This window comes from Papio anubis, chromosome 2 (assembly GCF_008728515.1).
Source record: "Papio anubis isolate 15944 chromosome 2, Panubis1.0, whole genome shotgun sequence".
NCBI classification, from domain to species: Eukaryota; Metazoa; Chordata; class Mammalia; order Primates; family Cercopithecidae; genus Papio; species Papio anubis.
The window spans coordinates 46,721,515-46,793,603 of NC_044977.1; the positions used below are offsets into that span (position 1 = coordinate 46,721,515).

Below are 72,089 nucleotides of genomic sequence, written 5' to 3' on the forward strand. Positions count from 1 at the left end.
CCCAAAGGATTATAAATTATGCTGCTCTAAAGACACATGCACACGTATGTTTATTGCAGCACTATTCACAATAGCAAAGACTTGGAATCAACCCAAATGTCCATCAGTGACAGATTGGATTAAGAAAATGTGGCACATATACACCATGGAATACTATGCAGCCATAAAAAAGGATGAGTTTGTGTCCTTTGTAGGGACATGGATGCAGCTGGAATCCATCATTCTTAGCAAACTATCACAAGAACAGAAAACCAAACACCGCATGTTCTCACTCATAGGTGGGAACTGAACAATGAGATCACTTGGACTCGGGAAGGGGAACATCACACACCGGGGCCTATCATGGGGAGGGGGGAGGGGGGAGGGATTGCATTGGGAGTTATACCTGATGTAAATGACGAGTTGATGGGTGCAGCACACCAACAAGGCACAAGTATACATATGTAACAAACCTGCACGTTATGCACATGTACCCTACAACTTACAGTATAATAATAATAAATAAATTAAAAAACAAAAAAAAAAACAAAAAAAAAAAATAAGAGTAATCATTAAAAGAATAGAGGCATTGGATTGAACCTTATGAAATTGCTGATATCTGACCAATTTTGACCAACATAATGGCAATTTCATATGGTTCAACCTAATACACTGGAGAACTCTGAAACCAGAAAAGGTGAAATAGAGAAAGAAAAAAAAATCAATCACACCCATGGAAGGTAAGAAAGGTAATGGGAGAGGCACAAAGGAAAACTGTGGTAAATGCCCCAAAAGGAGATGACAGAAGTAAATGTGAGTACTAAACCCTCAAATTAAAGACAAACTCTCAGGTGAGACAAAGCTAAGTTTTTTAATGTGCTAATTATAGGAAACACACTCACAACAAATTGGTCCAAACTTCAGTAATAAAAGGATGAAAAAAATAAATTAATTGTTAATAAATTTTGAACATAGCTATAGCTATGTTAATATAAATCAATTATAAATTTTAAAAAGTATTTAAGCATATAAGTTTGAAAAAAGTATTGTTGGGAAAAAAGATAGTGAGTATATAAAGATAACAGGAAAACTTCACTAGGAATTTACCAGAAAGATATAAAAACTGAACTTGTGTGCCTCAACAATTAGCCTTTAAATTACTAAAAAGCAAAAATTGGAACAAAAAAATAAGGAAAAATGAACAAATTCTTACTCATAGTGGGAGATTATAGTATTTGCCTCTCAGAAATTGATAGATAAGAAAAATAACAAGAAGTTAACTAAAGATATAGGACACATAAACACTGCAAGTAAAACCTTGATATAATGTATGCATATGTGCGTCACAGTACAAACATATAGAGTACTTAGCACCCACAGCAAGGGGGCACAGATTCATTCCAAACACTTCACTTCATGGCCTCATTTAATTAATAGCACCTGCTAGGGAAGTGATGTTATTATTGCCATTTTAAAGTTAGTGACGTGGTGGGCTAAGCATGAGACGGGAATTCCAGAAAGAATGAGAATGGATGAGGATCGTTAGACGAGTTGCTCAATATCACTGCTCATCAGGGAAATGCAAAATCATGTATAAAGTTAGAAGCATAGCTGTACCAAGCATTGACAAAGGACAGGTGATGGATGTGTAAACTGTTGCTGGCTGGGGGCCAGTGGGCATGGCCCGCCTGGAAGAGCAGTTGGGAGATACTTAGAAAAGTTGAAGATGCACTTGTGTTACTATCCAGAAACTCAATGTTTAGGTACCCACTCTAGAGAGATTCCCATTCACGTGCACCTAGAAGATATGTGGGAGGGTATTTGTTGCCACATTGTTTGGGACTACAATTTAAAAAAGGAAAAATAATGTTGTTGGTAAGGCTGTGATACTTACACTTTCTTCAATTCATAAAATGGAATTTTTCAGCATGAATTAATACCAAAGATACAATGTTGACCAAAATAAAGCAAGGTACCAAAGTGATGGCAGCAACTGCTCCAGACAGCCTGCCACTGCCATCATGCCAACTGCAGCACTGAGGCATGGCAGGGGATGCATGCTCCATGGAGCCAGCAGGAGCCAGGGACAAGCGGGAGCTTCACCCCTTCTGAGTTGGGGCAGGAGCTCCCTGGGTGCTGCTGCAGCCGCCCAACCTGTGGCTGCAGACCCAGGCCTTCCACTCCATGGAACAGGCAGGAGCCCCACCCTCCCAGGAAGGGCTGCACAGAACTTGGGTGGCTGCAGATTTGAGCCTCCCTGTGCTCTTGGGGGTGGGGATAAGGCAGAAGCCTTGCCCTCCTGGGTGCAGCTGCAGCCACCCAAACTGTGGCTGTAGATCTGGGCTTCCCACTCCACAGAGCAGGCAGAAGCCTTGTGCCCCACCTCCCCACAACCCACCTCCCTATGCGAAACTGCACCTGCCCTAACCGCAGCTGCTGACTCAGGCATGCCTGAACTCTTGGAAGGCCCCCCTTCCCTGGCAGGCTCAGAAATGCCTGCTCCTGCTGTCTTCCCTCTGCTGTCAGTGCCCACTCCAATCTAAGAACAAAGTAAGGGCCAAGCATGGGTGCCATGAAGGGCAGCAGTAGGCAGGCAGACTCCTGAGTGGAAGGGGGCACTCCCTGGTGAGGCCTGACCAGAGTGGGAAATCGTGGTGCCTTTTCCAGGCAGCCCATAGCTGCCCATGGACCAATCCACATGCGTTTCCTCCCCTCTGAAGCCCATAAAAGCCCTTGGTTCAGCCAGAGCTGAGCAGACAACTGGACAACCAGCTGCAGAGAGGAGCTACCCTCTCTCCTTAGAGCTTCAGAGACCTGCACAGATGTCGGGACTACCAGCTGCAGAGAGAAGCTACCCTCTCAGGGCCTCTTCTCTGCTGGGAGCAGCAGAAGTCTGGACGACCTGCTGCAGAGAAGAGCCACCCTCTCCAAGGCTTCCTTTCTGATGAGAGCAGCAGAGATGGGGACAACCAGTTGCGAAGAGGAGCCGCCCTCTCTTGCGTCTCCTCTCTGCTGAGAGCTGAACACTCATTGAATTGACCTGCCAGCAGAGAGGAGCCACCCACTCCAGGCCTCCTCTCTGCTGAGAGCTGAATACTGGATGGGACAACCTGCCTACAGAGAGGAGCTACTCACTGTGGGTCTCCTCTGAGCTGTTCTAATACTCAGTAAGCCTCCTTTTCATCTTGCTCACCCTTCACTTGTCTGCATACCTCATTCTTCCTGGATGCAGGCCAAGAACTCAGGCAAAGGTGCCACCAGCCACAGACGCTTCCAGCCAGAAAAGTGACACACGAAAGATCCCATAACATTTTGGGGGCTCATCTGGGATCTGTGGAAAGGTGAGTAAAAGTGGATCTGCCTTTTGGCCACATTTAACAATAGTTAAACATTTAACAATAGTTAAAATGAAAGAAAAATACTGAGCATCTGTCAGCCAGTTAAAAGTGACTAGTGTGGCTGGCAAACTTATGACACAGAGAGAAGGCTTACTGGAAAGGACACCATCAATCCCCCATCACCCTCAGGTGTTGGGAATGTTGGCTTTGTTCAAAACCAGTTTCCCTTCACGGAGGCCTAGCTGTCCCGTGGGACCAGAAGGAGGTCCTAGGGCAATTGAAGGTATCTGGCTGAGGCTACACCTTGGTGTTATCCAAAGGCCCCTGAACTAACTCCAGTCCCCAACCACCTGTTAGGGTGTCAGCAAAAGGACCTCTCCCTCCCTCCCTTCCTTCCTTCCTTCCTTCCTTCCTTCCTTCCTTCCTCTCTCTCTCTTTTTCTCTTTCTTTCTTTCTTTCTCTTTCTTTCTTTCTTTCTTTCTTTCTTTCTTTCTTTCTTTCTTTCTTTCCTTCTTTCTTTCTTTCCAGCTGTCATGGTTCCTGTCTCTTCTTTATATACAATGTTAAATGTTAAGAATGTTGTTGTAAACCACAGAAATATTGCTGGGTAGAATGAGCATTTGGCTTAGTCATCAGGAGTGTAAATGAGAACAATGTGGTGTCTGTCTGTTCTTAGAAGCAAGAAGAATATAATGATTGAGAGTTTTCTTTCCCCTGATGAAGGAACCCATATGCATAGGACAAGAGGCTTTTTCCCCAGGCACCTTCCCCTCCCCTACACTTAAGCTGTAATTTTGGGAAGAATCTCATGAGGCCAGGTTCCCAATTTCCAGGACTTCCTTTCTCTCCCTTGTTTGAAGAGGACCTGGTCCCGCAGCTTCAACTGTTTATGATAGGGAAGCAATGGAGGGGTTGCCTTGCTGGTTGCTGGCTTCAATTTGGTGAGGGCCAACTGAGACTAATTTAATGGATCCATACACCCTCCTGAGGTATCTTTTCCCCAAGTTTTGGTTTGAGGCCCTAGAAAGGAAAACTAGATCTGAGAGATTCAAAGGTATAAGACAGCAGAAGTCTAGGGCACAGCACAGGTGAGCATGACTAATTCATGCTGATTAGGGCCCTTCTGCTTCATGGATAGAGGTCATGCTCACATCTATGGCACAGATGAGGTCTAGGGAACTCAAAGGTTACTGAGAGCAGGAGGCTTAGGCACCACACAGGTGAGTGCAAATATTCCTGCTGGCTATGCCTCCTCTGTCTTCATGGGTGAAGGTTGCACCTGCACCCACAGTCAGCACCTGCACAGGTCACTGGAACTCAGGGATATAAGGTCAGAAGAAAGAAATGGTATACTTTCTTTGTCTCCCTCACATACCCTGGGTATTCACTGGAAAGAGAAAGGAACAAAGGAATGCCTTTTTCCCTCTTTTCAGATGGGTAACCAACCATCTTCAGCCTGCACTCCCCTTGAGTGTATTCTGAATCAATGGGACCCCTCTGACCCTCAGACTGTAGAGAGAGAGAGGAAAAAACCTTTTTCCTCCTCTGTCCTCTCTTCCAGATGGGTTACCAACCATCTTCAGCCTGCATTCCTCTAGAATGTATCCTGAATCATTGGGACTACTTAGACCCTCAGACTCTGAAGAAAAAGCACCACCCCCATACTCCTTTTGCACATATTCCTGATTTCATCAGCTTTGGGTGTGGCCAAATTTTGTTCCGCAGGGAGGAGAAGCGTGAGCTCAGGATGGAAGCATTAATTTCAGTACCATTCTGCAGCTGGACTTTTTCTGTAAAAGTGAAGGCAAATGGTCTAGAATTTCATGTATGCATGCTTTCTTTGCCTTGCAAGGTAGTCCGGACCTTTGCCAACATTGTAGGATTGATTCAGCCCTCCTAGTGGCCATCTCAGGAGAGACTTCAGGCACAATCCCAGGGAACTAGGGAATAGCAAAAGTTGCCCACCCATACAAGTCACCTAGAGAGGTTTTGAATACCCTGTTGCCTATGCCAGACCCTAAGCTGGTGAAATCCACCCCTCTGAGGTGTTTTGAAATGGATTGGCCATTATCCACCTCTCAACTCCCCAGCTGATTCCCATGGATATGCAGAATTGAAAGCCTTTCAACAAGATGGTGGAGGGGTAGCAGCCTGGCAACTGTGTTGGGGACAGACTTGACTCAGGAATAAACAGAAAGCCAAACAGACTCATAGCAATGTGCCCAATTCCAATAAAACTGAGAAGATTGTCGAGGAGCTAACCCTCTCCCCAAAATGGGTCAGCCCCTCCTTTCTCCACAAGTGAGTAAATGGAGACATGTATTTTGGATACCTTAGTTTTGGATAAAAACACTCAACATTGTAAAAATATTTTTTTACTTAAATTAAATGTTCAACAAACCCACTTGTATTCAAAATATTACTAACAGTTTTGGATGCCTGACAAAAATGGTTTGTGGTGGAATATTTTTAAAGCATTGACAGATGTTTATTTTCTTTGCAATTTATTTTACTCTGTTATGTTAGGGACTGCTATTTGCTACATTGTATCCATTCTCCACTTCTTCCTTAAGAGAGACCCTGATATTACTTGGAACAGCAATGAGTTCGAAAATTTTGTTTCCCTTCCTCCCTTGCAGCCAGGCATGACCATGTAACAGTTTGGGCTGCTGAGCCAGAAGAGAAAGAGTACTAGAGCTAGACTTCCAGGAAGGCTGCTCTAAGAAAGATGACTCAGAGGTTGCTTTTTTTAGTTTTGAGGTTTTTTTCCCCCTCTACTTCCTGCTTCTTGGAACTAAGATATGATGTCTGGAACTCCAGCAGCCATTTTGGATCATGAGGTGACTGTGAGACTGGAAGTCACATCCTAGAATGGAGCACCAAGACCAAAGCCCCTAAAGCTGCCATATAAGACCTGGACTTCAAACCAGCAAGCTTCTTCCATTTGTGAGAGAAATAAGCTTAGGTTTTGTTTCAGCCAATGTTATCTTTGTTTTCTGTTATGAGCCACTAAATGTGATCCCACTTGTTATCCCAGTCATTCTCCCAACATCCTAGACCCATTAATAGCATTCTGCACTCACAGTCCATCAGTGGTGCAAGATTATTACACAATTTTAAATTCAAAAGTGATTTAAATGATTTTGCAATTCTGTGCTGCTGAGATATGTGCTTTTTTTAACTTGCAAAATATACTATTGAAATCTATAGTTAAAAAAAATGAGTCTCGAAATCCTAGTTTTTGCTTACCAAAATCCAAAGCCTCAAAGCACATTCTGGGGAGAAGGTTTTGCTACAGAGAAGTGACATTAAAGGATCTTTGACTATCTGGGCCGCACTGTACCCACTCTGCAGGACAACATGAGCTCCTGTGAGCTGGAGGGAGGAAGACAGTTGGGGAGAAAATGGGAGTGTTCGGTGCAGAAGGGGGGCCTGGGACTTGCCCTTCTGGCCAGAAGTTAATAGAAGTGGGAGGGAAATGACAGAGCAGAGAAAAGCAGGACAATGGGTCATGAGCTAGAATCCTGCCATCTTTGAGTAAAGAGTGGAGGTACATAGGTTTTGGGGGGCATCTTGGCAAAGGCCTCTGAGGCAGGCCGTGGGGTCTCTACCCACCTGAGGCCAGGGGGTCATCCAAGTTCTCCTTGGCAGACCTGAGTCATCTGGAAGATCAGAGGACCCGGAGTGCCATGAATAGAAGCAGAAAGACCTCTCAGCAGTGGATCTAGAATGCTGATGTCTCCCTAGGACTGGAAGAGCCTCCTGATGCTTGCATCTTGGCAAGTCCCTTCAAGAAAGAGAAGTGGGGGAGCACTGAGCTAGCAGTGAACCCGTTAATTGGCCAAGTTTTTCATGAGCTATGATCAAATCTTGAAACAACTGAGAGTGATCTTGAAATGATTAGAAAATCATTTTCCACACTGCTGTCACTGCAAGGTGTTCACCTGTGTGGCAGATGTGGCTCTCTGGCCCTCAGGTGGCAGGAGCAGAGCCCAAGCCAGGAGACAGAAAACCAACCTAGGGGACGGGGCCAAAGGAAGAGGTCTACTACGAGCTGAGGATGGGCACACAGGCAGGCCAAAGACGGCCCAAGCCATGCCTAAAGAGGAAGGTTGGAATGGGAAAATCACCTGTAGCGCTTATGCATTTCTAACACGAGTTCCTACTAATTGATACACAAAAGATATAAAATCCAACAAAAAATTGTGTAAAAAAAGATATATTAGCAACTAACGGAGAAAGATACAAAAGTGGCCAATAAATGCATACAAAGATACTAAACCTTATTAGTAGCCAAGAAAATTCAAATTAGAATTATAACAAGATAACATACCTTTATCCAAGAGATTGGCAAAAATTATAGAGTCCCAACATTCATTGCTGGGGAGATAGTGGGGGGAAGAGGTACCCTTATCACTGCAGGTTGGAATTGGCATTGATGCCACCTAATTTGAATACAATTTCTTAGTATTTATTAAAATAAAACATGGCTCAACCCAGCAATCCCATTACTGGCATATACCCAAAGGGATATAAATCACTCTATTATAAAGACGCATGTATACATATGTTCATTGCAGCACTATTCATAATAGCAAAGACATGGAATCAACTTAAGTCCCCATAAATGATAGACTAGATGAAGGAAATGTGGTAGACACCATGGAATACTATGAAGCCATGACAAAAAAAGAATGAGATCATGTCCTCTGGAGGGACACAGATAAAGCTGGAGGCCATTATCCTTGGCAAACTAACACAGGAACAGAAAACCAAATACCATATGTTCTCACTTATCAGTGGGAGCTAAATGATGAGAACACATGGACACATAGAGGGGAACAACATACACTGGGGTCTAATTTAACTTAAACGTTAAATTTAAAAATAAATAAATAAAATAAAATATGGCCGTACTGGTTGGCATAGGAATCTCACTTAGAGAATTTATTTTACGAAGTTAAAAAGAAAAAGACCAAGTGCAGTGGCTCACACCTGTAATCCCAGCATTTCGGGAGGCCAAAGGGGGTGGATTGCTTGAGCTCAAGAGTTCAAGACAAGCCTGCACAACATGACAAAACCCTGTCTCTACAAAAAAATGCAGAAATTACCCAGGCATAGTGGTGCACGCCTGTGGTCCCAGCTACTGAGGAAGCTGAAGTGGAAGGATCACCTGAGCTCGAGAGGTGGAGGCTGTGGTGAGCCTTGATTGCAACACATTTCAGCCTGGGCAACAGAATGAGACCCAGTCTTATACCATGTACAAATATTTAGTGAAGCATTTTGGTAGTAGAAACGCCCTGGAAGCAATCTATTCGCAGACCGTTGCCTGCACAACGTAAAGCCTGTTCATCTTGCAGACAGATATCCAGCAAGGAGATAGTGGCACATGAGCATAGGATGTCTGAGAGGGTTCTTGTAGGCTTATGCATGACAGACCCCAGTGGCAACCTAAGAAGCAGCTCCCACTGCAGTGTGCTCATTGGGGTTCATGCTGTGCTTCAATACTAAGTTGCCTCTGCCCACTTTGGAGGGGGCATGGGCTCAAGAGAGGCGCTGGTCCCCACCACATCTGCCACACCCGGGTTGCCTGCCTGGACCCTGTAGTCACTTCAGCATGACCCCTGGTGGATGGCATGCCAGGTGTTTGTAAAATCAAACCACAAACGATACTTTTAATGTACACATTTGCTTGTATAGACTCATGTGATTATGGGGAAAGATACAATAGGAATGAAGAATAGAGGCAGCAGACATTGTTTTTCTACCTTTTGTCTCTTTTTTCTGGTTTTGGTAAAGACCTTCTATATTCATAATTTATGAAATTTTAGTAAAAGGGCTATAGTAAAAAAAAGTCAAAGAGAAGGGTTTATTTAAGAGGATTGAATACACAAGACAAAAATTTTTGATGGGAAAAATTCTCTTCATGTCACTTGGACATTTTCTCTTACAAGTGACTCAAAATCAGCTAATAAAAGCCTACTTAATAAAATACAAAATCCAATTCATAATACACCTTTTATCAAATTCTAAAAAAATTAGAACTACCTCAATTTGATCAAACATCTGTGAGAAACCTACAGCAAATATGTTGCTTAATGGTGAAACATTTAAAATATTTCCGTTAAAGCCAGGAGGAAGCTAAGGATGAAGCCATCAAATTACTGATTCCTTATTTAGCACCGTAAGTATGTCACACTCTCTCCTTGTTTCTATTAACCTCCCATGCCTCTTGTTTGAATTATCAAATTTTCTTTGATCCCCCTTTTCCTTAATCTGTTTGAAATTTTACATTCTATTCTAATTCATGTTGTGGTTCCCAATGGAAACATACACTTCGACTTATAAATGTGTCAGAGTCTAGAATTTCATTGTTCTCTTATATTCAGCCTCTAGGTCATCTCCAGGAGCTAGACAAGAACTTTAATAACGTCTAGCTCCTTCTGAAGTGCCCCATGCCCCAAATGTCTATGTCAAAGTCTTCTGGAATTTTAATTCTAGATCGCCCTTCCAGATCTTTCTTCCAGAATCATACTTATCTAGACTTAATAATATAGCTAACGAATTTCCTTGCTTTCTGATTCTTCTTGCATCCCACTTTTTCTAGGATTTTTTGCTTCTTTTCCCCTGGCTGAAAAACATTATTCATACTTTTGCCATACATAACAGCTGAATTCAAACCTCCCTGAACAGAAAAGCGGTTTAGTAGCTTGCACATTATAAGTTGTGTATTCTAAGTTCAGGGGGAAGCTCAGGCTTCAGGTCCAGTCTGAGTAGGAGTCTGGCTTTTTGTCCCTTTTCTGTAGGCTCTTTCTTCATGTGGCCTTGCCCTTGAGCTGACACTTCTTGCCTCCTTCACTCTTCCTCCAAAACATTTGATTGATCATAGAATTCTAGATTTGGAGTTACTCCCCTCTCGAAGCTCTAAGGATGTTGCACCGCTGCTTTCCACAGTCATTGATGCTGTCACGCAAAGTCTACTGTGAGCCTAATTCTGCTTTCCATGCAGGTCTCAGCTTTCAGGCAGCTTTTGGAATGTTCTCTCTACCATACTTCATACTCCCAAAGGGTGTTATCCTTGTAGCCTGCTAAGGATTCACATCTTTCTTTCATTGGGAGAATTCATATAGCCATAATTTCCTCGTATTTTGCTGTCATCCAAATGTTCAGGCTCTCCATGTTAGACGACTTCTGGATCCTGTGGACGATGGATCCTGTGGATCCCCAGGATGATGGATCCTGGGAGAGTTCCATGTTAGATGACTTCTGGATCCTCAGGACGACGGATCACGGAAGAGCTCCAAGTTAGATGACCTCTGATCCTCAGGACAATGGATCATGAGGGAGCTCCACGTCGCATGCCATGTGGATCCTCAGGATAACGAATCCCAGCAGAGTTCCACATTAGATGACCTGTGGATACTCAGGACGATGGATCCCGAGGGAGATCCATGTTAGATGACCTCTGATCCTCAGGACAGATTGTGAGGGAACGCCACATCCCATGATGTGTGGATCCGCAGGATGACAGATCTCAGGGGAGTTCCATGATAGATGACTTCTGGATACCTAGGATGACAGTTCCCAGGGGAACTCCATATTTGATGACCTCTCATCTTCAGGATGATGGATCCTGGGGGAGCTCCATGTTAGGTGACCTGTGGATCCTCAGGACAATGGATCCCAGGGGAGCTCCATGCTAAATGACCTGAGTATCCTCTGGACGATGGATCCCAGGGGAGCTTCACATTAGATGACCTGTGGATCCTCAGGACAATGGATTGCAGGAGAGCTCCATTTTTGATGACCTGTGGATCCTCAGGATGATGGATCCTGGGAGAGCTCTATGTTAGATGGCCTGCAAATCCTCAGGATGATGGATCCTGGGAGAGCTCCATGTTAGATGACCTGTGGTCCTCAGGACAATGGATCCCGTAAGAGATTCACATTACATGACCTGTGGATCCTCAGGGCAATGGATCCCAGGAGGACTCCATGTTACATGACCTCTGATCCCCAGGATGATGGATCCCTGGGGAGCTCCACGTTAGATGACCTGTGGATCCACAGGAGAGCTCCCTGGGTGACTGCTCTGTCACATTCTCCATCTCTCTCTTGCCCAAATATCTAGTTTTTTATTCCTCAGTCCTATCTATTCTGTGATTCAAATCATCAACATAACTTTGGATTCCAACAACCTTGTTTTTCATCCCAAGTATCTTTAATTGGCTTTTAATATAAGCACACTAAAAGGACTTAGGGAGCTGCTGGTTTATTTGAATAAGCATTGAGGAATTCCATGCATCTGTATCTTTGACAGAATATACAAAGCAGAGGCAAGAGGGACATTGGAAGCAGATGGACTACTGTCAGGATCCTGGGAGGAGGACTTGGAGGCGCATGACAACACAAAGTAAGGGCCCTGGCTGGGATGGGCAGGGATGAGTGGAGCAGAAATGGGGCTAGAGTTTGGGGATGGGGGAAAGTCCAGGTGGAAGAAAGGGAGGCTGGCAGCAATATGGGTGACAGAGGTTAGTGTGCAATGTGGGCAAGGAACACTGGGACCCCGTGCACGTAGGTGCCACTGGAGGTCTGCATGATGCGCAAAAAAGCTGAGCCACCCAGAGGCCTGAACCCGATATAGGGATAGAGGGCCAACATGGGCTGCCTGGCCACAGCCACAGGCCCAGGAGCAGGAGGTGGCTCCTGAAACCCCACCTCAGGCTGGGCTGCATGGGGACCGGGGCCTTCCTGCACAATTCCGGGCATAGGAGCTGCTTCAGTAAAAGAGAAGGCTAGGTTCTGCCCGGCTTCTGGTTCCCCCTGGTGGCCTGGCTCTCCATGGTAGTTCAGATGGATGTACATGTCTGGCCCCTCTCTCTGGCCGGGGACCCTGTGGAGCACGGCCCCACTGCCACGGGCTCGACCTGCCCGCCAGCTTCCTCCCCTGCGCCGGCCTCTTCCTGCAGGACGAGCCAGCTCTGTGCGAGCTGGGGGCTCCCATCTCAAGGGTTTCACGTAAGCAGTGGGTTTTGCGGGTTGGACTGGCTCTACAGGGTCTTCATGGTCCACACTAGAGCAGCCTGGCTCTGTAGGAGGCCCACCTGAAGCTAAAAGAGAAGCAGAGTGTGAGGAGATGGAGTAGGGGCCACCCAGGAAGCCTTCAGGAAGGGAGACAAAGAGAGGGGTTCAGGGAGGGCCCAGGGGAACCCAGGCAAACAGAGTGAAGGTCAGGAGATGCCTGCAGGGTGAGCCCTCAGGAGCACTGTCTGTCCAAGGGCCTAGCCTGGGCTCAGCACTTTCCATGAGCCTCTCAAGTCCTTGCAATGATCTTGTCAGTCAGATATTATGATCGCCATTTTACTAATAAGTAAATGAGTCTACAGTTCCCTGCAGAGGCTGAGTTTGAATAAAAATGACACATTGCCTGCCCTTGCTGTGCTTAAACCTCAGTAGGAGAGACAAACAGAACACCTAAAAATGAATGATGCTAATGAGCGACCAGTTAGGAGGTGAAGGGTGTCACAAGGGAGGTGGGTCTGGATCCAGAATGCCTGGGCTGTATTCCCAGGCAGCTTCACTTATCTGGGCATCAGTGCCCCTTTTCATAAATTGGTATAATAACATGCCAACCCCTGGGTCCTTAAAAGAACTGAGTTACTAGAAGAGAAATGGTTAGATTAGTGTCTGGTTCAAGTAAGCTTCTTAACATGTATTGGGAAGGAGATGATCAGAAAGTCTTATTGGAGAAGTTAACATAAGCTGGGGATATCAAGGATGATGGGTGGGATTTAGAAAGGCAGAGGTGAGAGAGGATTAGTGGGGATAGCAGAGAGGGATAGGATTCCAGGTGACAGGGGGGCCGGGGGTAGTTGTATGGCTTCCAGGAGGAAAGAAGCCTAGGGTAGCTATAAGCTAGCTTGGTAGGGAGGGGAGGTGTTCACACAGATACATGATTGAGCAATGGAACAGAACAGGAAGTTCAAAACTAGACAAATGTCTATAGAAATTTTATCAATGACAGAGCAGGCTTTGAAGATCATCTGAATATTCCTCCTAGGGAAACCTGTGTAGCCTAAGAAAAAGTCCCAAGAAACTGGCATCTAGGGTTGCCCAGTTACATAGCCCAACCATATATATTCTGTGGAATGCAATCAACAAGCCCCATCCACAGGCTTGGGGCTCCCAACAGCTTCTTCTGGGTCCCATTTTTAAACCATAAGCAGCAATCAGAGATCGCCAAACATCAGAGGAAAGGCTCTAACACAAGAGATAGAACAATAACACAAAAAAAGCCAACTTGGAGGAAACAGTTTATGCCACAGATGAGACTTTCCAAAAACATCTATAATTAATATCCCCAGAGAGATAGAAGGAATTTTGCCCATGAATCAATTATAGGGTACTTTTGAAAAGGAATATTCAGAAAAACTACAGCTTTTTGAAATTAAAATTGTGAGAGCAGAAATAAAAATCTCCATGGAAATTCTGGAGGATAGTGTTGAGAAGATCTCCCAGAAAAGAGAGCTTAAATCCAAAATGATGGAAAGGAAGGAAGATAAAATAAAAGAAAATTAGAAGTGTATTGTTACTGAGACACATTCCCATAAAATTCCAGAGTAGTGGTGACAACGAAAGATTCTAAAATCTTCCAGAGAGGGAGAAAGAGAAAGGGAGGAAAGGCAATATGGAAAGGGTCAAGATTCAACATGTCTCAAAAATCAGACAGCTCAAAAGCAGCAATTAAATCTAGAAGATAATAGAAAATGTCTTCAAAATTTTTGAATGAAATGGATTTCCCACCCAAAATTTGATATCCAACCAAAGTATCCCTTAGGAATTAGAACGAAGATGTTTGCAGACAAGCAAGATCTTAAATAATTTCCCTTCAAGGCATGCTTTACTGTAATGTGTCTATCAAACTAGACAAGATTAAAAGATTTAGGACAGTGTATGAAGGGAAATGTTTTCAAGAGTAATTTGGCAATAGCCATCAAATTCCAATACCTCCAGAAAAGAACAAGGTGAGAGTACTGGTTTATCATACACAGATCGAGATATAGTGTGAGAATTCACTCTTCCAAAGAGAAAAAGTAAAATAAGAAAGAAAAAGACACCAGACATAGGAAATTGGATAAAATTCAAAAGAGGAAAAGGAATTTCCCAGATGATACGGAAGGGAGATCCTGGAGTGGCAGCTGGGAGCTGACTGGGAGCAACCAGTCCCCGTTGGAGCAGGCTATGAGAAAGTGAAACTGAGAGAATGCTTGATTGGGTTTGAATTTAAGCAACTGGGGAAGAATTGGGGAATGGACTCGTGATAAGTGAACACATAATAACCGAGGAGAAGTATTAAGTCCTGGAAAACTCAAGTTATGCAAGAGGTGCAAAGTAATCCTAGTGTCCTCCTGGCTCCTGGGCAGTGGGGGAGGAGCACAGGGTGTGTGCCCTGGGATGGGTGTGGCTGGGTGAGTGGTGGTGGTGGTGGGAATGTGTGAACTACAGCTAAATACTCCACTAGTCTAGCGGGAAGACCATAAATAAAGTCTAAACGGAAAAAGAAATAGCAGTAGGCTACGCATGTTATTTAAAGAATGAGAGGAAATGCTAGAAGTAATGGCTACCCAGATGGAGGTGGTGGTCCCAAAGGTGCGGGAGACTGAGAAGGAGCAGGGGCTGCTGCATTTCATAACATGTCACATTTGCATATCTAAGTTCTATAAGTCGATACCAAAAGTAAAGTAAAAATCTGGAAAAAATTAAAGAGAATGGTGGATGTTTGACGGTACCTTGATTAGGGGCCATGGAGCGAGGTCGTTTCGAACGCCTTGGTTCCTCCATGAGGAATCTGCGGGAGGGAGTGGGGAGGAAAATGGGTCAGTCAGGGTGTTAAACCACAGCCTAATTTCTCAAGCGTCACGCAGCGATGTGGACCCTACCTCACCCCCTCCTCCAGGGCCACCGCCGCTCGCGTACTTCAGAGCATTTGCACAGAGCCGGCGGGGCGCAGTCAAGGGGATCCTGTGAAGAAGGTGGGAGTTGGGGTGGGGGGAGACTTCCACACTGTAAGGGATTTCCAAGGGGGAGCCAGTAGCAAGCAGGGACTGGCCTAGAGGCGGCTTGATTAACTTATCCCAGTTTCTTCAGGCAAAGCTTGTACTGGGGAGACTTAGGCCTCCTGGAGGAATGATCCCTCCTTAGCGGAAGAGAGAAAGAAGATGGAGGATGGGGAACAGAGTTGTGAAGAAGGTAGTGGTGACAAGGGATGTGGCCTCGGCCTTCTAGAGCACTGAGGATTCTGTTCCCACCTGTACCCACGCAAACTCTACCCACCCCTCAGGGACACCCAGACACACACCTGATCTCCGTGCAGCTGGCTCTCTTCTATGAGGAGAGGCCCGAGGAGCTGGAGGTGTCCACAGGATCACGGCTGTGGCTCCAATGTCGCCCTCAAATGCGCCCCCTACCAGGCAGGCAGGAGGGAGCACCCAGCAGTCATAGCTCAGAGCCCGGCAGAAAGCTGACTGACTGCTCGCAGCCTCGCGCGCTCCCTCTTAAAAGGCGGTGAGGCCATCACGTGATGGGAGAGGTCAGGGGCGGGGCCAGCTGGGGCGGGCCTGACTGGGCTTGGAAGGTCATTGGGCCAGTCCTTTGCCTGTCAAATGGGGCCCACCCTGAAGCCCCTGTTCATACATATCAGTGGTTGGTTGATCAATCTAATCGTTGAGAAAAAAAAATTCATAATTACAAGTAAGTGCCAGCAAAAGGGAGGTGTGGTGCCGCGAGAGTAGCAAATAGGAAGATTTGATTTGATTAGATCTGAGCGTGGGGAAGGAAAGCATTGGTAGGGGGAAAGTTTGGAATTTGAAATTTGAAATTAGTCGACGTGAACCGGGCTGGGAAGGGCAGGGAGGGAGGCAGGGGAGTGAAGAACGGGCACTGAGGCCCAGACTGGAAGGGAGGCCAGCCCATTCCGCGAATGGAGGGGGAGACCAGGCCCAGGTCCCGGGTGTGCGAGGTGGGGGCGGGGACCGCAGGAGCTGGTCTTGTTCCGGGAAACCACGGAATGGTGTCCTGAGTGGGTGAACATTTGAAAAACGGTCAGACTAGCTGTGAAGGAGAGAACTCAGGGTGCCCAGGTTAACTCCTAGAGGCAAGGAGGCTACACAGCACTAGGGGCTGGGCGCAGGATTGTGTTAGGCTAAGACTGTGGGCATCAGAGGCAAAGAACGTTCCCCGGGAGGGAGATAAATCTGCAAGGGAAAGTGAGCCGTGTAGACAGCCCTTGGAGGGAAGGAGCCTGCAGCCTTGGCCTCCCGTTCCTTCAGACAGAGGTGGACCAGGAACCTGAGCTGAGTGGAAGATGGAGAGGTTGGCTTCTGCAAGTTGGGTTGAAGAAGCTTTTGAGGCACCACGTGAGGATGTCAAGTGGCCTTTTGTAAAAAGGGTCTGGAACTCAGAGAGATGGCGATGGGGCTGGAGGTACGTGTTAAGACACACCTCGTGCGTTTACCACTGTGGGTACACACACGGACACACGGGAGGAGGAAGAGAGCAGGAAACACCAGCACAGAGGGAGGCGCCTGCAGTGGTTTGGTTGGTTGGTTGGTTTGCTTGTTGGTTTCTTAAAGATCCGGAGTCTCCCTCTGTCTCCCAGGCTGAAGTGCAGTGGTGAGATCTCAGTTCACTGCAACCTCCACCTCCCGGGTTGAACCGATTCTCCTGTCTCAGCCTCCCGAGTAGCTGGGACCATGGGTTCACACCACCACACCCGCCTAATTTTTGTTCTTTTTGTAGAGATGGGGTTCGACATGTGCCCAGGCTGGTCTTGAACTCCTAAGCTCAAGCGATATTTCCACCTCAGCCTCCCCAGTAGCTGGGACCACAGGCTAACGCCACCAGTCCTGCTAATTGGGTGTTGTTGTTGTCGAGACAAAGTTTCGCTGTGTTGCCTGGGCTAATCTCAAACTCCTGGCCTAAAGCAATCCTCCCGCCTAGTCCTCCTAAGTGACTGGGATTACGGGCATAAGCTGCCACACCCTGCTCCGATAATGTTGTTTTAAAAATTCTGGCCAAGCACGGTGTCTCATGCCTGTAATCCCAGAACTTTGGGAGATGGAGGTGAGAGAATTACTTGAGTTCAGGAGTTTCAGACCAGCCTGGGCAACATAGCAAGGCCCCATCTCTACCAAAGCAAACAGAAAACCTAAAAAAAAATTACCTGTGTGTGGTGGCACCCACCTGTGGTCCATCCACTGTGTAAGCTGAGGTGGGAGGATTACTTGAACCAGGGAGGTCAAGGCTGCAGTGAGCCAAGATGGCCCAACTACATTCTAGCCTGGGACACAGAGTCAGACCCTGTCTCAAAAAAAAAAAAAAAATATATATATATATACACACACACACATATATATATATATATATAGTGTATAAGCAATGCCTTTCCAGTTAGGCTCTCCATTTTTTTGTTGTTGTTGCTTTTGTTTTTTAAAAAAATCAACTTCATTGAGGTACAATTTACACACAGTAAAATGCATCCATTTGAAGTACCCAATTTGATGATTTTGATAAACTTGTAGACTTGGGTAACCACCTCCACAACTAAGATAGAGAATAATTTCATCACTGGGCCAGCTCCTTTGTGTCCCTTTGCAGTCAGGCCACTTTCCCCATCCTTGCCCCAGCAACCACTGATCTGCTTTTTATCTCTACAGATTATTTTTGGGTGTTCTAGGATTTCACATAAGTGGAAGCATACAGTACACCCCCTTTTCTGCCGGGTTTCTCTTGCTTGACATAATGTTGTTGAGGTCCATCTGTGTTGTAGAATGCATAAGTCATTCATTCCTTTTCATCGCTGGGTGGTCTCTCATTGCATGAATAGACCACAGTTTGTTTATCCAGTCACTACTACCTGATGGACGTTGATTGAGTTGTTTCCAGTTTGGGACTATAATGAATAAAACTGCTAAGAACACTCATGTACAAGACTTTGGATAGACATATGCTTTGATTTTACTTGGGTAAATATCTACAAGTGAGATTTCTGGGTCAAATAATCAAGTGGGGTTTTTTTAGATTTATAAAAAATTATCAGATTGTTTCCCTATTGGTTGTGGGATTTTACATTCCTTCCCAAAGTGTGTGAGGTTTTAGGCACTCCCACATACCTGTCAACACTTGATGTTACTGATCCTTTTCCTTTAAGCCACTCTAGTGTCTGTGGAGTGGTGTCTCATAGTGGTTTCAACTTGCATTCCCTTGATGACTAATGATATGCTTAATGGATTCTTAAAACTAAGTGTTTTTATTTTAGAATAGTTTTAGACTCACAGAAAAGTTGGAAAAAACACAGAGAGTTCTCATACAACCCACACAAAATTTACCATTCCTAGCATCTCACATTAGCATGGTATATTTGTCATAATTAATTAGTATGGAAATAACAATTATTGATACATTAACCAATACTGATACATCATTATTAACTAAAGTCTATGCTTGATCTATTCTCAGTTTTGACCTAACATACCTTTTCTGTCTCAGAACCCCATCCAGGGTACCACATTATAATTAGTCATATCTCCTCTTGGGTGCGAGGGTTTCTCAGGCTTGCCTTGTTTTTGATGACCTTGACACTTTGATTACTGGTCAGATATACTGTAAGATGTCCTCTCCTGAAATTCATCTGATGTGTTCCTCATGATCCTACTGGAATGGTGTGTTTTTGTAAGGAAGATTGCCGACGGAAAGAGCTATTCCCATCCCATCCTATCTAGGGTGCACACTATCAACATGGCTTATCACAGATGGTATTCGTCCTGGTCACCTGGCTGGGGCAGTGTTGGTAGGTTTCTCCACCATAAAGTAATTTTCCCCTCTCTTTCTCTGCTGCATTTTTTGGAAGTCACTATCTGTAGCCCACACTTTAAAAAAGGGAAAATATGCTTATCTCATTCCAGGAGAATGGCTGTCTAAATTATTTGGAGTTCTCCTGTGTGGGGGATTTGTCTACTTTTCCCCGTGTATTTATTTATCTAATCATTTATTTACATCAGTATGGACTCATGGATATCTGTTGTATACTTTGGATTATAATCCAATTCTTCATGGGATTAATTATTTAACAATTTAGCTAATTATTTTGTTAAATATTTTCATTACATGTTTAATTATTAATTATTTAGTTAATTATTTTGTCACTCAAAGTTTCCAGCCTTGGCCATTGGGAGCTCCTTCAGTTGGTTGCTGGGTCCTTTTGTCACACCCTGATATGGTTTGGCTATGTTCCCACTTAAATCTCATCTTGAATTATAGCTCCCATAATTCCCATGTGTTGTGTGAGGGACCTGGTGGGAGATAATTGAATCATGGGGGCTGTTTCTCCCATATTGTTCTCATGGTAGTGAATAAATCTCATGAGATCTGATGATTTTATAAGGGGTTTCCCCTTTCCCTTGGTTTTCATTCTCTCTTGTCTGCCTCCATATAAGATGTGCCTTTTGCCTTCTGCCATGATTGTGAGGCCTCCCCAGCCACATGGAACTGAGAGTCCATTAAACCTCTTTTTCTTTATAAATTATTCAGTCTCAGGTATGTCTTTATCAACGGTGTGAGAACTCACTAATACATGCCCCATCACTGTGGCTTTTGGTTTGATTTGGAGCCCCTCCTTGCTCCCTGGCACCACAGGATGTTCTGTGCTCATTTGCATATTCTTATCCTTATTGGGCTTTCATATTCTCACTGACCACAGCCATAGATACTTTTGTGAAGTTTCTGTTCAAAACTTTTACCCTTTTTATTGAGTTGACTTTCTATTCTTGAGTAGTAAGAGTTCTTTGTGTGTTATGGATACAGGTCTTTGATGAATATATGTATTGAGTGTGAATGTATTCTCCCATTCTGTGGCTTGCCTTTTCATTTTCTTAACAGTGTCCTTGAAAGAACAGATTTTAATTTTAATGAGGGCCAGTGTCTCAAGTTGGGATTCCCAGGAAGCCAAATCTGAGATGGAAATTAGAGTGCAGAAGGTGTATGAGGTGTGCCTTTTAGGGATGTTGGAGGGAAAGAGGCAGGACCACTCAGCCTCAATACTGTGCTTCAGTAGACCCTCTGGGATATTCTGGTGGTAAGGTGACCTTCTAAAGCTGTTCTGAGTTGGGGCAATAGGTCCAGGCCTTGATGTCCCCATTGAATGTCGCCGGATGCAAGCTGCCTGGAGGATGAGTGTACCCATGGGTAAGGGTCAGGGGAGTTCCTTCAGCCAAGGCAGTCCCTTAGGGTCCATCTGCAAGGGCTGAGGGCTGTCTGCTGGTGGCAATTCTCACAGCTGAGGTCACAAATACTTAATTTCTGAAGAAGGGTCTAGTGACAAATCACAGTGCCCATTGCAAAAAATGCATCAATGTTTTATTGTACAATTCATGATTTTTGTGTCCCATCTAAAGAATCTTTGCCTACTGCAAAGTCATATAGAGTTTTCCTATATTTTCTTCTAGAAGTTTTATAGTTTTAGCTTTCACCTTTAGGTTAACAACCATTTTTGTTAATTTTTGTGTAGAGTGTGAAGTAAGGGTTGAGATTTATATTTTTAATTATGGGCATCCAGTTTGTTCCAACACCATTTGTTAAAATCAATGCTGTTTTTTTTTTTCTTTCTTGGAATTGGATGAAATGTTTTAAATTTTATATGGAGAATTAAACGTCAGAGGAAAAAAGCTGTAAAAAGGAACAATAGTAAGTTGAGCCTTTCCCAGCTATCAAAATAGTATGGTATTGGCAAAGGAACAGGTGAGTTAGTTGATGAGAATAGGTCAGAATCATATAACAGCTAATAATAATAGCTAACATCTATTGGACACTACCATGTGCCAGGCATTGTTCCCAGTCCTTTTTACATATTTATGCATTCAATCCTCCCAACAACTTTAGTGTGTAGGTAATACTGTTATTCTCATTTACAAAGGAAGCAACGGGGGCACTGGGTGATTGAGTGGCTTATCCACGGTCACCCAGCTACTGTGGGGCAGAACCAGGATTTTAACCTGACTCTTATTCAAGAGTTCCAAGTCTTAACCTATGTGTTATATTGCTGCTGTCCACAAGGGAAGTCAGTATCAGACCAAGACTATATTCTGATTCAGTGATAAAACATGTATACTAGTTTCCTATTGCTGCTGTAACAAATTGCTACCAACTTAGTGACTTAACACAAATTTATTATTTTACAGCACTGGAGGTCAGAAGTCCAAAATATGTCTTACAAAGCTAAAATCAAGGTATCAGTGAGGCTGAGTTTCCTCTGGAGGATCCGGGGGAGAATCTGTTTTCTTGCCTTTTCCAGCTACTAGAAGCTGCCTTCATTCATCGGCTCACAGCCCCTCCCTCCTTCTTTGAAGGCCCCAATGTAACAAAAATACCCTTGAGGTCCTCAGTGCTGAACAAGTGGGAGATAAGGAGGATGGAAATGAAGAGGCATTGGGGGTAAGTGTGTTTCACGGATTGCAATAAAATTGTTTTCTCCTCCTGTTTTTGAAAAATAATTTCTTAAAAAATTTTTTCTTCTATTAATTTTTGTGAACCATTTCAAGAAAATCTGCCTATTATGAAAGATTCAAACATTTCTACAGAAAAGTAGACAGGAGAGTGTGATACCTCCCTCATGTACCCATCACTCAGCCTCAACAGGTACCAAAACTTGGCCCATCTTACTTCATCTATGCTCTACCCCCTCTCTCAACTTTGGATTATTTTGAAGCAAATCCCAGGCACAATGCCACTGAGACCATAAATATTTCAGTACATATTTAAAGGGTAAGGACTCTCCTTAAAAATCATAATCACGATAAGAATGTTTAAGTAAAATAAAAGAAATGAAGAGGATCCCATTAAGAGAACAGGATTGAATATATGAGGTTGAGAAAGATGAAATGATTAGGTTCTGAGAAGAGAAGGCACAGATAATGAGAGAAACAGGGTTGGAAGGATTGGTTTTAGACAAAAGGAGGGGACACTATGGTGACAGTGAGGAAGGAAAAGGTGTATGTAGTGTGTGTGTGTATGTTGTGCCTCTATGACAGAATATCTGAGACTGAGCAATGTGTAAAGAGCAGAAATTTATTTCTTACAAAGTAGCAGGAAAAAGCTGGGTAACTGGCACTTGCTGTCACAACAAAACCCTTCTCCTCCCATCCCAGTTGCTTTCCTCAGTGCAAGCTTACTTCTTCCTCATGTAAGGTTGATGTGGGTTTGGCAGCCTCTGCCACCTGGAACACGAAATTTCACTCTCACTCCCGTTTCATTGGCCAGCTCCAGGCACCTGGCCTCAACCTAAGTTCAGGTGAGGGTGGGAATGTGGAGGAGCACCTGGACACTGGGTGTGGGTCAACTTTCTATCCTACAGGAGGTTTGTACTGGAAGACTGTTCTGGAACATTTAGTCACTTTAATAAAACACCAAAAAAGGAATTTTTAAAAAAAGCAAATGTATGATAACCATTTAGGGAGGTACCATGGAGTAGGCATTAACTCTGCAGACTCAAAGTGGCTATACCCAGGCTGCAAATCCCGTGTCCCACTCACAGTACATGACCTTGGGCAAGTCACCTAACAGCTCCAAGCCTTCATTCCTCCACCTGCAGAGTGGAGACTCATAATGACTCAGAGATTTATCTGAAGATAATTTGAAATAATAGGTGAAATAATGAAACAATGATGGATAATATTGTTTATAGGAAAACAATACATTTTAATTATTATTTTTATAAACATATTCAAGCGATATTATCTATCTGAGAAATCCAAGAATAAGATAATTAAGAAAAGTCTTGATTACAAATTTAAATGGAAAAAGCTAAGTTATTTCCTATATACAATCAAAAACCAATGGCATGGTAGAACACAGACTACAAACATACACACATACATAGAAATGCTGGAAAATGTATAAATATAGAATTGACCTTGAAAGACAAAAATAACTGATATAATGGTGACGTTATAAACATTGGCTCATAATGGAGACTTGCCCTTGTACCCCCACATTTGAGAGCCAGAAGTGAGACTTCAGTTACAAACTGGGACCCTGGAAAAACTGCCCATTGGTGAAAAAGGGAACTAAAATGAATCTTCCAGCAGCCCAGAGAAGCAACAAAGAGGCTGAGGTCTACTGAAGCTCTGGGTAAAAGAATCCTAGGTTCCTAAGCAGGGTGTGGAATCCCAATTTATACTAACCATATGTTGCCAAAATCTCAAAGACAAGATATCAATTTTTTAAAATCTTATCCAGCATCTGTTAAATTTATGAGGATAAGTAGCTAAGGAAAACAAAAATTTTCTCTCTAGCAATACTTCCACAACACAGAACACGAGAATTCCCAAAGGAAAAAGTCTTCAGTAAAGATGAGCTCATAAGTAAAAACTACAAATCCTGAACCCAGCATTGCTTTATCTATACCCTACCCACTCCCTCAACACCCGATCCTTTTGAAGCAAACCTTAGGCACCATGCCATTTCAATAATAAATATTTCAATACACATCTCCAGAAGATAAGGACTCCCATATGAATGATAACTAAGTGAGTCTCTGAGTGGAAGAGTCAGCTAAAAAAAGGAAGAGAATGATTAGCATATCAAGAAATTTAAATAACAAGTATAAAGCCAATATGCTTAAAATTATTAACAAGATAAAATAAGGAATAAAATGCATAAGCATGAACAGGAAAATATGAAAACAAATAAAACATGTAGATTTTGAAATGAAGCAAATACAAATACAACTTCTTGAAGTAAGTATAAATATCAAAATTTAAATTTTAAGTGGCCTAGCACTTTGGAAGGCTGAGGTGGGAGAATCATTTGAGTCCAGGAGTTTGAGACCAGCTTGGGAAACATAGTGAGATCCCATCTCTATTTCAAAAATTTTTTTTAAATAAAAAAACTTAGTTGGACATGGTGACATGTGCCTGTAGTCTCAGCAACATGGGAGGCTTGAGCCCAGGAGTTTGAGGCTGCAGTGAGCTATGCTTGTACCATTGCACTCCAGCCTGAGCAACAGAAAAAGACCCTACCTTAAAAATATTTAAATTAAATTAAATTAATATTGCATAGCTTAAAGGTAAAGAATTCAAATATAGTGCAAATGAATAGACAAAGAGGTGGAATATATGAAAGACAGGTTAGGAGACAAACATGTGGGAGGTTCTAAAGGCATCCAACATACATTTAAGAGGAGGGAGAAGAGACACATCCACAGAGGGCATAGCTGAACAAGCTTTGGAGTCGAGCTAAGACTTGAATGCTAAGATGAAAGAATAAAAAAACTGCAAGCAGGCTAAGAATAAATAACTTGACACCCAAACATTATATGAGTGCCACTGCCAAAAACAAAAGGCAAAGAGAGAAAGCATAAAAGCAACCGGACAAAAAAGAAACATTATATAAAACACCTAACAGCCTGGCAGAGCCCTCTCGCTGGCAGCCCTGGAGGAAAGAAGGCAGTGGAACAATGCCTTCAGAGTGGGAGAGCCCATCAAGGCAGAATTCCATACCCAGCCAAACCGTCAGTACAGTAGATTAAAAAAAAATAGATTTTCTAAAACGTGTGCAGAAAATGTATAGCTCCATCCAGACTCCTGCTAAACGAACTTCTAAAGGAAGCTGTTGTGTAGGGAAAAGAAAGAGTACCAAAGAAAGGCATGAGATACAAAAAGCAATGGTGAATAAACAACAGATAAACATATGCAACATTCCAAAAGAGCCTTCAGGACAAAAATAAATAAATAGTGACTATTGGAAGGGAAGCTCAAAAATCAGATGGAATGAAACCAAAGAACACAGTGGTGTGAGAGGTATAGGGGAGAGGAACTGCCACACTCAAAGGCCAAGGCTCTTCAACCTTGCTGCACATTAGAATCACTAGAGCAGCATTAGAAATCCCAGTGCCCGGGCTGTATTCCATACCAATTAAATAGGAACCTCTGGGAGTGGGAGCCAGGAAGCAGGATCCTCTCAGGCAATACAATGTGTAGCCGGGTTTAAAAACCAGTTGTCTAGGTTGGCAGTGGCTTTCAACCTTGACTGTCCTTGAAGTCACCTGAAGAGTTTTAAAAACAAGGACACCTGGGTCCCACTCCCAGAGATTCTGATGAAGTGCGGTCATGGAAAAAAAACTCACAAGGAAAACACCAGCTCCACTTCCAAACACCAACTCCACTTCCTTTTGTATATTTCTTCATAAAAATAATGAATCACAGGCCATTCGGTACACAGGAACTACAGTTTGCGTTATTCTTGAGTCATTCAGATTTCAATCCTTCGCTCCCACAGCCCATGGTGCAGAAGCACTCAAGTTGTTGCCATGACCCTGGGTTCTGTTTAATGGTACAGGCCTCATGTGAGGTCTGCCACCCACCAAGAAAATGATAAGGACTTGGAGAAAACAAGAAGAGCAGCTTTCAACCACTAGATGTGACAAACACAATAATTACATGTTTTCCCTTAAAATAAAAAATAAAAAAAAACTTTAATATATTTTCAATATACAATGTGAAAAGTACTTAAATACTTTTCTCCTGAATCTTTTTCCCTGTAAAACTGGCATGTGGCACACTGTCTTCTGTCTCTTGGTAAGATGTCAAATTAGCACAGGGTCACTGCTTCCAAAGATAGCCTCAGAGGTACACCAATGCCAGAGGGAGGTGGATGGATTTGTCAAACCAACACTAAAAGCAGTGAGACCCCCTGGGGCCACTGGCTGTGACTGGTGCTTGGAGAACTGGCAGGGAGATGGAGCACTGGCACTTTTGAGTAGAAGAGAGGGCAGGACCCTTTGCACAGGACAGAGGTGGAGGAGGAAGGCCCTTAGCACAAGACAGAGGTGGAGGAGGAGGACTTTGGGGGTAACTCTAGTCTCCCCACATTGTCTCAAGTAAGCCATGGCCTGCTGATCTCCACAGTAAGGCAGAAAGACAGCCATCAGCCAGAGGGGCGAATCTGGGATATACTAGGGACTCATGCAAATCAATGAGCAAAAGTCAGGACATTTATTCTTATTTTTAAGTGGGAGCTAAATAATGTGTACACATGGGCCTAGTGAGTGAAGTAATACACCCTGGAGACTCAGAAAGGTGGGAGGGTGGACTGGGGGTGGGGGTGAGAAACTGTCTAGTGGGTACAATGTCATTGTTCAGGTGATGGCTACACTCAAAGCCCACCTGCACACTATGCAATATATCTATGTAACAAAACTACATCTGTGCCCTCTCAATCTATAAAACATAATAAATAAATAAGATAACATAACAAGATGGTCAAAAAAGGCAGGAAATTCAATAGAACAATGAGCAAAAATATGAATGGACTGTCCGTTGAAGAAGCTGGACTAGAGAAGAAGAGGGAGCAGTGCTCAGCCTTTTCAGTAATTAAACGAAAACACTGCATCCACAGGATACAACATATTCCTGTTCAATGGGCAAAATGAGGAAATTGGGTAATACACATGTTGGGGAGAATGTAGGTCATGGAAGCCCTGTGCACAGCTGGCTGTAATGTGCGCCGTGCATTTATTATGAAGAGCAAGCTGGTAGCACTCAGGAAATTAAGTATGAGTGGCCCTATGACCCAGCACCCACCCTCCTGAGTCAATCCTGGTGAAAGTCACACATACACAAGAAATGAGAACCAGAAAGTTATTTCATCGTAGTATCACATGTGGGACTGGGAAGGGCGAGGCAACTTCTGTTGCTAGAGGAAGGGAGCGATCCACAAGGTGGGCACATTCTATGTGACACCGTGCAGCAGCCCAAAGCCTTACACTAGAGCACATACAGCAACATGGCTTCATCTGAAGATGCGTATTGTTGGGCTAAAAAGGAAAGAAATACATTTAGACCTACTGGATATTACCATTTATCTAAGCTGAAAATATATACATAAAACAATACTACCTATTTTTCAGAAGTACTTGCTTTTCTAAAGACATAAACCAAACACACTGGATTGGCTACTGCTGGGGAGGTAAGATCAGGATGAAGGATAAGGGGGAAACATAAAAGAACCAGAAAGAACTTTGCATGGAGTGAGGATGAGAGCCAGCCATGATCTGAGGAGTGCTACCAACAGCCTTCTGCTCCTCAGACCACATTTTAAAATAAAATGAGATGCTTTTTGAATGACTCTATGCCTGATACATCTGCAAATATGGCAATTCCTTCTTTTTTTGGTCCTTCAGAGCAGCCACCTTTATAGAGGCAAGCTCTCAAGCCTGTTTTGGGGTCAAGCATTCCATTTCCTTGCTCTGTTTTTGCATCAGAACTATATTGTTTTAAGGTTGTCCCTTTATGTGTTTTAAAATCACTTATAGAAATTCACCTCCCAGCTTTGCTAATCCAATATTTACTTAGCTATTCCTCCTCCTTGGGAAATAACCTGCATAATTTTTGTGATCAGTTTTCCACTTTGGAAAAAAAATTACTGGGGATTTTGAATTACATTAAAATTACTTAATTGGCTAAGAAAGAGTTGACATATAATTTTAAGTAAATTTTCAACTTTAGAATAGTTTCATATTTACAGAAAAATTGTAGAGCTCTTACTGATGTTCCCCATACACTTGGTACCCAGTTTCCCATTACTAACGTCTTAAATTAGTTATAATTACCTTGTATTTGTTACAATTAATGAACCAATGTTGATAATTATTATTAACTACAGCCCATACTGCATTCAGATTTTCTTCGGTTTTATGCGATGGCTTTCTTGCTGTCCCAGGATCCTATCGGGGTGCCACGTTACAACTAGTCATCACACCTCCTTCAGCTCCTCATGGCTGTGACAGTTTCTCAGACATTCTTTGCTTGTGATGACCTTGACATTTTTGAGGCATACTGGTCGGATATTTTGCAGGATGTCTTGCCATTGAGATTTGTCTGGTATTTTTCTCATGATTAGATCAAGATGAGGTGTGCTAGGGAGGAAGACCACAGAGGAAAAGTACCCTTCTCATCATGTCTATCAAGGGCACCTGCTCTCAACAGGACTGAAACCACTACTAACCTTGACTATTGTCACCTGGCAGAGGTAGGGTTTGTCAGGTTTCTCCACTGCAGTTAGTCCTTTTTTCCCATTTCCACCATAATCTTTAGAAGGAAGATACTATGTGCAGCCCACACTTAAGGGGTGGGGGCTATGCCCTACATTCCTGAGGGCAGAGCATCTAAATTATTTGGAATTCTTCTCTATAGATTTGTCTTTCCCTTCCCCAACCCTACTAAGTTCTTTATTCAATCACTTGTCTATATCAGTATGGACTTACGGGCATTTATTTTGCAGCTCATTGAGGGGGGGTTATAACTTGATTCTACACTATTTAGTTTGCCATTCAAAGGTTCATTGGGAACTCTTTCAGGTAGTGCCTCTGTCCTTTTAAATACTCCCATCATCATAGGGGTTTTGGTTTTGGATTTGGTATATTTCCTGCCCTGGTCCTAAAACCAGTCATTTTTCCAATGAGCTTTGGTTCCTTTCATTGGAGAGTATTAGAAACCAATACCTGGGCCCCAGCTCTGCTTGTTGCTGCTGGAGTGTCATTGCTTCAAGGTCTGCTCAGCTGACAGAACAAGGAAGTAGGTGTGTATACAAATCACATACATCTATCTATTGACCATCAGCAATGAATTCCCATCCCAGCAATGAATTCCTATCTATTCCCATCAGCAACGAATGAGAGTTCTTTCTGCCTCACTTTTTCACCAGCATTTGGTGTTGTAGTGTTCTGAATTTTGGCCATTCTAATAGGTGTGCAGTGGTATCTCATTGTTTTAATTTTCATTTCCCTGATGGCATATGATGATGAAAATTTTATAAAGATCATCTATCTACATGTGTGAATCTCTCTGTATAACCAATTACATCTATATTAAGCTAAACCTAAGTTCATGCTGATGTCTCCAACTCTAATCCATTGCCACATGGATCATTCTAGCTTCCTCCCTTGCTTAACTGGAACATCCCACCCCAACAGTGAGAAACTTGGCTCCCACCATCCAATCCATTAACTTAGAAGTGTTATACTGAATGCCAATGGGAAACGACTTTATCAACAGTCCTGTGATTTTGTAAAGTTCTTTTTGCCTATAACCAGTTATGGAAATTCACCTCCCAGCTTTGCTTATCCAATATTTACTTAGCTATTCCTCCTCTTTTAAAAATAATCTGTATTATTTTTGTGATTTTTTTGGAAAAAACAATTTTACTGGAGATTTTGAATTACATTAAATCAGTAAATTGTCTAAGAAAGAGTTGATATATATTTTTATTGACATATATTTATTATATTTTCAGTCTCCACTCATTTCTAAAGTTACTTAGGTCAGTGCCATTTTCCTTCATCCCCTTCAGTGAGGTGGTTTCGTACATTTGTAATACAGTTAGATTGTTTTGTCATATCCTGCATCCTACATTGGGATCCTTCCACCTCCTAAATGACTGTTTCTTTAATTTGAATATATTAAGGTTCATTCTTTGTGCTCTGAAGTTCTATGGGCTTTAACTAATGCATAGTGTCGCATTCACCACTACAGTATTATGTAGAATAGTTTCACCACAATAAAAAAATCTGTGCTTCCCCTGCTCAACCAGCCCCCAGCCCCTCATATTTCAATTGTCTCTATAGTTTTTCTTTTTCTAGAATGTCATATAATTGGAATCATGCACTATGTAGCTTTTTCGGACTGACTTATTTCACTTAGCGATGAATATTTATCCATGCTTTTTTGTGACTGGATAGTTTTTTTCTTTTAATTAATAGCTTTTTGTTTGTTTGTTTTAGAGCAGTTTTAGGTTTACAGAAAAACTAAACAAAAAATACAGAGTTTATACCCACCTCCCCAGTTTCCTCTATTGTTAATATCTTGCACTAGTGGGGTACACTTCTTAAAACTGATGAATGAACATACATACTTTATGATGACCTGCACTTTACACTAGGGTTTGCTCTTTGTGGAGTACATTTTGTGGGTTTTCACAAATATATAATGTCATGTATTCACCATTATAGTGTCAGGTAGAGCAGCTCCATCATCCTAAATATTTTCTGTGTTGTATGTATTTATCCTTCTCTTCCCACGAACCCTTGGCAACCACTCATCTGTTTACTGTCCCCATAGTTTTATCTTTCTCCAGAATATCATGTAGTTGGAATCATACAGTTTGTAGCCTTTTCAGACTGAGTTCTTTCACTTAGTAACATGCATTTAAACCCTTAAGACATTTCTCCATGTCTTTTCATGGTGTGATAGCTCATTTACTTTTATTGCTGAATTATATTTCATTGTATAGATGTACCACCATTTAGTTATCCATTCGCCTATTAAAGGATATCTTGGTTGCTTCCAAGATTTGACAGTAAGGCATAAAACTGCTATCAACATTCATGTGCAATTTTTTCTGGGCAAGTTTTCAAATAATTTGGGTAAATACCTAGGAGTGCAAAATTGCCAAATTATACAGTAACACTATGGGTAGCTTTGTCAGAAATGGCCAAAGTATCTTTCAAGGTGGCTGTACCATTTTGCATTCCCATCAGCAATGAATGAGAGTTCTTTCTGCCTCACTTTTTCACCAGCATTTGGTGTTGTAGTGTTCTGAATTTTGGCCATTCTAATAGGTGTGCAGTGGTATCTCATTGTTTTAATTTTCATTTCCCTGATGGCATATGATGATGAAAATTTTATAAATATGCTTAGTTGTCACAACATGTTTTAAAATATATTAAGTATTCTTATCCAGAAATACAGTTCTCCATTGATTTTCTTTTCAGCAAAATATAGTAAATGTATTTATAGCAGTCTTAAAATTTTTTGGTAAATGCTACTTTCAAATATTTAAATATTTTCTGTCCCTATGTAAATGATCTCTTTTTCAATGGTACTGGTTACTTACGTTACAGAAAATTCACTTGAGTAAAATTGTATTTAGACTGAAGCCTCTTAATTAATTCCAGTTATTTTTTCTTTGATACTCTTGGGAAGCATAGATATGTAAACATATTATTTGCAAATAATTATAATTTTGTTTCTTCACTTATAAGAATTATACCTCTTATTTATGGTTCATATGTAATTGAAGTAGCTAGAAACTGCAGGAAAATGTTAAATAAAAATAATAGAAACCAATATCCACATTTTAGTCCTAATTTCTATTAGACTTTGGTGTGATGGCTGCTGATGTGAGATTGAGTTTCAGACTGAATAAAAATCCTTCCAAATACCCAATTTCTTTTAGGGAATTAAATAAATGTGTCAATTAAGCACTGACAATGAAGCTGTAGAAGTTTATCTATACGGAAAAATGATCACAATACATTTTTAGGTTAAATGCAAGATCCTAAACACTACTTATTCCTTCATTGCTTAAGGAGACATCACATGACATCCAGAAGGCTGTGGACCTGCACCCTCCCGGGTACAGTGCACACAGCTGGGCACCACTCCCTCCCCGGCACAGTGCACAGAACTCGGCCCCGCCCTCTCCCGGGTACAGTACACACAGCTCCACCCCGCCCCCTCTCTAGTACAGTATACACAGCTCTGCCCTCTCTCAGGTACAGTGGCACGCAGCTCTGCCCACCCCTTCCAGGGTACAGTACACAAAGCTCTGCCCCGCCCCCTCTCGGGTACAGAACACACAGTTCTGCCCCGCCCCCTCCCAGGTACAGTACACACAGCTTTGCCACGCCCCGTCCTGGATACAGTACATACAGACCTGCCCGCCCCCTTCTGAGTGCAATACACAAAGCTCCGCCCTGCCCCCTCCTGAGTACAGTGCACGCAGTTCTGCCCCGCCCCCTCTTGGGTACAATACACACAGCTCTGCCCGCCCCCTCCCAGGTACAGTGGCATACAACTCCGCCCCCTCCCAGGTACAGTGGCACAGGGCACTGCTCTCCTCCCACCACGGCCTTTCCAGAGGACCCTCAGGTCTCCCTTCCCCAGGCCGTGGCATGGTGCTCGACTCGGGACCAGTGCAAGGCAGAGAGAGGGCACAGTCTGCACTTCCACCCTCCATGCTAGGGATCCTCTAGGATATGAGGAAAAGGGCAAAGCCCTTTCCATTTGCGGATGCTGTGGTTCTAGAGCCACCGCCCAAGGGACACCCACTGCACCATGCCCTGACTTGCCAATGAGCACTCCTCTTTCCCACCTCTGCTCTCCACTCCTGTCCCCTAAGGGAATGTCTACAGTCCCATTGGCAGGCAGGCTTTGGGCTAGGGTCCTTCTGGGATGACTCATGACCAGACCTCTACCCTACTGTCCACTGACATGAAGACATCAAATGTCCTTGCCATGACTGGCGGTACCTGCAGGCAACCTTCCTGCTCCCTGTTCCTGGCTGCCATGGGAAGCACTGCCATCCAGGTTCTTGGGTGAGTCAGGCACCTGTCCTCATGTTCATACACCCCTAAACTCCAAGGGACACAAGTTTCTTCCAAGAACCAGCTGATACTTCCACCCAAGCATAGCACAAGTTTCCACAGCTCCTCCAGCCGTGGACTCCCCTATTGCATGCCAACCTAAATTTTATAGTGACTCTCTTGGGGCACCCTCGTATTTGACCCAGAGAAGGAACACACTCTCCTTGACTATAGGTATTGAAAGGAAAATCAAAGGCAGAGGCCTCTACGTCTAAAAGTTTCCAGCAAATAATCTTTTCTTCTGCTGAGCGGCTCACCTCTTCTCAAAGCTAGAGGCAATGGGTGATGAAGATGGATCCAGTTGGCTATTGTTAAATCCTGCAGGGATGTGTCTAGCACCAGTTTTTCAGAGACACTTCTCTGAGACAACAGAAAGTGCCATTGCTGTCCAGTTATCAAATTTGAAAGACCAGACACAAAAATGTTATCTGTGAGAAGCAGAATACAGGCGACTTTTATTGTATTCTTTTTGTGCGTCTGTTATCTGATGGTGTGCCAAAATTGGGAATGCCTTACCTCTCTGACAGCAAAGTGCTTTGATTCCTTTGCTTCCAACGAAACAGAAACCGCAGGACACCAAGAGGCAGCCACCAGCTAGAGGAGCTCACCCCCCTTTCGGTCCCCTTTAAATTTCCAGGCATGTCACTAAACAAGCTTGGCTCAGAAAGGGGCAGATAGAAAGCAGCCTCCGTCTTTGACACTGCCGCCTTTTCTCCCGGCTGTGTTAAATCTTTCTTCCCCACCTCAGTGAAATCTCAGGCAGGCTTCACAGCATTTCTGATCCCTAACAAAGAAGACAAAGTCTGGTCTGGTCCGATATCAAAACTCCAGACTTTTATCTCATTAAAAACTTTTGCTCCTCTAGGGCTTATCTCAATGAGGCCTTCGGCTGGGAAAGGAAGAGTGGTTACTTTTTCCTCTCCTTGTCCCCCACTCCTCCTCTGCATGGCAGACCCTGTGGCTGCAGAGGTCACCTGGGTCGAGGACCGCATCAGGCAGCCTTCCATCCCTTGGCATTGCCAGAGCTCCCCATGATGAGAGCCCAGATGCTGCCTCCTATGAAGTGAATGTTTGTGTCCCCCCAATCCACATCTTGAAATCTTAGCCCCTAAAAGGATGGTGTTAGGAGTGGGGCTTTTGGGTGTGGCATTAGTGATTGGGTCATGAGGATAGGGGCCCCATGAATGGGATAAGAGTCCTTATGAAAGAGGCCCCAAGAGAGCTCCTGCCTCTCTCTACCGTGTGAGGACAGCGAGAAGGCAGCCGCTTACAGCCTGAAAGGGAGCAGCCCGGAGCCCAGCCCCACGGGTGCCCAACCTCTGGCTCCAGCCTGCAGCCCCGTGAGGAGTAAATGTCTGCTGCCACCAAGCCGCCAACCATGCCTGGGCTTTGTTGCAGCAGCCACAGGTCCCTCTGACACCGACTCTTCCCTTCCATGGGGCTCCCAGCTTCTTGACATTCTCCCTAGCCACCCTGGCAGCTTCCAGGAGAGACTGAGACTGTCTACAGCGTCGCACCCTCTTTCCTCTGTCCCTGGCCCTTCGCCCCATGCTGACTTCCAGGCCACCCTTCTGCAGGTGCCTTTTCTGAGCAGAATCTCATTCGAGGTGGCCCACTCCGGCTTCTCTTTATGGGGCCCTCCTGGGGCCTGCAGGACAGCTGTGGTGGGAGTAAGGTCAGTGCCGAGGAGCCAGCAGCCCAGCAGTTGTCCCCCACACTCCGCCTTCCCAGTCTCTCTTAAAGGTGGCTCAGGGGAGTCAGGTCAGTCACTACATGCTCTGAAGCTCAGGAAGAGGTGCTTGCCAATCTCAGAGTTGTCCTCCTGAGGCCCCTCACCTAGCAAAGCGGAGAAAGTGGCAGGGTGTGCCAGCAGTCCTCCCCTCCAGTCTCCCTTCCACAGTCAGGTCTCAGCCCTCCCTTCTATGGCCTTTGCAAATCCAGCACCATGTTGCATTTCAATGTCCAAGCCAGTAGTTGTGCTTGGCTGTACTTGCAGAGCTTCCCAAACAGTGGCCTGAGTGTATCACCCAGAGAAGCCTAGAGGTAGAACTCCACGTTGGCATGAGGCCATGCCCTGAGGGTCACATTCTGCCTTTCCAAATGTCTGAGCCACTGTTGAGTCCTCAGGATGGTTGCAGAACTCTCGCTTTCCTCTTCGTATTTCAATCAGAAAAACAGGGAAAGGCGAAGAGGGACAGGCTCCTGGAGTCAGCCTTCCTTCCTCTCCCTTATGTTTCGAGGTATCACAGGACCACATGAACTCCAAGGAAGACCAGGGAAGAAAGGAGAATGGTTGTCAGGAAGGGCAGGAGTCTCTACCACAGATAAGCCAGCATCTGGCCCCAGGATGTGGGCATTGACACTGGGGCCTCGGACTTGGGGCCTCCGCCAAACTCCAGATGTCAGCAAAAGTCCCATTTTTCACATGCTCTTTTCATACCATGCCAGATATTTCATGCACTCCCCTCAGACTGCTCTCTGAAAGATGGAATGCTTCAAAGATCTGAGCCCACGCAACTCACTTGGGTGAGTAAGAGACATCAGATATCTGAGGTTCTACGACTGTAGCCAAAACTTCCTAAGCTCCATCAAGGGGCTGAGGGGTGGACATCTTCGGGGAAAGGGGAATGGGGTTGGTGTGTTCTATTAATTTTTATGTCGGTTTTCTCTTGAGGCATAAAATGAGCACCCAAGTTAATGTCTAATCAAAGTATGTTTTTTACCTTAGTTTGGATACCAATAAAAAAAAATTTCCCATAACGTTTATATACATCAAAAGGAAAAGCAAAGAAAATAAGATAAAGATAATTTAGATATAGTACAATTATAAAATGAGGAAATAAACTCTGCAAAAAGGACCTTTCATCTCTGCAGGAAGCCATGAAGATCTTGACTGACCCTGTTAAGAATGTGGCTCTCACCCATTAATTCCACTCACTGCCCACGAGGAGGAAAGTGTCTTGGAATGGAGAAGATTGTCTCCAGGGACTGACTGACTCTTTTTTTTTGAGACGGAGTCTCAAGGCCAGGTCACCCAGGCTGGAGTGCAGTGGCTGGGATCTCGCTCACTGCAAGCCTCCCAGGTTCACGCCTATTCTCCTGCCTCAGCCTCCCAGTAGCTGGGACTACAGGCCACCTCACTGCTGTTTTTGTATTTTTAGTAGAGACGGGGTTTCACCCATGTTAGCTACAGATGGTCTCGACCTCCTGACCTCGTGATCCACCCGGGCCTCTGCCTCCCAAAGTGCTGGGATTACAGGTTGAGCCACCACAGCTCCGGCCCTGACTGATCCTTTTCCTTTTCTTTCTTCCTTCCTTCCTCCCTCCCTCCCTTCCTTCCTTCTTCCTTCCTTCCTTCCTTCCTTCCTTCTTCCTTCCCTCCTCCTTCCCCTCACCCATTTAAAAATCAAGCTTTTGTCAAGCAGTATTCACGCCTGTAATCCTAGCACTTTGAGAGGCCGAGACGGGTGGATCACGAGGTCAGGAGATCGAGAACCATCCTGGCTAAAACGGTGAAACCCCGTCTCTACTAAAAAGAAAATACAAAATCAGCTGGCCAGGGTGGCAGGTGGCGCCTGTAGTCCCAGCTACTGGGCCAGGCAGGAGAATATGTGAAAACCCAGAAGGCGGAGCTTGCAGTGAGCTGAGATCCAGCCGCTGCACTCCAGCCTGGGCGACAGAGCTGGACTCCGTCTCAAAAAAAAAAAAAAAAAAAAAAAAATCAAGCTTTATTTTTATTTCTAGGCACATATCTTTTATATTCCCGAAGTAGAACACTTTTTTATACAAGATAAAGTTATCTCCTTCAGTACAAGGATTCAATAAAGGCTTTATTTTTAAAGGCTTCATGAACTGTAATATCCTTTTTTTGTCATGGTAAAAAACACTTAACATGAGATCTACGCTCTTAAATTTTTAAGTGTACAATACAGTATTGTTAACTATATGTACAGAGTTGTACAACAGAGTTCTGGAACCAGAGACTTTGGCAATAGCTGTTTTTCTCCTTATTTCCTCATAACGATAATGCATTCCTTGTGTATTTACACATTTTTAAAGAAACTGGTTCCTAAGGATTTTATTATTAAATGCCTGCACTCGAGCTGGGATGGAAGCACCTGTCAGTCTCCTCTCCAGGGAAAAATGGGGCCCCAATGAGGAGAAGTAACCAGCCCAGAAAAATATCAATAGGGTATGAACAACAAAAGATAATAAATCCAGACTACACAAGGAAAGAAATAACTCCTGCAGCTATCCTCAGGGAGGAATATCACCAAATCTTTGTATAGCCAGGAATTTACCAATTCCCTCAAAGTGTGAAAAAAAAAAAAATCCTACCCAGCAAAACTCCAGTGCTATCATTAAAGGTCATTTTTGCTTTGCATACCTTTATTATTTCATAGTTCCCGATATATCCCATTTCTACATTTTCTTGAATCAATTTTGATCATTTGTATTTTTAAGATAAAATCTTTCACTTGTTCAAGGTTTCAAAATGACCAGCATAGATCTGAATGCAGCATGCATTTGTAACACACATGTCCTCTATTTGTAGACACAGTACCTTCCTCATTTCAATGTTGTAAAACGTTTTCATCCTATGACTAAATTTACTATACTGCTAACAGGCTGCGGTCAATAAATTAGAGGGCTCCACGTTTATTGTATTGATCACTTGTCTGTAAAGGAATAAAACCAGATTTTTCTCCTACTATATTCTCACTTGACACCCTCAGTATTTCACTTCTGACATCAAACGTGTGGGTTTTTCCCACAGACCAAGCAATCCTCTAGCAGACACCAGCTGGGTGTCTCACAATTTAACTCAATTCCGACACCACCTACCTGGAGATTGTGTCAGATACCACAGTTTGAGGGCTCAGCACCACAAGTCTGCTCCCACTTTAAATGGGAGCCCCAGGTCATTTTTCCTGTGCTTCTGACTGACCTGCTGTGAATCAGGGTTCCCACGACTGCCCTTCTCATGTTTAATAATTTGCCAGGACAAATCAAAGAACTCAAAGAAACATTTTACTTACTATTGCCAATTTATCACAAAAAGAAATAAGTATTTATTACAAAAGGTAAGACAAAAAGAGGATAAAAGCAATGGGATGAAAACAAATACCGTGAAAATACTAACTGAAAGCTGCAGACAAACACAGTCATCACAAAAGATAGAAGTAAATATTTTTCGTGAGAAAGGGGACATTTTTGCACAGTGATAAAAGAGTCAATTCTGCAAGAAGACATGAATAATCCTGAACATACATGCATCTAGCAACAGAATCTTAAAACACATGGAGCAGAAACTGATAGGACTGAAAGAAGAAACAAATAAATTCATTAATACGTCTACAGACTAAATAAGTGGACCTTGGATTTATTCATCAGTTCTAATTTTCTTGTTTTCAAAATTCTGACTGTAATGCTACCATTTCCTTTCTCTTGCTTTCTTTGGCTCTGCTTTTTTGTTGTTGTTGTTGTTGTTGTTTGTTTTTTGTTTTTTTTGTTTTTTAATTGAATTCTTATTTTCAGGTTTTCTTACGTACTACTGAAAGTACTTGGCCAGGCTAGGTGGCTCACGTCGGTAATCCCAGCACTTTGGGAAGCCAAGGTGGGCAGATCATGAGGTCAAGAGATCGAGACCATCCTGGCCAACATGATGAAACCTCGTCTCTACTAAAAATACAAAAATTATCTGGGGGTGGTGGACCGCACCTGTAGTCCCAGCTACTCGGGAGGCTGAGGCAGGAGAATCACTTGAACACAGGAGCCAGAGGTTGCAGTGAGCTGAGATCGTACCACTTCACTGTAGCCTGGTGACAGAGTGAGACTCCATCTCAAAAAAAAAAAAAAAAGTACTTAAGGCTTTGAATAATCCTCTGAATATAGTTTTAAGTGTCCCTGTTTGTTTAAGTCTGTAGTGTTTTCACTATTGTTGCTTTTTAAACAAATTTTAATTGAAGTCTTATTTTTCTTCAGCCAAGACTTTTCTTCCCCCTGAAGACTGCAGGTACTAGTCAAAGGAAAAAAAATTAAGATAATAATAGACATTAAAGAAGTCTGTTAGATCCATGTCCCTGAATGGAAAGCCTAAATAGATATGGTATTTCTTCTTAAATAATTGTGATATCTAATTCAAACTTGGCAGGGTAGTTCTAAAGATTACGTGGAAGAATACACTTTAAAAATGATGAGCATGATCTTACATTACTAGATAATAATATTATTAAAAGGCGTAATACCATGGTGTGATCCTGGCACTAGAACAGCTGAGCAGATAAATGGAAACTGACCTTGTATGTATGACAAACTTATGTGTGATAGAGGTGACACAGAATACAGGAGCAAGGGACATAGGAAGAAAGGCTAAGACATCAGAAGAAAAGGCTGGACTGTGCAATAAATGCTACTGGGATATTGGCTAAATACTCCAAAAAAATACAGATCATCACCTTGCACCAAAGTTAATTACAGATGGATTAAAGATTTCAAAGTAAAAAGTGAACAAATAAAATAAGTGGAAGAAAATAAACATGATAATTTACCTTATGCCAAAATGGAAAAGGACTTCTAAGGTAAATTTTATTGTTTTTATCAAAGTAATACATATTCTATGTAAAAATCATAGCACAGCTATTACTAAAATAAAAATTACCCACAATTCCATAACCCAAAGAGTTCTCTACTAACATTTAATATAAAGCTTTCCAGAGATTACATATGAATATGTATATAATGCTATAATAGACCCTGTCTTAGTCCATTTGCATTGCTATAAAGAAATACCTGAGGCTGGGTAATTTATAAAGAAGGGAGGTTTATTTGGCTTATTTGGCTCATGGTTCTGCAGATTGTATAGGAGGCATGGCTCCAGCACCTGCTCTTGGTGAGGCCTCAGGAAGCCTCCACTCATGGTGGAAGTGGAGGGGAGCTAGCACGTCACATGGTGAGAGCAGAGCAAGAAAGAGAGAGAGGGGAGGGAGGTGCCAGACTCTTTTGAACAATCAGTTCTCATGGAACTCGTACAGCAGGATGAGGGACTCCCCCCATGACCCAAACACCTCCCACCAGGACCTCCTTTGCCTCACTCCATGGCCAGGTGTGGAGTGAGGAAGGCCAGGCCCCAGAGGAACCCTGGACCACTCGTGGCCTTCCAGAGCCCTGGAGGGCAGCAGGCACTAGAGTTTCTCCTACCCAGATTCCCAAACACATCTGGGATTCTATCCATCCCGCCTCAGAGGCCTCTGCCCGGGGGCTTCCCCAACCCCACCCAGCCTGCAACTGCCATGCCAGCCATTGCAGGACAAGGAGAAGTAACTTCATTCTGAGTTTTCTTTCTCCATTCCTTGTTCTTCCGTGCTGGGCAGGCCCCATAACTTCTCTGGTCCAGTAGATGGCAAGGGCAGTGATAGTTATAGTCATCGTGTTGCCAATACAGCATCCCAGGGCCACATTAAATAACCAGCCTGTGTTTCAAATCAGTGATCTGACATCCTCATGCAGGAAGCAATCAGCCAGGATTTAGAGCCATGTCTCCTTCCCCTGCTCTGGGGCCTGCTGCAGACCAGGAAGAACCGCGTGCTCAGCTCCTTCCACTCCTCCATCATGCCAAACTACATTACCCCCACTGGAAAGCAGGGGACAGGAAGAATTTTCCTTGATTGGGACTATGATTGTTCTCTGGTTTCTCGAATGTGCCAGGTGTTTCGAGCTGGTACTTCCTCTTACAGGGCCTTCCAGGGTCTGCTCATCCTAGGGGATGCCTCATATTGACAGCTGCCTTGCTGTGATCACTCCCAATTCCTTCTACAGCCCCAGATCTGTGTGTCCCTTCAAGCCCCGGGCATCCAGGATACTCTCTCAGGCATGTGTCCACCTCCAGTCCAGGGGACACACTCACTCACTCCTTAACCCAGCAATTCTTGGAAGCAGAGTGACTTTCCAAACCAGAGTCCTTTAGTTTAGCCTCTGCAGGTCACTCAGCCAGCCCTTACCCTCTGTACTTTCGTTGTTGTTGTTATTGTTGTTGTTGTTGTTGTTGTTGCTGTTGTTGTTTGAGACAGAGGTTCACTCTGTCACCCAAGCTGGAGCACAGTGGTGCAATCTCAGCTCACTACAACCTCCGCCTCCAGGGTTCAAGTGATTCTTCTGCCTCAGCCTCCCGAGTAGCTGGGACTACAGGTATGTGCCACCAGGCCCTACTAATTATTTTTTGTATTTTTAGTAGAGACAGGGTTTCACCATATTGGCCAGGCTGGTCTTGAACTCCTGACCTCGTGATCTGCCCTCCTTGGACTCCCAAACTGCTGGGATTGCAGGCATGAGCCACAGCGCCCGGCCTGTACTTTTATATGTGATTCAGACAGTGTGCTATGGCATTCCCCAAACCACAAGGGCAGACAGCAAGTTCTCAGCAGATTCTTTGGTACGATGACAAGATCACACCACCACCACACCCCTTGGGCAGGTGGGAATCACAGCAGAGCTCTCTCTAAAGTAATCCCATTCCAGTATTTCTCAAAAGTCAATTATTGGTCCTCTTATACCATCAATACGCATGAGAGGTTAACAGCTGTATAAATGGTTTTTACTACTTTTATTATTTTTCATACAAATTCTTCACACTTTAATGTGCATTTAAGCCACCTGGAGACCTTGCTAAGGTGCAGATTCTGAGGGGGCAGGTCTGAGGTGGGACCGAGATTCCACATTTTAATGGAATGGTATCCATTGATTGGACCACACGTGCACAGCAAAAGGCAAGTAGCATTGGCTGCTGCACACTGGAATTATCTGGAGAGAGATAAAAAGCACTGAAGCCAGGAGCCAGCCATAGAATCTGATGTCCTTCACCTGGAGCAAGGCCTGGTTTCAGGAATTTGGAAAGCTCCCAAGGGATGGTGCCATGCAGCTAGGGAGAAGTACAGACCCAGGCAAGTTCCAGGGACCTGCACTCTGCTGTCTTTGGGCTTCAGGCCCCCACTCCTTTTGACTTGCTGTTGCATGGCTTTATCCTACCCGGACTGGTGGGAAAACTGACTGTGGTTGGTGGTGTTGACTTTGTGTCTTGAGGCTTTTAGGGTTTTGCTTTTGAAAAACAGAAAAGAATGAATCTTAGATGCTAACCTAGGAGAAGAGGAAAAAGGAGAGAAGCAAAAATGATCTAATTTTGAATCTCAAGTGACTGACTTTACCTGGAAATGACTAGATCAAAGTTGCTGCCTTCTGAAGAAAGGATGTGAAGTGGAATTGAGTACAGACTTAGATAAATGCAACATGCTACAAATGTTTGTTATCTGAGGACAAGACTCAAAAATATCACATCTACCAGAATTACATCGCTGCAGTTATATAAGCATGTTGCACCCATAAGATAAAATGCTTTGTAGGCATAAAAAGGTGCTTTCAAAGAATATGTAATGAGATGAGAAAATGTTAAGTAAAAACATATATTAAGAACTTTATATGTAATATAATTTCAAGTTTGTTTATAATGTGTGTATGTTTATGTGTAGAAAGAAAGCTTGAAGGAAATACTCCAAAATACTGACAGCAATGATAAACTTATTAATAATTTAAATTTTGTTCTTTCCATTTTTCTGCATGTTCAGGGATTTTTTGTCTTTTTAAAACAATGAACATATGTTAATGTTGTAATCAGACAATAGTATAAATGAAAAACGAAATAAACCAAAGAGGTGAAGAAAGCACCAAGACTGCTGGGGCTTCCTCTGAAGCTGAAGTCCGAGACTCATGGCGCACAGATGAATTCTCATAAAGAAGGTGAGAAGGATATAATAAAAAAAGAGAGGTGAGAAGGAGAATGAGATGCAGAGGGGGTCAACGAGAAATGACCACCAGGACCATCATATTGGTAGCAACACTTGCCAGGAAAGGCAGCCGTGAGCAGCTTGCTCGACCCCTGCTCAATCTCATGAAGTTGTGCCTGGAGCCATTCCTTCCCTGGAGATAAGGAACTCAGGAAACAACCTGCGCTGAACTCACCACCATGCTTGAGGACACCTTTCTCAGTTGTTTCCTTGTGTGTATTTCTTTGGTCTGTTTCATAGTATCCATCATATGGTACCTGGCCAACCTCACTGCCATATCTGTTGCCAACAAGAAGGAAATAAGGTCCTTTGCCTGCAGCCTGAGAGGGGCATGTGCAGACCACCTCCCTGCATCGGCTTCAGGACAAGACCTACTGGCCATGGGGAACCAACAGTCACTAGTGAAGTTTCTCCATGTAAGTAAAGTATTGTTCCATCCAGTGCCTGTGTGAGTTTTCTTGGCAACCCTTTCTTGGCAACCCTGACACCTGCAAACTGTGCAGTGGGTTGACATCCTGCTACTGGTGGTGGCAGCAGGTGTCACCTGCTTCACAATACTAATGGCTATGTGAGCACTTCCTTGGTGCCAGATGCAGTGCTTGATGTCTATGCATCTCTGTGCCCTGATGAGGCTACACTCTTGTTTATCCTTCCCTATTTCACAGTTGAGAAAATTGAGGCAGTAAACATTGAGTAACCTGGCCGAGGCCACACAGCTCATAGTGCAGTGCTAAGACTCAACCTCAAATTTGTCTAACTTTAGATCCTCAAACTGGAGAATCTCAGTCTTGCTGCCTCTTCCTCCCTTAAGAGCAAGTGGAAGTATCCAGGGTCAATTGAACAAACTCCTCCTTCACATTGTCCAAGTTTTGGCTGAGTTGCACACTGAGCAGCCTCCAGGGCCAGGTGAGGCTGTGTAAGCTTTTGCTTTAATCAACTCCCGATAGATTGTCCTGCTCCTGCTCCTTCAGTGCTGGTGATTTGTCTCTTGAATTTAAATTGTTTGCTCTCCTAGGAAGCCTCATTCATTCATCTCTTTGTTCATCAATTCATCAAACAACAATTAAGTCTTATTTTGTGCTAAGCATTGTGAAAGTTCACAGTCTACATTACTACCCAACTAGTTAACCAGCCAGGAGTGAAAAATGGAACTTGTAGGTCAAATGACAGAGCAGGCACATGTAAAATCTACCCCCAACATGCACCCCAAAAGTGTGGAGGTACCTGCTATGTCTGAAGGCTTTGTGTCCCCCACCGCATAATTCATATGTTGAAACCTAATTTCTAGTGCAGTAGTGTTGAGAGGTGGGGCATCTGGGAGGCAATTAGATCATAAGGGTAGAGCCCTTGTGAATGGGATTAGTGCCTTTATAAAAGAGGCCAGGGAGAACTTGTTTGTTCCTTCTGCCACGTGAAGACACAAAGAAGGCATCATCTATGAGGAATGGGCCCTTACCAGGCACTGAACCTGCTGCTGTGTTGATCTTGGACTTCCCAGACTCCAGCACTGCAAGAAATACATTTCAGTTGTTTGTAAACTACCCAGTCTAAGGTGTTTCATTACAGCACCCCAAATGGACTGAGACAGTATCCAGCTACATACTTAAGTTTTAAGAACTTAGCTGAGCTCTAAAGCAATAAGTGAAATTTCCAGGTGGCAGACACAAACTCAGTACAAGTGAATAAAATTAAAAACACATGACACACAGACCAGGCATAGTGGCTCATGACTGTAATCCCAGAACTTTGGAAGGCCAAGGTCGGGGTATCACTTGAGGTCAGGAGTTCCAGACCAGTCTGGCCAACATGGTGAAACCCAGTCTCTACTAAAAATACAAAACTTAGTGGGGCATGGTGGCAGGTTTGTGCCTGTGATCCCAGCTACTCGGGAGGCTGAGGTACGAGAATTGCTTGAACCCAGGAGGCGTAGGTTGCATTGAGCCAATATCACACCATTACACTCTAGCCTGGGTGACAGAGCAAGACTCTGTCTCAACAACAATGACAACAACACATGATGCACAGGAGCAAGCTCTCCAAGGAAGCAGGGGTTTAGTGTCCCAGCAGAGTCATAGAGAGAGACAGCAGAATGGGGCAGGTTCAGATATGTGATTCCTTGGAGCCTGGAGCCAGATACACCTGACCCTCTGTGAACAAAGATTATGCTTTGGGTTTTAGAGCTGGTATGTTACAGTAATTTTGTTGTGCTTGCAGATACATTTTACATGGAAGTGTGCATCTTACTATATTTCTAATATTAAGGAACTCAACACTTACACAGCTTGGCTTGGGTTAATTATCAAGGTGAATAAGCAGCTTTGCATGAACACTTTCCACTACAAACATCTTAACAAACGTATTTTTTTCTAATAAACATTTTAAATCTTCAATGTTACAAGTCAACACTTTTTGAAACTATTATGACAAAAATTTCAATATAACAGGAAAATGAATCTTCTTAGCAAACAGATGTACACAGAAACTCAACTTTCTGAAGGCAAGTCATAAAATAAGTATAGATTGAACTCAAATTTTATGGTAATTGGTATGCAAATATTCCCCCGTGTTCTCCTAATCCATCTAACAAGATGTAATGGCTAGCTTATTGCTTGTCTTCTCAAAGCATCTGTGTCAACAGACTCCCATTTTTTTTTCAAGGTTCTTCATTAGCTGCTAGGCAAAGCCCATGGCTTCTGCTTCAGTTATATTTCCTAGCCAAGGCTGAATGAAAGAACATGGGCTTGTTTATTTCTGCTTCTACAACTGGAATCTGAATATTTATGCCCACTGCAGGCACCAGAACCTACGGGAGCTCTCCGTGGTGCTGGCCATGATATCCGCTGTGGGCCAAACTGCCCTTCCTCCAGCGTTGATCTCACCTTGGACTCCCTTCATGACTCTAAGGCCAGCAATGATAGTGACTCAGATGCTGGCTTAATCATCATGGTCTTGACCCCAGTCCTGGCCTTTGCCCTGTCCTGAACACTTCCTGTCCTTCCTTACTCTGAAGAACAATGATTGCCACTGTGCTCCTCCTGGACCCATTTACCCAGTCCATCCCATTCTGCCCACTTTTACAGCCCCTCCCTGAAGGTTAACCAGAAGTTTCAGGGCTCCTCTATGGCAGGTCCCCTCCAAGGGCCATTCTCTTTCCTTCTTTTTCAGACCATTCCATCCTTTCATGTCCCATCAGCAAGTCACTCCATTCTTCCATATCCTGGACCAGAGCCAAAGCCTGAGCTAATATTGTGCTATGTCAGTTCTGAGTCCCATGTCTGAGTCTCACCTTCCCAAATAAACTGGGTTCTTGAGACAGGGAATCCCTCCTCCTTGCATCCTCTTGCTGTGGTCGGCACAGAGCTGGGCACACTGGGGGTTCTGGCTGCACAGACTGATTGGATGATTGATAACTAATTGCTAATGGCTAATTCTAACCAGGAATGAGGAGCTGAACAAGGGCTGCCATCTTCTCTGCCTCCCTCCACCTGCAGGAGTCTCTGTCTGTCTTAGGCATGGATCCTGCACTGCCCAAGTGCGTAAATTAAGGAATAATAGAGCTGCAGAAGCATAAGCCCTCAATGATGGGGAATGTGTTTGTCTGCTAAGAAGCAATTTCAGCGAAAATTAACTCCATTTCAACAGAAAGAGTGAGGCTGGGCATAAGCTGGCCAATCCCAGAGGACAATAAAATTACTTTGTCAAAGCTCTGCTTGCTTAAATTAACCAAGCGAGCACTCCAGGATCCTGGCTAGATACAGCAAGTAACTAGGTTTTAATGAACAAAAATAGCTTCTTGGATAAATGAGAAAAATAAACCACAGCCTACCTTTACCACAAGTACACATGGTGGCTGTCTCAAGGACACTTCCCTCAAGGTTATGAATGGCCATGAGTATCCTGTACAGTTTAGAATCATCTACACTGTTGGCATTGGCTATGCATCCTCGGGACTTGTTCTTGGTCAATGATGTCCTATCTGCTCTATCTACACTGGCTTTGCCCTTGAAGACTATGTTCTATGTTCTTGGCCATAGTGTCCTGGACAGTGAATCCTTTTTGGTTTTAGCCTCATGACTATGGATTGGTGACCCAGGTCCTGGGAAACACTGGCCATTTCCCCCATGATTGTCTTCTTGGACAGTCACATCCAGGACAATTGCCTGTCTTCATCTTTTCTTCTACACTGTAGCCTTAATCCATCCTGCCTGGTCAGCTGTGTTTTGGACAGCTGCTGTACTGATTGTGCCATCCAGATCTATGACACTGGCTGGCTGTGCTTTGGCCTTAGATATTTAAGTCCACCTGATTAGACTATTGATAACTGTGTCCTGACTGACCACATTTTGGAAAGTTGTCTATACAGATTGGTAAAACATCTGGTCAAGCCCCCACTCCACATTACATCTTTTCTGATTACACATCTGTATCAGTCAGGGTTCCACCAGAGACGTAGAGCTAGTAGAGATGGAGAGAGGGAGATTGACTTATTAATACTAGGATATATTGTTTATACGTATATTATTAAAGGATCATTAACACTAAGAGATTTATTGCAAGCAATTGGCTTATGTGGCTGTGAGGACTGGCTGGCAAATCTGGAATCCACAGGGAAGGCCCTCAGGAAGGGCAGGCTGGAAACTGCAGCAGGAACTGAAGCTGCTGTCTACAAGTAAAATTTCCTCTTCCTCAGAGAAACTTTGGCTCTGTTCTCAAGGCTTTCCAATGATTCGATGAGGCCTACGCAGCTCATTCGGGATTATCTCCTGTACATAAAGTCAACAGATTGCAGACATTAACCACATCTACAAAACACCTCCCAGCAGCACCTGGGCCCATGTGTGACTGAATCACTGGGCACTCCATGTGAGAAGGGCTGCCTCCGCTGGTCCCCTCGTTACAAAGGTGGGTCTCCTTACTGTTCATCTGAATAAGATAGAGTCTTCTTCTGACACTTGGTAAGGCCAATTTCATCAGCCATGGATGGAGGTGAGACCTGGGGTTTTGGTCAGCTCTGCTTCCTCCCTGACACACCCACTAAACATTGTCCATTGTCCATCTATGCATGACTTTAGGGATGTTTGGTGTCACTGTTGGCCAGCACCCTAGTCTCCAACAGGAATTCTCTGTTAGTCCGAACACTTCCTCCAGATATATCACATGACTGTCTCCTACCCACACTTGTGGGGACAATTTAGAAAGAACATGGGCTATGTTCTTAGCACATCTCTGACACAGAAAGCCAAACTTGCCTTCACAGCATAGTGACATTTGTATTTGTGGCTCTGATGCAGTGAATTCCATAGCCATAGAAGAATCTGAGTCTGTCCACTGCCTGCAGTTCCCTCCCCTCTACTGTTCATTCATTCATTTGTTCATTCACTCATACAGTGAACACTGTCACATGGCCACCACAAGCCAGGCCCCGCTCCAGGCCCCGGAGATCCAGCAGTGAACGGGGCACAGAAATGCCTGCTCTTAGGCTTCCATTCTCCCATGGAGAGGGAGTTCATGAATGAATAAGATCTGCCTGGTGGTGAGAAATGTTGCGGAAAATCATAAAACAGGGTTTGAAGGACAGAGGGTATCTGGGGAGTGATCCCCCCATTAAGCAGGGTGGTTAGAGTATATCTCTCGAGAAGGGAACATTTCAACAACAAGAGGAAGAAGACAAGAACCAAGCCATGCTATTATGAGGTAGGTGGGGGACATTCCAGCCAGGGTCCAAGGCCAGAGAATGCTTGGCACAGTTCAGGGACAGTGGGACTGGGCCAGTTTAGAGTGCATGAAGGGGAAAGAGAGGGACAGCTGGGGAAGAGGAGGTCATAGAAGCAACAGCAGACAGGGCTTGACAGCCACTGTGAGCCTGGCTCTGCTCTGAAGGAGACGGGAGCTAACAGAGCATGCAGACACTGGGACATGTCCCCTTCGGACAGAGCTGCTTAGTTCCTGGTGAGGATGGCTGTTTGCTGAGGACGCCAACCAAGCTGTCCCCAGGCATCACCCTCTGCTGAAAGGGGCTGCCTCTGTCAAGTCTCCCCCTTCCCTGGAAAGTGCAGGACTGAAAGGCCCAGCCCCCTTCCATCAATATGGGACATGTTCTAAGCCCACTCCAGCCCCAGAGCTCAGTGAGTTTGGCAGAGGCCCTCAGTGAGACTGTACTGCAGCCAGCTCCTCCTCTGTCCAATCCTCTGGCCTCCTGGGGAGGCTCCTGCCTGCTGTCAGGGAGGCTCCCCGACTCCCTGTGCTGCCTTCCATGCCAGGGGTGCAGCACCCTGTGCTCTTAGAAAAATGCATTGATTTGGTCTTTAGTGTTTCCTGCACACCACTCCACCTGCGCTTTGTTCAGCACACATCTCTGAGTGACAGTGTGTGGCTACCCCTTTTCTTAGCTTGAGGACCAATGCTGATCTCCCTGCTGGGTGTATTTCGGGTGTTCATGCTGGATTTCCCCACTCACAGAAGCAGCTCCTTACTGGGACTGCCCCAGAATCGGGGTATCTCCCAAGTGGAGATTCCATTTACAGGTGGGATTGAAAACAGGAAATGACTATCTGCATGATAAGGACTTACCACGTCCCCCACCTTCACTATGACCATAACTTGCATAGTACCCACTTCTTGGTGGAGAAAGTCCAACTATCAATCAAAAACACCAACAGGTTCTGATTAGAAACATGCCTGCAGCCCTCCACAGCCACTCCTGTGAACTGTCCTGGTAGGCCTCCAATATGCTGCTCCCACAGAGAAGTCTGTCTTGGAGGGAGCGCCTACAATATACAAACAACAGATCACATTAATAAGAAAACATAAGCAACCAAATAGGAAAATGGCCAAATGATATGAGTTTGCTGATGAGGATGTAGATAGGCCAACTGCCATAAAAAAAGATGTTCAACTTTACTAGTAATCAAGGAAATGCAAATTAAATCAACCATGAGATGCTGTTTTATTCACCTACATAATTGGCAAAAATTGGTTTGATAATCTCATGTGCTGTCAAGGTGGAAGGAAATTGGCTGATCTCATGCCCTGTGAAAATGCAGGTGTCTCAGGACCCAGCAACTTCACTTCTGGTTTTGGTTCCCCAGAGAACCCATGGTGCCTAAGGAGGCATATCCAGGGATGTTGCAAGTGGACGCTGGAAATAAGGGCATTTCCATCAACTGGGGAACAGCTAAGATGTTCTGTAATCACGCAATAGAATATTGCACAACAACAACAACAACAAAAAAAAACGAACTTAGATCTACCTGTATCAACATGGAAGAATGTTTTTGAGGTCTAGAAGGACACCATCAACTTCCTAGGAATAATTGCTTTGGGGAATGCACCAGGATAAGAGGTTGGTCAAAGGCAATTTGGGGTTTATCTGAAATCTTTCAATTGTCTTAAAAGACAGCATCTTGATGTATTTCTTGTGTAATTAGAAGATGATGTTTGGAGTCTGTCTTGGGCATACATTTTCCCCCTCTACTGTCTTGTCTCCTGTCCTTAAGCAGGGAGGTCCTCTGCATTCGGCACCAGCTAATGGACAGTCTCCTCATACCCTCCATCTCCTATTTTTATGAGACACTTAGGGTTCTTCAGTTCACACCCATTTTTGCCCTGCCAGCCACCCCACAGACCAGCATGGAGAATATCTAAAAATACTTCAGACCATGCCACTAGCTATTGCTGAGGAAAAAACTGCCCCAAAACTTAATGACTTAAAACAATCACCAATTGTTTTTGCCTCACACATTTGTGAGTTGGTTGGGAAATGCTTGCGGTTTGGGACAGGTCCATCTGAACCTGGCTGGCTCACCTATGTCTGCAGTCAGTTGACTGGTTGGTCTGCAGCAGCCTCACTCCCACCAGCTGGAGCAGCAGGAATAGCAGGCCCTGGATGGCTCGCTCTCTGGTGGGCTGGCCCAGGGTTGTCTGAGCAACAGGCACAGGCATCCAAGAGCAAGCAGGGTAAGTACAGCCTCTTGAAACCTAGCTCAGAGATGGCACACTATGGTTCCCATCACATTCTGTTGGCCAAGTCTTGACTCACAGGGTAGGAAAATAGACTCACCTTTTAATGGGAGGTATGCAAAGTCATAGGCAAAAGGCAAGGCTTTAGGCAGGAGTGAAGAGTAGTAGCCATTTGTTTCAACCAAAACCAAGAGGGCCATGTTCCCTGACCATGTTGTTCATCTGCATCCCTCACGACCCCCAGTGAGCACACACTCAGTGCACTAATTAGTCTAGAACACACCCTGCAACAGCTGCTGTGGCTTCTACTCCTGCAGTGTGCTTGTGCCATTGCCATTCTGATGGACTGGCAGGCCTAAAGGTGCTACAAACCACTAAGAAAGACCCACCAGGACACTCTCTAGGGGAGCAAGGAAAAAATGTAAGAATTTTGCAGACCTCACACCAGATCCTTGCAGCAGATGTCAGGAGCCTCCATCCTGCTCACCCTACCTCCCCACGCACAAACCCTCTCAAGTGGAAGCCAGAGAGCTCTCCAGAGGGATGGAGGGACTCTCCTTTAAGGCCATGGCATATGACCCCTGCACCCCCTCTACCATCTGTGTGCACCCAGTCTCCTACTCTTGTTGTACCTGGCTGCCCTCCATCCAGGAACCAAGCAGGGAAGCTGCATGTACTGTCCTAGCAAGCCTGTGCCATCACCTTGGCCAGATGCTGCTCCAGAAGGACCTGGACTGAATGACAGCTAGGGGAATCCCCAACCAGCCCTGAAGTTCATACCCAGTTCTCAGGGCCAGCCAGCAGAGAAGCACACACTGAAGACCCAGGTAGGGCAGCCTTCAAAGGAGTCCATGTCTAGTTCCAGTCCTATTGCCCTGGGCAACCCCTCCTGCCATACATCTCAATTGACTCTTCTCTGCCATCCACAGATCAATCCCTCCCCACTTGGCCCACCCAGCACTGCCATGAAATTGGCTGGATGGCTGAAAGTCTAGCCCAGTGAGAAACACCAAATGCTACCCCCCAGCCTTTCTAGAACAAGTTCCTTCAGTCACTCCATGGTCAAGATCTGACCTTTCAGATCAGATCTGAAAGGAACTGGCAGGGTGCCTCTGTACTGGTCAGGGAGGATGCCTGAATCTAGAAGCCTTGCCTGCCCTTATCTCTGCTACTCATTCCTCACATGTCCTGAGTTGACACTTTCACATGGGAGGCACTTGGGCCTTGCATGGACCTTCCTCCCATGGCTTAGGAAGCAGTCCTGTGTGTAAGAGGCTGGAGCCCTGTGCCAAGAACCAGGACTTGGGTTCAAATCCCAGCTCTACAATTTATTAGCTGTGTGACCTTACCAACTGTCTTTACCTCTCTGAGCCTGAAAAAATTGGTGTGAGTAGAAAGTGCCCAATAAATGTTTGTGACCTCTAGATGTAATCGTAAAGTCTCAATTTGCCATGAATTTTCTTTAAACCAAGGTTCCATGACTTCCAAAAGTTTGGGAATCCCTGGTGTAATCCCACCACTTCTTTTTATAAGTTTTTGTCCTCAAAACATGAATTGCAGAAAGGAAAGGTGAAAAGAGAAATAGCCCAAAGGAGAAAAAACATCTGCAGCATTAGGGCAAACTGCTGGGTGACAGCTTTGAAATGAAGCCACAGGGCTGTTAATTGCATTCACTTTGCCCCGGGGCCTGTGCTCCGCTCTCTTCTCTGGTTTGGGATCAATGTGAGGGATGGCGAATGGGATTAAGGAAGGCAGACTTTGATTAGGCCATCAGACAGGTAAAAAGGTATTGAGCTGACTCCCAGTTACTTGTCACTAGATACAATTAACTGGTGCAATTCTGTATGTGTGTGTGCATGTGTGTGTTCTTTGCCTCTCTCTATCTCTGTCTCTCTCCTCTCTCCCTCTTTCCTTTGCCCCCCACTTTATCTCATTTGATAAAGCAAGTGCGCTCACACAAAAGACTTACTAGGGACCTCCTCTCAGAACCCAATGTTCAACATGTAACCAAATTTCCATAGTGGTGGACTCTGGGGGCTCTGTTCATTTCACACATGTTTACGGAAAATCTACTCTATGCTGAGCAAATCTTACAGATGATAGAGATAGAGCAGGGAACAAAACAGATGGTGCTGCTGTCCTTATGGTGCTTCTGTATCCTGAGACCCAAACAGGCAATTAACAAAGGGTAAACATCTCACATCAAGTAGTCATGAGCATTATGAAGAAAGTAATTAGGGCAAGAAGATGGAGCGTGAATGGGAAACTATTCCAGATAAGGTGGTCATGGAAACCCAGAGTGTATTCAGTCAGTGAGAATTTCCCAAGCACCTACAGCATGTCCAGCTCTGGGTGGGAGCTCTGAGGAACTCCAGAGAAGAGACATGAACCCTACTCTACAGCTTTGTTGGGGAAGCAAAGCTTGTGTACCCAAGAGTGAGAGAAGTCTGAGATAGGACATCTGGTCAGATTGTGTGGATTGAATGTAAGACTAGATACAGGAGAGGAAAGCCAACAGTGCATTTGTAGGTTGGGAAACTGGAGGAAAGAGGGTAACACTGATGGAACAGAGTAGCTGGAAAAAGGGAGCCCTTTTTCGCCTGCACAGAGGGTAAAGAAGAACTCAGATTTAAATGTGTTGAGCCAGAAGTGAAGGAGGTTAGCAACTGCTGACGTAGCCTTAGCTGTGGATGAACAGCTGCAATTCTGGTACAGACTGGGAGATTTACAAGCATCTTATTATGTTGGGTTTGCTCAAGTCTGTGAGAAAACTGGGACTAAATCAAGCAATAATTATTGGCAAACAATCTAAATTAATGAATGATGTACGTAAGTGTGCCTGAGGGTTGCATTTCTTTAAATCCTGTTCTAAATGGTGACTTTGATGCAGACCAAGCCTTGCATCAGGCACTTCACATACATGATCTCTTTTAATCCCTGTAACAACAGCTGAAGGAGTACTTTTATTATTATCTTTATTTTGTAGATAAAGCATTTGAGGCTTGGAGAGACAACATAACTTGCCCATTTTTTTTTCCTTAATTAAATAAGAACCCATTGAATACTTACAAACACAGGTAGTAAAACACAGGACCAGGATTCAGACCTAGCTCTAATTCTAAAAACCTTGTTCTGATCCATTGCACTAAACCTGTTTTCATAAATAAGCTTCATTTTTAAAAATACAGTTAACACTTATGCTGAGCTAAACTCACAGAATTCTACTTTGTTTTGTTATAAGCAAGAATTACGGAAGAATGCCCTATAACTCAGGGTCAATGTGGCAGGGTCATCTTTTGCCCCCAGTAGCAGGCCTGGTGCTGGTAAAGAAACTGCAGCTTCTGGATTGTTTACTTTTAGATGCTAAGCTGCAGAGTGATGGCAGATACACCTCTGCTTTGCTTGAGATAGGCACCATTCCTGATGGGGCTTGTGACAAAGTGGCTTGCTCAGGAAGGAGGGTTACAGAGGCTGGCCAAGCTAAAATTTGAGTAAAGATAATGAAATGAAGCAGGATCACAGAATCTCCTACCTAGTGAAACAAATTAAAATAGTAAAAACAAAAGGGAAAAAAATCTATTTAAAAGGTAAAAATTGATTAACAGAAACCTACAAAGAAATAGAAAAACCACATGTCATGAAGTCACTTTTACCTACCCATGCCCCTGTAGGCAGACTCACCAAGCCTAGTGCCACTGTAGATCTTAAAATGGTCCTGTAACTTGGCTCCAGTTCCTCTCCACCGTTGTCTTAAACACTGTCTTGCCAGCCCAAGGACCCAGAGGGAGACCTGCTTGTCTGTACCACCAGAGACAAGCCTGCAGACCTTAATCTCAGCTGTGGACTCTTAAGCATCTTTATGACTTGGTTACAGCCCCTCTCAGCCATAGACTGAAGCCAGTACTGCCTGCCCAGGGACCCACCCACTGACCGAAGGCTTCCAAGGAATTTGGAGGAAGCCACACCTATCTACATACTTAGTAACAGACCCACTATTTGTGGACCCTGAATCAGACTCCCATCCCAGCACCAGCCCCTACTTACCAAGGTCCTAAAGGCAATCCAGTCCACCCAGGGACCAGACAGGATCTACAATGCTTCAAACGCCTGGTAACAGGCTGCTGATTTTTTGCCAGCACCAGGGCCCACTAGCCGTAGACCCACTGCAGATGCAACAACATCCACATGATCCAGGTGAAATCCCACTTGGCTACAAGCCCAGAAGCAGTCCCATGAGGTCAGGGACCCAGTGGGAGGTCTTCATCTGCCAAAACCAGTCTATAAAGACTAAAGAGGTGCTTCCTTTTTCAAATTCACAGATACAAACACAAGGCTATGCAGATGACAAAGAATCTAGCAAGTATGACACCACCAAAGAAACTAATAAAGCTTCAGTAATTGGTTCCAAAGAAATGGAGATCTATAAATTTCCTGAAAAATAATTCAAAATAAACATTTTATAGAAGCTCAGTGAGAGGCAAGACAATACAGACAACTAAATGAAATAAGAAAAACAATGCATAAACAAAATGAGAAGTTTAATAAAGAAACAGGAACCATTAAAAAGAACCAAACAGAAATACTGGAGCTAAAGAATATAATGAAAGAACTAAAAAATACAAGAGAGTTTCAACAGCAGACTCAATCATGCAGAAGAAATAATCAGTGAACTCAAAAACAGGTCATTTGAAAATAGCTAACCAGAGGAACAGAAAGAAAAATTAATGGAAAATAGTGAAGCATAAGAGACCTATGGGACACTATCAAGAGGATAAATATACAAATTATGGGAGTCTCAGAAGGAGAAAAGAGAGAGCAAGAGACAGAAAACTTATTTAAAGAAATACTGGCTTTAAAAGAAAACAATTCCCAAATCTTAGGAGAGACATCCAGATGCATGAAGTTCAAAGGATCCCACGAAAAATTAACCCAGAGAAGAATACTCCAAGGCACATTCTAATCAGATTGTCAAAAGACAAAAACAAAGAGAACCCTGAAAACAGCATAAGAAAAGAGACTCATCAATTACAAGGGAACCCACAGCAGACTTCTCAGCAGAAAACTTGGAAGTTAGTTGGGAATTAGATGATATTTTTAAAGTACTGAAAGAAAAAAACCTGCCAACCAAGAACACTATACTCAGCAAAGCTTTCATTTCTGAAGAATAGAGTCCCTCTATCCTTTCAGTTTTCATATCTGAATGATAAAGTCCCTCAGCTTTTATTTTTCTGAGACCATTTGGTTTGTCCCAGACAAATAAAAGCTGAGGGACTTTATCTCCATGAGATCTACCTTACAGAAATACTATAGAAAATTCTTTAGGTTGAAAAAAAGTGATGCTAAGTAACAACATAAAAACAGATGAAAGTATAATACTCACTGGCAAAAATAAATATATAATAAAATTCAGTATACTCTAATACTATAATGATGACATATAAATCACTTTTAACTCTACTGTAAATGTTAAAAAGAGTATTTTAAAAACCATAGATTTAGTAATTTGCTAATGGATACACGATATGAAAAGATGTAAATAAAGTATGGCATTCATAGCATAAGAAAGGGGCAGCAGTGAAGAGGTAAAATGTAGTGTTTACATGCAATTAAAATTAAGCTCCTATCAGATTAAAATAGATATTATAACTACACGATGTTTTAGGTAAGCTTCATGGAAACCACAATGAGAAGACCAGTAGTAGATACACAAAAGATATAGAGAAAAGAATCAAAGCATATGGATACAAAAAATCAACAAATCACAAAGAAAGAAAGCAAGAGAGAAAGGAGCAAAATAACTACAAAACAGTCCAAACACAATAAACAGAATGGCAATAGTAAGTCTTTCCACATCAATAATTACTTTAAATGTAAATGAATTAAATTATCTAATAAAAAGACAAAATATAGCTGAATGAATTTTAAAAACAACAATTAATGTCCAACAACATGCTGGCTACAAGAGGCTCATTTTAACTTTGAGGACACATACGGCCTGAAAGTGAAGAGATGGAAAAGATATTCCATGCAAATGGTAACCAAAAGAAAGCAGAAGTGCCTCTACTAGTATAAGGCAAAATAGACTTTCAGTCAAAACTTGTCACAAAATAAAAAAGGTCACTATATAATGATAAAGCTGTCGATTCATCAAGAGGATACAATAATTGTAAATATTTATGCACTCCACATTGAAGCATCTAAATATATAAATCAAATGTTAAAAGAATTGAAGGGAGAGAGGAACAATATAGAAATACTAGAGGACTTCAATACCTCACTTTCAACAATAAATAGATCATCCAGACAGAAAATCAATAAGAAAACAGTGGCCTTGAATAACACTGTAGACTGAATGGACCTAACAGACATTTATACAGCATTCCACTTGACAGCAGTGGGATACATTTTTTTCTCAAGCACACATGCAACATTCTCCAGGACAGATCATATGCTGAGCCACAAAATTAAACACACGCCTGAACAACCAATAAATCAAAGAAGAAATAAAAAAGGAACTCAAAAAGTATCTTGGGACAAATAAAAATGGAAACACAACATACCAAAACTTATGGGATGCAGCAAAAACATTTTTATGAAGGAAGCTTAGAGTAGTAAATGCCTATTTTAAAAAAAAAAAAAATCTGAAGTAAACACCCTAACTTTACACCACAAGGAACCAGAAAAAGAAGAAAAACTAAAACCCAAAGTCAACAGCAGGAAGGAAATAAAGATTAGAGATGAAATAGACACTATAAAGACAATAGGAAACATCAATAAAACTAAAAGATGTTTTCTGGGAAAAAATAAAGTTGAAAACATATAGCTAGACTAACCTAGAAAAAGGAGAGAGGAGTCAAATAAATAAAGTTTTAAACGAAAAAGGAGATATTACAACTGATGTCACAAAAACTCAAAGATGCTAAGAGAGTACTATGAGCAATTATGTGCCAACAAATTTGATAACTTAAAAGAAATTGATAAATTTCTAGAAACATGCAACCTACCTAGACTGAATCACGAAGAAATAGAAAAGCTGAACAACTTAACAACATGTAAGGAGATTGAATCAGTAATACAAAATTCCCAAGAAAGAAAATTCCAGGACCATATGGCTTTACAGGCAAATTCTACCAAGCATTTAAAAAATAATTAATGCCAACCTTTCTCAAACTCTTCCAAAAAACTGAAAATAAGGGAACACTTCGAAATCTGTTTTATGAGGCCATCATTATTGTCATACCAAAGCCAACTAAGAACACAACAAGAAAAGAAAATTACAGGCCAATATCCCTGATGAATATAGATGTAAAAATCCTTAACACAATACTAACAAACAGAATTCAACAACACATTAAAGAGAGCATTCAAGCATTCACCATGATTAAGTGGGATTTATCTGTGGAATACAAGTATGGTTCAATATATACAAATCAATAAATGTGACATACCACATTAACAAAAATAATATGAACATCTCAATGAATGCATAAAAAGTGTTCAACAAGGCCAGGAGTGGTGGCTCACCCCTGTAACCCCAGCACTTTGGGAGACCAAGGCAGGTGGATCACCTTGAGGTCAGGAGTTCAAGACCAGACTGGTCAATATGGTGAAATCCCATCTCTACTAATAACACAAAAATTATCTGGGTGTCATGGCACACGCCTGTAATCCCAGCTACTTGGGAGGCTGAGATGGGAGAATCTCTTGAATCCAGGAGGTGGAGGTTGTAGTGAGCCGAGATCACGCCATCGAACTCCAGCCTGGGTGACAAGAGAAACTCCATCAAAAAAAAAAAAAAGTGTTCAACAACATTTAACATTCTTTCATGATTAAAAATAAAACACTCTCAACAAATTAGGTTTAGAAAGAATGTACCTCAACATAATAAAGGCCATATATGACAAGCCCAAACTAATATCACATTCAAGGGTGAAAAGCTGAAAGCTTTTACTCTAAGAATAGGAACAATACAAGGATGTTCACTCTTGCCACTTCTGTTCTACATAGTACTGAAAGTCCTAGCCTGAGAAATTAGTCAAGAAAAAAGTAATAAAAGGCATCCAAATTGGAATGGAAAAAGTTAAACTGTGTGTTCCAGATGGCATGATTCCAGATGGCATGATCTTATATATAGAAAACCCTAAAGGCTCTAGCACAAAACTGTTAGAATAAATGAATTTAGAAAATTTGTACAATACAAAATCAAAATACAAAAAATCAGTTGTATTTCTATATATCAACAATAAACTGTCTAATAAAGAAATTAAGAAAGCAATCTGATTTACAATGACATTACAAAGAATAAAATACTTAGGAATGAATTTAACCAAAGAATTAAAAGATCTCTACACAGAAAACTGTAATACATTGAAGAAAGAAATTGAAGAAGACATGAATAAACGGAAAGATAGCCAGGTCCATGCATTTGAAAAAATAATATTGTTAAAATGTCCAAACTACCCAAGCAATCTACAGATTATAGGCAATCTCTGCAAGAATCCCAATGTCATTTTTCACAGAAAGGGGAAAAAAATCCTAAAATTTATATGGAACCACAAAAGACCCCAAAGAGTCAAAGCAATCTTCAGGGGAAAAAACAAAGCTGAATGCATCACAACCCCTGATTTTAAAATATACTACAAAGTTATAATAATCAAAACAGCTTGGCAGTGGCATAAAAACAGACACAGATGCCAATGGAACAGAATAAAGATCCCATACATAACTTCATGCATTTTTGCTCAATTGATCTTTGACAAAGTTTCCAAGAATGTAAAATAGAGAATGGACAGTTTCTTCAATAAATGGTGCTGTGAAATCCATATGCAAAAGAATAAAATTAGATCCTCATCTCATACCACATATGAAAATCAACTTAAAATGAATTAAAGACTTAAATGTAAGACCTGAAACTGTAAAACTACTAGAAGAAAACAGGGGAAAAGCTCCATGATGCTGGTCTGGGAAATGATTTTTTTGGATATGACCCCAAAAGCACAGGCAACAAAAGTAAAATAGATCAAAGAAATTGCATTGAACTTAAAACCTTCTGCACAGCAAAGGAAACAATCAACAGAGTTAAGAGACAAGCTATGGAATAGGAGAAAATATATGCAAGCCATACATCTGATAAGGGGTTAATATACAAAATATATAAGGAATTCAAACAACTCAATAGCGAGAAAGTGAATAACTTGATTACAAACTGGTTGAAGGACCTGAATAGACATTTCTCAAAAGGGGACATAAAAATGGTCAAGAGGTGTATGAAAAAAACTCAACATAACTAATCATCAGGAAAATGCAAATGACAATTGTGATTAGATATCATCTCACACCTGTTAGAACAGCTATTATCAAAAAGACAAAAGATAACAGGTGCTAGTGACAATGTGGAGAAAAGGGAACCCTTGTACACTGTTGATGGGAATGTAAATTAGTACAGCCATTACTGAAAATAGTTTAGAGGCTTCTCAAAAAACTAAAAATAGAACTACCATTTGATCCAACATTTCCATTTCTAGGTATATACTCAAAGGAAATGAAATCAGTATGTTGAAGACATATCCATACTCATTCACTGTAATACTGCTCACAGTAGCCAAGATACGAAATCAATCTAAGTGTCCATCAACAGATGAATGGATAAAGAAAACATGGAATATAGACACATGGGATACAATGCAGCCCTAAAAAAGAAGAAAATCCTGCCATTTGTGACAACATAGATGAACCTGGAGGACACTGTGCTAAGTGAAATAAGTCAGTAACAGAAAAACAAATACTATATGACCTCATTTATGTGTGGAATCTAAGAAGTTGACCTTATAGAAGCAGAGAGAAAAATGGTGGTTGCTAGGAACTAAGGGATGAGGAGGATAAGGAGACATTGGTCAAAGGGACAGGATAAATAAGTTCTGGAGATCTATTGTACAGAATGCTATACAAGGTGCATTATTAGTTAATAATAATGTATGTATACTTGAAAATTACTGAACTTAGATCCTGAATATACTCACACCGCCCCAAAAATTGATAAGTATGTGAAGTGATCAATATGTTCATTGGCTCAATTTAATCATTTCAAAATGTATACTTATATCAAAACATCATATTGTACACCATACAGTCTCATGAAAAGAAACATTCAGGTCTCAGGCCATCCTGAGCTTGTCCCCTGCCATTCAAGTCTATGTGGCCCTGAGCCTCCTGGGCAGCCTCTGATCTAGATGTGGTTGGATGGAGGGGTCTCGGGAGGTGCACTGGATGAAGGTGAGTACAGTGTGGCAGGACTGAGGGGCTTCCAAGCTTTGCTGCATGCAGGAGAAGCTGGAGCCCAGCAGTTGCTGGGGGGCACACCCGATTGAGGAGTGGCCCCCATCTCACACTTCATGGAGTTTCAGGAGAGGGAATAGGCCAAAGAAGCTTCCCACAGCCGCTTTCATGCCCTCAGCCTGCAGAAACTAGAATAGAAGAAAACACCAAGCTTCTCGGGAGAATTGAAAAGAGATGGGGAAGACAAGGAGAGTTGCAGACAGACAGGCTGGGTATTGGCTCGCCGCCCTCCATCTGCATGTCAGTTGGGCTATATTTTTGGCTGCAAGCAGCAGAAAATCCAATTTAATGTGGCTCAGCTAATAGACTTTATCATCCTGCTCAGTAAGAAGCCATAGGTCCCAGAGCCTTCCACCTTTCTTTGTCTTTCTCAGCTCTCTTCCTTCAGGCTGAGGTTCCTCATGATCCCAAGATGGCTGCCAAAATTCCAGGCATTACAGAGGCAACCTCAGGTCTCCATGGCTGGAATCAGGTCACCTGCTTCTTCGTAAGCCCAATGACTAGGGAAATGAAGTTACTATCATTGGCTTAGGCTAGTTAAGACCCACCCCTCCCCAGGGTTCCATGGAGGACAGTGGACACCCAGACAGGACTGGGGCTCTAGCGATACAGAAAACAACGGCAGCAACAGGCAGCGGTGAATATGTGTGAGTAACCAACAAGGTTCGGTCTACCCTGGTTAGATCAGGTGTCCCAGTACCTTTGTCTAAGCACCCAAAAGAGTCCTGCTGAACCTGGGCATGAGGAAGGGCAGGCATGGCGGCAGGTAGTAACGACAGAGTCTCTGTTTAGGAGTGTGACAGGTAGTTCTCCATAATTATCAAGATTCAGACTGAGGGATGTGCTGGGAAAGAGTTGGCCAGTGCACTGGGACCACAGCAAGCACCCTGGGGCTTAGAGAAGATGGACAAGTTCCCCTGAGTTGGGCCTGGGCTCACCCAACCCCAGCCCCTGGCAAGTGGATATCCTGTCAGTCAACTTTCTCATGGGTGCAGCTCAGCAATCCCACAGTTGTGTCTTGACCCTCTGGTAGAGGTGTGTCCACACTCAGGGATATGGTGGCAAAGGAAGGGCTGAGTTGAGAAGCCCTTACAAGAGAGCTCAGTGGGCCATTGGCACCTCAGGTGTGGTCCCAGATGCCCACTTCCCTCCTGCCTGTGTGAGGTGGCAGCATGCTGGCCCACTGTCGCCCACATCCTCTTGATCCTACACAGCTGCCAAACATCTCTTCAGCTACCCACTTTCCTCCTTTCCCTCATTTCAGACTTTCTCAAATTATGCTTTCTCAAATATTCATTATGTCTTAATTTATACTTAATTTTTCTTTGATTTTTTGTATTTCTTTAATTTACATTTAGTGTATACCTAACAGGACACTTTATATCTCTTCACAAATGGAAGAAAGCCTCATTTTCCATAATGCGACTACAAGAAAGCACAATGAAGTCACAATAAAGTTATTAAGCCCTAATTTGATACCGCAGCCTGGCAGGACTCTAAGCCCCAGGCCTACTCTCTCTTTGTTAGAGCAGAGAGATTAGCGAGTATTATAAAGGTGTTAAACATGCTAGCACCAAATCCAGACGTTCCCCTGGAAGTCATTAGGAGATGGGAAGGATAATTTGTAAGGAAGCAACTTCTTCCGCTGTGGAGTCTGATGGCAGTGGGCTGGGCTCGGGCCCTTCAGTGCACCTGCTGAGCCGCCTCCCGTGGGGGACGTCAAGGAGGGCATGTGTCGCCCAGGCGGGCGGTGGCTGCGGGGAGGAGCGTGGGGAAGGGGAGGTGACTGCCAGAGAGAAGCAGCTCGCTGGAGGGGCCCTGGAGCCGCGCTTGGGACGCCTGTCCCCGATTTCTCAGTGCCCGCGGATACCACGCTCTTGCGCGGAGTTCGGAGTTCGTGAGGCTGCGGCACAGCGGGCGCACGTGGCTCTCACCTGAGACTCTAGCGGGGTACGGGAGGCACGGACTCGCACGTTCCGGAGAAGGCACAGAGGAGGAGCTCCGATTTGGTAGCGGCTCCCCGGCCTGGGTCAGGCAGAGGTGTCCAGCTCAGTTCTGGGAGGTAGACGCTCCATGGGCCCGAGTCGCGCCCCTGCCCTGCCGAGGGGCCGGGAAGGGAGGGGATGCCATGAGCGGACGCGGAGCAGCCAGCGCCTTCCCTTGGCCTCAGGACTGTGTCCCACAGCAGGCGCAGAGCAGGCAGGCAGGGAGAGGGCAGCGCCTCAGGCTTGGAGCACCCACCCTCATGGGCAGGGCCCATGAGAGGCCCGGGCGCAAAGGAGGCTCCACGTTCTCCATCCTCTGTCCACAGGCTGCCAGGCACGCGGGGGACCCTCTTCCCAGCTATCTCCTTCTGTGAACCAGTGTACATCTCCCTCTGATGTTATTTTTCACAAATAGTAGACAAACACAGGCTACACACACACACATATATACACATATATGCAGATATACACACACTACACACACGTATGCACACATATGCACACACACTACACACACATAGGCACATATATACATACTACAAACACATGCCCACACACTACACGCACATAGGCGGGCACACACACATACACACATGTATGCACACATATGCACATTACACAAACACATATGCATACATACACATGCTACACACATATATACACACATACACTACACATGTACACGCACATGCACACACTACACACATAGGCACACACTACACTCATTGGTACACATGCACATGCTACAACATATGTATACATAGACTACACACGTACACACACGTGCACATACATGCTACACACGTATGCACACATGCACACACATGCTACACATGTAGACACATACACATGCTTCATACACATCTATCCACCAACATACACTAATATGCACTATACATACATAGACACACCACACACACTATACACACATGCACACATGTGCACACACTACATGCACATGCACACATAGGCACACATACACATGCTACACACACATAGACACATACACGTGCTATACACATCTATACACACAGATGCACTACACACATACACACTACACATACATAGACATACACACTACACACACTATACACACATGCATGCATATGCACACATACACTACACATACATAGGCAGACATACACACACTACACACTACACACACACATAGGCAAACATACACACACCTCACCCATATGCACACACTACACACATGCACACATACGTGCTACACATATACACATATATGCACACATACACATATACACACATAGGCACACATACACACACACACACATACGTCCTCGGTCTCAATGTAAAGTTCTTATTTCTATGGGTCACAAAGAGGTAGAAAAACATTGCTCTAAGCCATGCTCACATGTGAAATGCTAAAAAGAGCATGGATTTTGGATCAAACAGACCGGAATTCTAGGCTGGCCCTGACACCTACCAGCTCTAGGATATAGAAGGGCAGGGAATCTCTCCTCTCTTGCCTTATCTGTGATATGGGGTAGAAATCCACCCTCCCTCAACCCCAGTTAATGTAAAGTGACAATGAAATGGCAGATCAGTCAAAGTGATTTCTAAACAGTTAAGTCCTGTGCAAACGCATGATATTAAGATTGTTAATATTAGGCCCCAGCCAAGAACCCGTCTTAAGCCATGGTCCAGAAAATCAAATCTTGTTCTTCAATTGCATCTACTTAGCCAGCTGTTCAGTTCCCATATGCTCCTTTCTCTTCCAAAGCTTTAGCCGCCAATTGGAATACAAGATAAAAAACACCATCTGTGCCCCTAGTCCTTCAGTTCCCTGCCCAGGACGTCTTGAGGCCGGGAGATGATTTCCCAGTTTCTTCTGGCACTGCCGTTTCCCGCTGGCTGGCTGCACTGGAGCAGGGCTGAGAGCCTGGGTAGCCTCCCCACCTTGATGTAGACGGTTCTTCACTGCCCATCAGAGGCCCCCATGACTCCCAGACCTGGCCCGGGTGTGGCTGGCCACAGGGCTGTTGCATATTGACCCTTCGGCTCTGGGGCTCTTTTGCAGTGTCCACCACATCAGTCCTGCCCCAGCCTGGAGCGACATGTGCCTCTCACACCGGAGACTACATTGAGGGAGCAACCCGTAGGACGGACAGCAGCAATGGCCTCTGCTGGAGGTCTTCCCAGGAGCCTTTAGTTGTGATAGATTGATGCAAACATGGTCCCAATTCTGCATCCCTCCCTGTGTTCATGCCCTTGCAGTATGGCTGCGTAGTTCTTCCCATCGAGATGTGAGATCCATTCTCCTGCCCCTTCAGTCTGGGCTGGCCTGTGACTTGCCTTATCAGTAGAATGGGGTGGAAGTGAAAGTGACACTGTGCCAGTTCACCTGCAATGTAAACAAGCTAGGGTGAACCTGCTGGGGAACCCAGAAGAGAGCTTGTAGGCTATCCTAGACCAGCCTCCACCCAGCAAACCCTCAAACGAGTGACAGACCCCAACCTAGATCAACAGAGCTGCCTTGCCAACCCTTACTGGCACTGGATGCATGAGCCAGCCCACCTGAGATTATCAGAATTGCCCAGCCAAACTATAGACTTATAAGAAATAATGTTTATGGTTTCAAGCCACTAGGTTATGGGGTAATTGTTACACAGCGACAGCTAAGTGATACATAAGAGCATGCCCCCCTCCCTTAGAGGCACCAGGTGGGAAGGTATAGACTCTGTTAGGTTATTCCAATGATATCCTCCCACCCCAGCCTTTGGACAGAGCCTAAGAACCCTGGGGGTGAGGTGAGAATCTAGCCCCCTATCCTGAAGCCAGGTGGCAGGAAATGAAGGGGAAAGTGTACATAGCATCACAGCAAATAGGTTGACACTAATCACCAGACAACCTTGTCCCTGCTCAAAACTCCCCAGCCCCTCTCACCCACCCTAGCTTCTCCTACCCTAGGTCCCCTACCACTCACTGTTCCCCAGTCTGCTAGAGAAGTCTCAGCAAGCTTCTTGCTGAATTATGCTGGCAATTTCTCTCTCCCTTTTCAAGCCAACCAGGTCAAGCTCTGGGTGTGCTTTTGCACAGAGGCTTGCCTTGGTGTCCTGTTAGCCGAGTGGTTCCCAAAGGATGGTGCAGTTACCACTGGGGATGCAAACAATGATTGTAGGTGGTACAGGGTCAAACATTTTAAATGCTAATTGTTCCATTTCGATTGTAACACTATTCCAGCGTAGTCATCCCTTGGTATGTGTGGGGATTGGCCCCCAAGGAGACCAAATTCTGTGGATGCTCAAGTCCCTAATATGAAATAGTGTTGTATTTATATACACACACACATCCTCTTCACATACCTACATACATCCTCTCGTATACTTTAAATCATCTCTGGATTACTTATAATGCCTAATATAAAGTAATGTGATTTAAATAGTCATCATGCTGTATTGTTTTATTTGTATTATTTTTCATTGTTATATGTTATTTTTATTGGATTTTTAAAAAACTATCTTTGGGCTGGGCACGGTGGCTCATGCCTGTAATCCCTGCACTTTGGGAGGCTGAAGCAGGCAGATCATGAGATCAGGAGATCGAGACCATCCTGGCTAAGACGGTGAAACCCTGTCTCTACTAAAAATACAGAAAAAAAAAAATTAGCTGGGTGTGGCGGCAGGCGCCTGTAGTCCCAGCTACTTGGGAGGCTGAGGCAGGAGAATGGCATGAACCCGGGAGGCGGAGCTTGCAGTGAACCGAGATCACGCCGCTGCACTCCAGCCTAGGCAACAGAGCGAGACTCCATCTCAAAACAAACGAACAAACAAACCTATCTTTGATCTGTAGTTGGTTTAATCCATGATGCAGAACACTTGGACATGGTGCGCCAAGTGCATACTTATCCCTTACCCTTCAAGCTGCCGTAACAAAATACCATAGACTGGGGGGTTTATAAACAACAGAAATTTATTTCACACCTGGCAAGTTCAAGGTCAAGGTGCTGGCAAACTCAGAGTCTGCTGAGGGCCCACTATCTGGTCCTTAGGTGGCACCTTCTTACCTTGTCCCTATACCATGGGAGAGGGGAAACGGGGTGTCTCTGGAACCTCTTGTATATGGACACTAATCCAACCATGATGGCTCCACCCTCACGACCTCGTCACCTCCTTAAGGCACCACCTCTTAACACTATCACATGGGGGATTCCATTTCAGCAGGTATTTTGAGGGCACACAAACATTCAGTCTATAGAAATTTATTCTCAGGTATATTTAACTAAAATATAGCTAGCCCTAGCAATCTTTGATGTAGTGTTCCCATTTAAAATAAATGTGTTTAAATGCAACTGGATGCTTAGTTGGGAATTTCAGTGGAAATGTCCAAATCCAATAGATGCCGCACCTTAAGGTGTTGAGAGGCCGGATGCAGAATTCACAAAGAAGATGGCTTGCAGCAAGAGTAAGAGTCGAGTGGAGAGAGACGGTTTCTGAAGAAGGATGTTGAGCAGACAGTGGCTTGTGTGCTGGGAGGGCCGAGGGGAGTGGATGAAGGGGAGTGTGCCCCTCACCTCTTACTCAGTGGGAGGGACTCTGGGGAGGACCTTCAGCAGGATGTGGGGTGTACCTCTGAGTTTGGGGGACACAAGGGCTGGCAGGTGACACAGCGGAGGACTAGGGCAGCAGGTGGTTGTGGCTCTTGGGCCTCAGGGCTGAGAGAAAAAAGACCCACATTGGGAGAAAGGGCGGATCCAGGTTCTGTGGAGCCTGTAGAGTACACAATTTGGGATCCCCTTGCTAAGGACAAGAATATCAAATTACCATAGAAGCACCTGGTGGGGCCCTCAGGATCTGGGAAGGGGCCTGGGCAAGTCACAGCTCTGAAGCCGAAGCTGCACCGGCTGCACGGCACATGACCTCTGCAGGGACAGCAGCTACACCATAAACCAGGACAATGTGAAGGGGGAAGAGTACGTTGTGCACCAGATGTGGCCACACGGGAGGGAGAAACAGTCAGGGCCATTCTTTATCCTGCCCAACAGGGGTGGTAGGACTCCAGCAGAGAAGGTGCACACTGAGAGAAGGGCAAGCCAGAGGAACGGGGCTGCCAGGATCCCACAAAAGCCCCCACCGGAAGGAGCCCAGATGACTGGGAGATAGCCTCTGAGCAGAGCACCAGTCACAGGTGAATGCTCCTGTTGCCTTAGGTCTCCTCTGCTCCAGAGCGGGACAAGAAGAGAGAAATGTACCCACAGAAGGACTATCTTGCCTCCCGCCGTAAACTACCAACCCTCGGTGGTGCTCAGGAGGGGAGAGGACACATTTTTCAATTACTTGGACCTGGACACTCTCAATTACTGAAATGTGACTTAAAGTGACCACAGGGCTCTTTTTAATCACCTGAGGCCAATCAGAGAAGGCTTAGCACAGGCCCTAGCTTTCACAGTCACTCCCTTTGAATTATGTTTGCTCAATGTTCCAAAGAGTCAATTTTTTTTTAATACAGAGTTTTCCATTTTTAATATTTGGTTAAACAAAATAGATCTTTTGTAAACAAACCCAGCACAAGGCCAACAACAAAAAGGAATAAAAACAAGAAAAACAAAAAGCCTAGGGTTGCCTGTTATTAGGCATCAGGGTCAGGCCTGCTCACCTTCCTTAAAGGAAGTGAGGCTTTTTGCCTTTGGACATCAGCATGGGTCCCTGCTCCTAAGCACCAGAATTGGATATGAACAGAGAAACAAGCCCTGAAATGTTTAAGCATCTTTGCATATCCCATTGGCTCATGGACTCCAAGTGCATGGGAACTCCCAAAGAGTCAGTTTTTAAAAATGTATTGTTTCACTTTGCTAGCGCAGCCACAACAAAGCACCAAGACTGGCTGCCATAAACGACAGACACTCATTGTCTCAGCTCTGGAGACTGAAAGTTTGAGATGAAGGTGTCAGAGCAGCTGCTTCCTTCTGAGGCCACTCTCCTTGGCTTGTGCATGGCCACCTTCTCACTGTTTTCCCATGTCCTTCCCTCTTGGTGATCTGTGTGTCTGATATTCTTATGTGGATACCAGTCACATAGAATTAAAACCCACCCTGACAGCTTCATTGTAACTCAATTACCTTTTTAAGACCCTATCTCCAAGTATAGCCACATTCTGAGGTACTAGGGGTTAAGATTTCAACATATGAATTGTGGGAATACATAAGCCAGCCCATAACGTATATAAAATAAATACAAGCTACTTAGACTCCAGGATAGGGAGCTAGACTAAAAACTTCAATACCGTAACCACACCCGAGGAATTTAACATTTAAACAATAACATTATCTACTATCTGGCACATAGTAAAATTGCCTGATTGTCCCCAAATTTCCTTCATATATTGTTTTATGACCCAAGATCTAATCAAGCATTTTGTACTTCATTAGACTGATTCTTTTAGTCTCCTTTAATCTAGAACACTTCTCCTGATTTTCTGTTATCTTTCATGACATGGAGGTTTTGAGGAGTTCAGATTTTATGGACAGCACCTAGATTTGGCCAACTGTGTGCTTGTCATTAGACCCAGGTTAGACACTTGAGCAGGAGCTTTCCGTAGGTGGCAGGGGTTCTTCCTACTGTCTTGCCTCGGGAGTTGCGTGACGTACGTCCACCCCATTGCTGGGGATGCTAAGCATTATCCCTTACTGAAGGTGGTGTCCCTCAGACTCCATCATACAAAGATGCCTTTTCCAAGTTTTTAAATTAACTAGTTTTCAGGGCAATGCTTTAAGACCCCGTGACTCTCCAGTTCCCCAACAGACTTTGACCTGAAGGTTGTTACATTCACGGATGACCTTCACCTGAGTCAGTTACTATAGGTGGGTGGTTGCAAAATGAACTATGTCTTGTATATATAATCAATACTACAAAAGCATCCTTGGAAAACATTACTAAATGAGATAAACAAATAAGGATGTGGAAGGGTGGAACCAAAGGCAAGGCCTATAACTAAAGATAATATAGGCAGGTGCAGCAGCTCATGCCTGTAATCCCAGCACTCTGCAAGGCCAAAGCAGGAGGATGGCTTGAGACCAGGAGTTCAAGACCAGCCTGGGCAACATAACAAGACCCTGTCTCCAAACAATCTTGATATTACTATAGTCTCACATTAAACCTAATGTGGCTGGGCACAGAGGCTCATGCCTATAACCCCAGCACTTTGGGAGGCAGAGACAGGCGGATCACCTGAGGTTGGGAGTTCAAGACCAGCCTGGCCAACATGGCAAAACCCCACAAATACAAAAATTAACTGGGTGTGGTGGCGGGCATATGCCTGTAATCCCAACTACTCGGGAGACTGAGGCAGGAGAATTGCTTGAACCCAAAGGCAGTGAGCTGAGATCGTGCCATTGCATTCCAGCCTGGACAACAGAGTGAGACTCTGTCAAAAAAAAAAAAAGAAAGAAAGAAAAAGAAAAACAAACAAACAAACAAAAAAATACCTAATGTGTTTTTTGAAGTCAGTAACCACTCCATGTTGTGACTGGTCTATCCCAGCAACGGACTTTTCATTCCTTTAATGACTCATTCTGTGAAGGTAAGTGCAGAGAATCTAATAAGATGTTAAAATTGGCAGCCTGGGCAACATGGTAAGACCTCATCTCTACAAAAATTAGCCAGGTATGGTAGCTCATGCCTGTAGTCCCAGCTACTCAGGAGACTTGAGCCCAGGAGTTCAAGACTGCAGTGAGCTATGATGGTGCCACTGCACTCCAGCCTGGGCAATAGAGCAAGACCCTGTGTCTAAAAAAAAAAAGTCTTTAAGATTCTATAGATTTGCTACAGCAAATATTTAGGGCATAAATATGTCTTAAAACTTTCTAGAAGCTGATGTGAAAGAAAAATTTATCAGTTACACAATCCAGCTACTGGGACCTTGAAATTGGCTGCCAACTATGAATGTGAGGTGGGTGTCGCTATGAAAGAGCAGGTCTCCTCCTCTTACCCATGGGGGGACTCAGAACTCAATGCTGAGTTCTGCTTAAATGTAACTGACCAAAAATGGATATTAACCTCTGCTCCATCCTGACTTCCCACTAACATGGCAATAAGAGAATGTTAAAAGGAGGGAAGCCTACACTTATAAGGACAAAGAGAACAGAAGAGGAGAAAATAGCAACAAAAGTTAGAGTCAGGAAAGGAGATGGGTGAGGGATAAATGAATTCGCTGATTTTAGAAAGCTGACTCCTGAGCCAGCTGTGGGGAACCTAATAAAGGGCAGCTCCAAAAGTCCTGAGAACGGAAGGCACGAGGTGCCTCTGCAGCAAGGGTGAAGACAGTAATAGAAACAGAGAGTGGACTGAAAGCATTTTCATAAGCAGGTGGATGCCCAGAGCCTCTCCGTCAGACTGCACAACCTCATTCCTGCAGAAGGCTAACTTCTAGAAACCACAGTGGGGTCTCTGAACTCGGCACAGTTAAAGTCAGAAGAAACAGGGGAAATGAATGAACCTGACACACTCCGTGCTGAGCACTCCAGCCCTGTTCCCTGCCAGCATCCAGAATACTGGTACCCAGGCTTCTCTTTCCAGGTCTCAGATACTCAGGGGAATTCAACCTGATCAGGAAGAAAGATCTGAGGACCTCCCAATGAAACAGCACAAGCATATCATCCTACAATGAAGTCCACAGTTGACAAGCCACCATTTCCCATGACACACACACACATATGCACACACGCACATGCACACACATGCACATGCACAAAACTTTCCACCAGTGTTTTAGTGCCATGCTTTCAAATATGAGCAATCAAAAGGATCGTCAGACATCTGAGGCAGCCTCTGATATGAGAGACAGAGGTCAGAACAAACACAAATGGGAAAAAAAAAGCAACTTAAAGGAAAAAAGTTTACTTGGGAGGAAGAAAACTTCAAAATCATTGTCATTAATACAAGCAGAGAGCTAAGAAATGGTATTCTGACCATGAAATAAGAACAGAGTATTATTAAACAAAAGGAACATAGAGCTCTTGGAAATTTAAAATATGACTTAAAACTTTGATTTACACAATTAGAAGTAAATTTTAAAAAATTAGCAATGTCCAGCCAAATTGTTGTTTGTGTGTGAGACCAACAGAAAGATCATCTCAGATGTCCATGAGTTTGTACATTACAACCTTCTGGAAAAATCAGTAGAAAAAATATTCCACCTAATTAAGATTCAGGAATGGGAAAGT

General features: G+C 43.8%; 1 protein-coding gene across 1 annotated transcript; it reads right to left on the minus strand.

Moving 5' to 3' along the window:
• Nucleotides 1-10,770: 10,770 nt before the first annotated feature.
• On the minus strand, nucleotides 10,771-15,877 carry PRR20G (proline rich 20G). Its single transcript, XM_003906927.4, has 3 exons — nucleotides 15,676-15,877; nucleotides 15,107-15,165; nucleotides 10,771-12,427 (listed from the first exon to the last, which is right to left on the minus strand). Exons 2-3 carry the CDS (start codon nucleotides 15,156-15,158, stop codon nucleotides 11,850-11,852), a joined length of 630 nt encoding a protein of 209 aa, XP_003906976.2. The 5' UTR covers nucleotides 15,159-15,165; nucleotides 15,676-15,877; the 3' UTR covers nucleotides 10,771-11,849.
• Between the last annotated feature and the right edge of the window lie 56,212 nt (nucleotides 15,878-72,089).

Bases quoted from the DNA above. Each gene is read 5' to 3' on its own strand.
- PRR20G (XM_003906927.4), bottom strand. From the start codon at position 15,158: ATGGAGGAACCAAGGCGTTCGAAACGACCTCGCTCCATGGCCCCTAAT. The intron at 12,428-15,106 runs GTACCGTCAAAC...CTTCTCTTTTAG, and splicing joins CTCCATGGCCCCTAATCAAG to CTTCAGGTGGGCCTCCTACA.